General features: G+C 42.8%; 2 protein-coding genes and 1 pseudogene across 3 annotated transcripts in view; 2 read left to right on the forward strand and 1 right to left on the reverse strand.

The window, feature by feature from the left end:
* LOC149460584 (troponin I, slow skeletal muscle-like) overlaps window positions 1–3,506 on the reverse strand; it is a 22,437-nt gene extending 18,931 nt beyond the window's left edge. Inside the window, exon 1 of the mRNA XM_089679498.1 lies at window positions 3,374–3,506. Coding sequence (XP_089535624.1) covers window positions 3,374–3,439 — 66 coding nt within the window. The 5' untranslated portion in view covers window positions 3,440–3,506. The remainder of the gene's footprint in view (window positions 1–3,373) is intronic.
* A 33,648-nt stretch (window positions 3,507–37,154) lies between these two features.
* Window positions 37,155–37,289, forward strand: LOC149460585 (U2 spliceosomal RNA; annotated as a pseudogene).
* A 5,894-nt stretch (window positions 37,290–43,183) lies between these two features.
* On the forward strand, window positions 43,184–58,477 carry CWF19L1 (CWF19 like cell cycle control factor 1). 2 transcript variants are annotated; one of them, XM_089679500.1, is made up of 8 exons: window positions 43,184–43,253; window positions 47,710–47,794; window positions 49,849–49,933; window positions 50,317–50,418; window positions 52,677–52,891; window positions 53,010–53,128; window positions 54,892–54,976; window positions 58,280–58,477. In XM_089679500.1, exons 1-8 carry the CDS (start codon window positions 43,231–43,233, stop codon window positions 58,460–58,462), a joined length of 897 nt encoding a protein of 298 aa, XP_089535626.1. In that variant the 5' UTR covers window positions 43,184–43,230; the 3' UTR covers window positions 58,463–58,477. The 2 variants fall into 2 exon arrangements, with proteins under 2 accessions (XP_089535626.1, XP_089535627.1); XM_089679501.1 differs by having other exon boundaries at window positions 54,892–54,965; window positions 58,280–58,439.
* Window positions 58,478–63,654: the final 5,177 nt, after the last annotated feature.

A 63,654-nucleotide genomic window follows, 5' to 3' on the forward strand; every position in this document is an offset into this window, starting at 1 on the left:
ACACCAAGAAGCAGCACTGTGAATCAGCAAGAGGCCTACAAGCTAGTGAATTCACATACTTATTAAAGTAATACTGTCACTGAGAAATAGACACCGGGGCATAATTTGCAAGGCTAAAAGCCAAGTGCAATAGTATATCTCAACCAGGCAGAATATCTCTTTCCTGTCTGTCATGCAGACCAGGAGCTTCACTCTAATGTTATTTGCTGCATGCTTGGTCCAGGTCTTTGGCACAGAAAGTATTCAATTTGGAGGATAACCATGAAAGGCAGGCAGCTAGCATTTTCAGAAGGAGGTCAGCAATGGGCTCTATTTCTCTGCTGACAAGTTGCCATTAAAGGTAATATATAACTAAGTATTTTCCTCAAATGTACCTTTAGTACTTGTTCCACCATATTAAGATTTTGTTATCTCTGTTTTATATCAAATAAAAGAGGAATGCATGTTTTTTTTCTTATGTTCATGTTGCAAACAGAGTAAGCACCATGTATATTAAAAAAGCAGTGTTGTACCTGAAAGGGTAGCTAAAGCCAAGAGTTAAAAAGTAACATACCAAATCTACTTCCCTTATTTCATTCTTTCTCTACCTCCCTCTCTTCTTTCCTGCCTTCCTTCCTCCATTCTCTTTTTCCTTCATTCTTTCCTTCCTTCCCTCTCTCTAATCCTTTCCTTACCCATCTCCCTCTCCTTTCCTTCCATCTCTCTATCTCTTCCTTCCTGCTTTCTATCTCAATGTTTTTCTTTCTTTCCTTCCCTCTTTCAATCCCTTCCTTCCCCATCTCCATATCTCCTTCCTTCCTCTCTTCTACCTTCTTTCCCTATCTCCCTTTCTTCTACCTTCTTTCCCTATCTCCCTCTCTCTATTCCTTCCTTCCCTATCATCCTCTCCTTCCTTTCTTCCATCTTCCATTTTTGTCTTCCTTTCATCAGAACCTCTCTCTCCCTCCTTCTTTTCCCAATGTTCCTCCCTTCCTACTTTCCCTCTTTTCCTTCCTTGCCCCCCCTCCTTCCTTCTTTCCCTCCTTCCTTCCCTTCCTTCCTTCCTTCCCTTCCTTCCCTTCCTTCCCTTCCTTCCTTCCTTCCTTCCTTCCTTCCTTCCTTCCTTCCTTCCTTCCTTCCTTCCCTTCCCTTCCTTCCTCATCCCCTCACTCTTTCTTTCCTTCCTGTTCTATTTCCTTATCTTCTCTCCCTTTTCTCAAGAAAAGAGAAACTGTTAGTAATGCTAGTACAGAATGGCTTCATGGCCAGCCCAGAACTGACTTGTGCACTTTAAGAAACTAGAATGGCTTCAGACTGTATTTTTCACAAACATTCCCATTCATCCCATCTGCTGTCGCCATGAACACAGTAAGAAAACTCTCCTTTCATGCTTAGTGAGCTCATCAGAGACACTTGGTGCAGAAGTGATGTGTAGTAAGCTGCCCTGAGGTTGTTGTCATGTCTGCTGAACTCACACCTGTCAATCAGAGCTCCAAGACTATGCCAATTTTTTTTAATAAAGCCTGTTTTTCTTTCCTAAGTACAGATCACTCTGGAATTTTCCACATGTGCCTACTGGATTCTCTGGCAAAGAAATATCTGCTTCAGGCCTTCAATTATTTCACTGGTAGTGTTGATGACACACAAATAATATGTAAAGCCCTAAACTTCTGATTCTTGTATTTACACTCACTGATCAGTAATAATGTTCCAGAATGTTTGGTCCTGAAGTGGTTTATAAACTTGCCTGTAGGTGTATGACAGTACTTTGTAAAGGAAAACAAAGACCATGGGTAGTTGAGAAAAGTGGATAAATGGCACTGTACCCGTAAGTTTATCTTATTGGTATTGCTATCCTAAAGTATTGATGCTGATGTAAGTGGCCTGGTTCCCAGGCAGGTGGATTATGCATCCCAGTGGATCTCCATGGTCCCTTGGTTTGTTGTGTAATGTAACAAAAATATGGATTGAAGTGCCACACAACTGCTAAAAGGTCCAGATATGACTCTATCCAATATAAGCTGGAGGGCAATCCAAAGAGTAGCCAACACATTTCTTGAGTTCAAAAACCCAGGCATAGCAGCCTAATCAGCTGCTTACAAGACTTGTGCTTGTAGTCATTAAAGGTCCAGTTGACTTCTAGCCCATTCACATTGTTTTCATTTTCAAGCCTGGATCCCTGAACCAAGTTGGTTACTCTTTGGATTGTCCTTCTGACTTTTACTGAAATAAAGTTGTACCTGGACCTTTCAGCAAAGAGCACAGGTGACAGTTTGACATGTAGGCATGACAGACCTACCAAAAATTACTTTAGGCAAGATGCAGAGATAAGTCAGCAGTGTTTGATTGTGCCCCACACAAAAGACTGGTATGTCTATAGAAAATATATCTAAAGCCAAAATCTTTTCTTTTTTTAATCTTGGATAAGGGTTAAAACTTTTATCCTTATGAACCATTGGAGGGAAGTGGGAGAAAATCTCTTATTTAGCGGAAATCACTTCCTAGACAGTCATCACAAAGATATCCCTACTGGACACTTAACAATCAAGGCCCACTAGCTTCTCTTTCTTATGTGACACACTGGACTCACAACCTAGCAACTCCTGTTGACCAAGAGATTTGGAATAAGGCCTGGTCTCAGGTAGCAAAATTTTCTTTCAATCTGACCTTCCTGGAATTGGCCTATAAAGTTCTTTTTCTGTGGCACTGGGTCCTGGTCTGGATTTCTCAAGGAAACCCCAACTATTTAAATTTTTCGTGGTTGGAGATGTGCTGCATACCTGATAGTCCAGCCCTAAACTATGTGCCTTCTGGTCCAGAATTTTCAGACTCCTTCAAACCTTGTTGCACCTGTTTTTTCCCAGGGATGCTACGTTTGCTCTGCTCCACTGCCCAATCCCAGGCTTTATACTCATCAACTATGACTGGCCGTGTACTTCTTCCTGGTGCCCAAACCACCGATAGCTAAAGCCTGGGAGAAGCCCTCGGTTTCCCTGCAGGAAGATGATGATCAACGAAAAATTGTCTAGCACCCTTAATGATTCCCAACCCAAATTTATACAAATGTGGGATCCGTGGCTTACTTATGTCTTGCCATCCATAAGCCCATCAAGCCTATTTTCCTGTTTTACCTTTTAGTTTTAAGGCTGAATGGGACCACAAGTCCATGAGAACTTCCCCTTAACCCTCTGCTTAACCTTCTCCTCTCTGGTAGACACAACACTTTACTACAATTTTAACCCATCCTAATCTACTTAAAATCAATAAAGATGTTATTTGTGGGTTTTACTTTCAAATTCTCTGTATTACAAATGTAGTGCCTACCAAATATAGGAACATTTGTTTTGGGTACTACATCATTCAGTCCAGTCTATTAATCTTTAGTGCAACATACCTTCAATAGAAGCTTCCTGGAAGCTGGGATTTTAGATTTCCTCTGAAAGGAATGAAAATCAAACATTAGCCATTGTTAGACTGCAAGAAGTATTTAACGATTAAACGGAAATAAATATTCAACTTACATCTCTGTTTCAAGAACCCAACAAAGAAGAAAGAAAAAAAAGTTAAAGGAGGCAGCATGTAGAAATATAATTTTAGGGTAATTTCAATGGGACAAATTATAGATTAAAATGCATACATTTTATTTACAGACACACTACTTATTAAAAAAATAACATTGATCAAAATAGAAAAATGCATTCTTTAATGCCTTTTTGTCTATAGATTACATAAAAAACAATATTTATTGCAAGGCAATACTGCCAAAATAAAGCCTAGTCCCCCCCCCCCCCCAAAAAAAAAAGTTTTTTATTGCTGTCTGTGGTATTGTTAGGGAGATTTTTTTCCTCACTTCATTTTTAGTAATGGAATTTTCTTTAATGGTAATGCTTGCAGATGTAACACCTAACAGAGTTTCTATCCTTTCCCTGTTTTATCCCAAAAATAGAATAGAATCCTAGTAGAAACAATGTATATGTCTTACATCTCTGGTTGTTCAAAAGAAGTTTACTGCATAGAATAAATCAATCCTTTCTTTATAAAAATTATTTTAAACTATATACTGGAATGCATAGGAAATGGCCTCCAAAGCCTGCACGTTCCACTCTATGTCTAATCAAGCACCCCCAAACCACAAGGCATTCTGATATGCAAATATAATCTTGCAGCAAGTAAGTCAATAGTTAGCTCTTCCCAGATTCCTCGTTATTGGTTTTCAAATGAGATGGGCAGGTTTGGTCATCTATAGCAGGGGTTTCTAAACAAAGGGCCAGTTTACTGTCCTTCAAACTTTAGGGGAGCCTGACTGTGGCCAGTGGGAGAAGAAAATGTCCAATGGAAGTAAATAATGCTACATCATTGGTATCAATGGGAGCCATAGTGCACCATCATTGTTATCAAAGGGAGTCATAGTGCCTCATCATTGGTATCACTGGGAGTCATAGTGCACCATCATGGTATCAATGGGAATCATAGTGCACCATCATTGGTATCAATGGGAATCATAGTGCCCCATCATTGGTATCAATGGAAGTCATAGTGCCCCATCATTGGTATCAATGGAAGTCATAGTGCCCCATCATTGGTATCAATGGAAGTCATAGTGCTCCATCATTGGTATCAATGGAAGTCATAGTGCCCCATCATTGGTATCAATGGAAGTCATAGTGCAGCATCATTGGTATCAATAGGAGTCATAGTGCACCATCATTGGTATCAATGGGAGTCATAGTGCACCATCATAGGTATCAATGGTAGTCATAGTGCCCCATCATTGGTATCAATGGGAGTCATAGTGCCCTATTATTAGTATCAATAGTGCTCCATCATTGGTATCAATTGAAGTAATAGTGCCCCATAATTGGTGTTGTGGGAAGAATAGTCTCTCATTGTCAGTGGCAGGATCTATGCCACATTCATGCTGACAATGGGAGGAATAATGCCCCGAGGGCCAGATAAAAGCAAGCAAAGTGCCCTACCCAGCCCTTGGCCTGCAGTTTGGAGATCACTGATCTATAGTGAGGCACAATAGGAGGTAGGGGCTGGGCATTGTAAACTTTAGACTTGCAGGACCTAGATGTAGAAGTGTTCATAGACTGAGAATTAAAAGTGTCTACATGTGTTTAAACTTAGATTTTATTGGGGTCTAATTATGTAAATGTAGATAGTTATGATTAAAGTACAAATATATAAGTGAGCGCTTTTTGATCATGTGTATAAGCAGCTAGCATAAGGAAACCTCTAGAACCTTTAAACATATATTAGTATAAAATGCAGCGCTTGGACATAGTGATAAAAAAACACTGGTAAAACACATAGGCAGCTAATAAAATGGCTAATAAAATGCCATTGCACGAAACGCGTCAGTGTGTTAGCCTGCCACACAGATGTCACCATTTGCTGCTACAGTCAGTTTGGTCTGGCTGGCGGCCATCTTTCAATTTTTGATGTATATGCATATACCTATTGTGCTTAGATCATATGGGCTATCAGTATTGGACTGCTTTATCTACAGCCATTTTATTAGCTGCCTATGTGTTTTACCAGTGGTTGAATACATTTACTACACTATATGAGCCTTTTGTTCTGGTGGCTTTGTTTGAGTCTCATAAGGTGGACTTCCTCTGGATGCTGTACTTACCTGATACTGAAAGTAAGCGTTACCTGTGAGGGGTTCCTATCAACAAAGAGGGTCCATTAAGAGGTCCGGATAACATCCCTGGATACATCGAGTGTCGTTTGAGCACTGCATTTCCACCGGGTTCCAGATGACCACTAGTACCCATATACTACATGCGTAATAACAATTTATGTCTGGTGAGTGCAAGCACACCCTATATTTCTTTTTTCACGGAAGTCACGAGCACCATATTATGTGATGGAAGCTGAATAGGAAAGATTGATATCTTCCTATTTGAATCATTGACGCACCTGTTATTCACTGAATGGACTCTTGTCATTGATATTTATGTGATATATTGTGTCTAATATTGTCACATTAATAATTTCTTCGTCTTCATTTAAAGACACCACTACTGTCACATATTTGCGCATCAATTTGCGCTGTATATCACGTTTTACACTTTTATTACTATATCCAAGCGCTGCATTTTATACTAAGATAGTTATGATTGATGTGGGAGAATAGCATCATTTGCACATATGCCAAGGTAAGTCACTTTGTTGTTCTGCAGTTGGTCTTAGTACTTGTCAGTTGCAACCATTGCAAATATTATTATTATTGAAATTAGCAAGACCAATAATATTAATGTATTACTTTCAACCACTAGATGGCAATATAAGGCACAAGTAATGTTAGTGTTATTATTTTGAACCAGTAGATGGCAGCATAGAGCAATATCTATATAAAACTCACGCAGGCTAACAAAGCTATTTTTGCTAATTATTATTATTATTATTATTATTATTATTAATAATAATGTTGTTGTTATTATTATTATGATCCCTTTTTATACATTTTGGCATTTTAGAAAACAGTATTCGCCATTGGCTCATTTCACAAATATTAAACACAGAGATAAGGCAATTTATTTTATCCATGTGAATGTCATTTTCTAACCTCTGCACTCAGCTGAAAAACAACTACCGGTAACTTTTTAAAAAATAAGGATTCTCTTCTTGATGTGTTAGCTCTGTGACATTTTTCATTTTGCCTGTTAATCACAACTATTTAAAGTTAACTACCGGGACACTTTGAAGCAAATGTAACTAAGCCTGCCTTGCAATATGCTCAAGGTCAGACATCTGACACCATCTCCCCTTTCCTTTGTTTGTTGAACTGTGTGGTTAAAAGTAGCTTGGAACATAAATCAGACCTCTTGCTTCTTTCAATAGTTCATTCTAGCATATACAGCATGTGACATGACACAAGGGCTGGAGGGTGTTATTATTCAGGTGTACTTAAAGCAGCATGATGATAAAATACGGCCCTGCTTATGGCTAGCATGGCTATGCTAAAGATATTAGATTGTGAGTTCCTTTGTGGCAGGGACTGATTTAAACGGCTCCAAGCTCCCTGTGAATTTTCTGCAGGAAAAAAAGCATCAGAGCTTTAAAAAAATTGAAATAAATGAATCCAGGCCATCAGATTCTCATGATAGTAGAGTTACTGCATTTCTAGGATTCTGAATGATAACATTGGGCAAATAAACTGAACAAGAATATGGATCAGACTTACCTGTCAGACATGATGGAGATGTGTGCACAGCTGTGAAATGGAATAAATAGAGAAGAAAGAGATGACAATTTAGACACTGATAAATGAGCCCCAGGAATGTCTGCAGCTGAAGGACAATCCGGACACAAGACTCACTGATAATGCTGAATTAATTTAGACTAAATGGAACGTAAAAATGCCATAACACTGTATGTCAGTGGTGGTCAACATACTTCATATAGAGGGCCTTAAAGGCTGCACATAATATTTAGTAGAGACTGTAAACATGTAACAGGATATGATCAGAGACTATGGGCATGCTATAAGAGATGGTCAGACTGCAAACATGTAACTGGAGATGGTCAGAGACTAAGGGCATGCTACAAGAGATGGTCAGAGACTGAAAACATGTCACTGGAGATGGTCAGAGACTAAGGGCATGCTACAAGAGATGGTCAGGCTGCAAACATGTAACTGGAGATGGTCAGAGACTAAGGGCATGGCACAAGAGATGGTCCGACTGAAAACATGTAACTGGAGATGGTCAGAGACTAAGGGCATACTACAAGAGATGGTCAGGATGCAAACATGTAACTGGAGATGGTCAGAGATTATGGGCATGCTACAAGAGATGGTCAGAGACTGAAAACATGTCACTGGAGATGGTTAGAGACTATGGACATGCTACAAGAGATGGTCAGAGATTATGCACATGCTACAAGAGATGGTCAGAGACTATGGGCATGCTACAAAAATGGCCAGAGATTATGTGCATGCTACAACAGATGGTCAGAGACTATGGGCATACTACAAAAGATGGTCAGAGACTACAGGCATGCTACAAGAGATGATCATAGGCTGCAGTCATGATAGAGGAGTTGGTCAGAAACTGTGGACATGGTACAAGAGATGGCCAGGCTGCAAACATATAACTGGAGATGGTCAGAGATTATGGGCATGCTACAAGAGATGATCAGAGACTGAAAACATGTCACTGGAGATGGTCATAGACTATGGGCATACTACAAGAGATGGTCAGAGACTATTGGCATGCTACACAACATGGCCAGAGACTATGGGCATGTTACAAGAGATGGTCAGAGACTTTAGGTATGTTACAAAAGATGGTCAGAGACTACAGGTGTGCTACAAGAGATGGTCAGAGACTACGGGCATGCAACAAAAGATAGTCAGAGACTACGGGCATGCTACAAGAGATGGTCAGAAGCTACAGCATACTACAAGAGATGTTTGGAGACTGAAAACATACTATAAGAGTGGTTGGTGACTGGGCACATGCTTCAGGAGACAATCAGAGACTGAAAACATATTACATGAGACTGTCAGAGATCACTGCGATTACAGCTCCTTCATATATTAATACTACCACAGTTGTGCCACATGTTTCCATTATAAAACATCAGAGGAAAATAAAATATAAAAAGTGAAGAGGGATGGACAAAACAAAAAAGAATGCGAGCGTGAAAGAAAGAAACCAAACCATCTAACTGCTAGAAGCTAGTCTAAATAATATTTTTCTACTACTGTCTACAGGGGTCCCAATGTTCCAAGGGTCAAGATTGGGCACCAGGGCTGTATGTGATAAAAGGGTCAATTCATTAGGATGTATGAGCTATTTTAAAATTCTTGTAAAGGTATCTTTTAAAGGTTTGGATTGAGTAGGGAAGTGTTAGGCCCTCAAGTCAAGTTTTTATTACTGTCTGTGTCCCTACTGGGAAGATTCACCACTTTGTATTGTCCTGGTGTCCATTGTAACTGAGACAAAAAGTGAGAAAAATGTGAAATTTAGATTTCACAGAGCAAAAGATGATAAAACAAACCTCTAATGGGGACACCTGTTCTGGTAACAACTCTCTGAAACAACTTTGGACAGATTTTTTTTCTCATTTCCTGCTGAAAGTGAAGGGTAATGTACCAAGAGGGATTTAGACAGCAGAAAAACCTGATAGGGGTTTAAACCTTTCCCTACTCTATGTAAAACTAGAGTTCTACGTATAACAATCTCTTATCAAAATGTTAATTTAATAAAAATGAGCTCTCCTCAAAAGTCACCTCACTAAATTTAAGGGCATGTATTGTTAAAGGTGTCTATTTATAAAACACTCATTGAAAGAATGTTATATACATTGGTGCCGGCTGCTTGAATTTGGTTGTAATTTCTATAATAGATTAACTCCTATGATCATCAGCTCCATCTAGTGGCCAAAATGCAGTACATTCTCTCATTGAGGTTTTTCAGAAAACTATACCACATTTTGACCACTAGATGGAGATGACAAAGATAGGAATTAATCTATTACAGAAACTGCGGACAAAATTCATGCAGCCTGCACAAATGTGGGTGACACCAGGGGCGGACTGACAACTCGTGGGGCCCCTGGGCAATAGGGGATCATGTGGCCCCTGTGTCCTCACCCACACTCAGACCACACCCAAAAAAGCCTATGAAAGGTACCAGGGGCATCTCATGGGGCCCCTTACTGACCCAGGGCCCTTGGGCAGCGCCCGAGTGCCCAAATGGTCATTCCACCCCTGTGTGACACTCATCCAATTAATCTTTATACATCGAGGGTCAGCAACCAGTATATAGCAGCCAGGTGACTGGTAGATAACGGCCTGGGCTTGCTGACCCGCGATCCCATAGCATCGAACAGAGTGCAATGCAGAGGGACTACCTGTAAAGTTGGAGCTGTAGTAGGGAGCAAGAGCCGCATAAGCTGATGCCTCCTCTGTAGTGCCGGCTCCTGTCCCATGCGGAGTGATACCAACTGCACTCCTCCTCTTATCCCGGCTAGCGGTCTCCAGAGTGGTGCCAGCAGATGTGAGGGAAGGCCACTGGGCGACACTGTGCCCGGTGATCTTTGACATCTCCCATGTTGTTCAAGTAGATCTCAACCTCTTTAAGTTTGCCTACCCCTGTTATACATAGACCCCAAAATATATATTTTCTGTGCGCTGAACTGCATTTTTAAAGAAGAAAGGTCTACAAGCTTGCATTATGCATCAACATGCATTAAATTCTTATATTATTCAGCGTGCACATTAAAGCCATAAAATATTAAAGGTTGTGAACAGTGGTGAACTAAATTGAGAGCTTTCATTTCCATAAAACCTCAGCAAAAACCAGGAGATTATGGTAAAATGCATTCTGACCAATGGGGAAGGTGAAATCAAGGCTTTTGGTGTTTTTTTTTAATGGTGCAATGGGCTTTAATGGGCTGCTGAGGGTTACAGAAGCTAATTTCAACTATCCTGGACCTTCTTTTGCCAAAGAACACTAGGAGGTAGGGGCGGACTGACCATTTGGAAACTCTGGCACTGCCGAGGGCCCGGGGTCAGTAGGGGGCCCCATGAGATGCCCCTGGTACCTTTTTCATAGGCTTTTTTGAGTTTGGGCAAGGACACAGGGGCCCCATGATCCCCTATTGCCCGGGGGCCCCATGAGTTGTCAGTCCGTCCCTGCTAGGAGGTTTATTTATCAATCTTTTCACCCAAGACTCATACAACTTACACTCAAGATTCACACATTTTCTAACTCAATTCAATGTGAAAGATTTCTTGTAGGCAAAATAGGATGACTGCAGTCCGGTAAAAAGAATCCAACTTCTTTGTCTCACCTCTCCTGCTGCATTGTATGAATTTTATGAATTTTTTTACAATAAAGAATTTGGATCTTTTTTACAGGAGTACAGTCATCCTATTTTCCCTACAAGAAATCTACAGTTGAGAACTGAACTGATAAACAGAATTTAGACAGATGTAGTGGACAGACCTGGAGCAGTAATATCTTTATATCACTTATGTAAAAAGATGTGTGAATATTCGGGGAAAACACTGATTAAAAAACACTAAATGAAATAAACTATCCAAAATAACCCCCCCCCCCTCAAAAAAAAGAAACACCCTAAGGGTTTGTTTATATTTGCATATCTGGGGTATCTCCAAAGATAAGGAGAAAAAAAGGGAAAAGGAGACAGAGGCCACAAGAGAGTTCCTTATGGTGTCGTAGTCTGACAGATAATTGGATGAAATAAATGATGAAAAGATAAATTGCAATGGTGTACTGACATCTGTGAGGTTGCTGAGCTCCCTAATGGAGGATCAGAGAACCTGGAGGGAAAGCCTGCAGGGAACATGTCTGTTTCTGCTCAAAGTGAGGTCACTCTCCATCAGGGATGGACTGACCATTTGGAAACTCGGGCACTGCCCGAGGGCCTGGGGTCAGTAGGGGGCCCCATAAGATGCCCCTGGTACCTTTTTCATAGGCTTTTTTGAGTTTGGGTAAGGACACAGTGGCCCCATGATCCCCTATTGCCTGGGGGCCCCATGAGTTGTCAGTCCGCCCTGCTCTCCATGCAAACAGCATGAGAGACAGATCACAGCTGTTTAAAGTATTTTATGCACCATCCTGAGGAAGTGCCCAGTGTAGTGCCACAAAATGAGTTGATGGTGTTTTATATTATTTTGTGAGCAATAAACATTGAAGGCTAGTTCACACCAGATGTATTCCAGTGTGTTTTTTTCTGCATCATAAATGCATGCACTGTGTTTTCCATGTATTCTAATGGCCCTAGTTCACACTAGTGCAGTCAGTTCCAGTCAGTTTACCGTGTAGAAAAAAAAGTAGAACATACTGCATCTTTTTCTGCACAAAACTGTACTGGAACATAGCAAACTGCATCAAAACTGTAACGAAACAGAGTGTGGTGTGAACTATAAGCAAAAACTGGAATCTGGAATACATCCGGAATGCATTTTTGTGGTGTGAACTGGCCCTGAATCAATGAAGAATCCATTTCTCAGCTTCTCCTTCATATTTGGGCGCCTCTGCTGACACCAGTTTCTCACCTTTTGGGGCTCATAAACCTCTTATTATTTATATTTGTGATTGAGGATGGTAAAACCTGGTAGTTGAACTGTGCTTTTAAGAGGCAGTGTCTAGGGATTTGCACATGTTGTGGCCCTGGCAGGAATCACATCTCCTGTTGCACTCAGTGGACAGTACTGCCTGCTGAGCATACCCCATTCAACTGAACAGGGCAACACTAAAACCACTTTGCAACCGCACACAACATGCATGGTTGTCTGGCATTTAGGGGATTAAAGCAGGTGGTAAGGAGGTGGTACAACACCACCTGTCTAATGCTCTCTGAAGTGTGATTTGAATGCAGATCGCTCTTTAAAGAGCAAAGTAAGTGTAAATGAGCCCTAAACAAAGAAAAAATTAGGTTTTAGACCCATTTTGCCTACGTAGCTCAATGAGTGAGTGCAAATGTATGTTTATAATAAAGAAAATGCAATGGGAGGAGCTGGAACATGTAAAGTAGACAGGAACATCAAAAACTTCCAGGTGAACAGGAACAGAGTTGGCAGAGAGATCTCCCTATTGGTGGATCAAAATCATACAAGTAGCCAGGGAATGACTCAGCTCTGCATATAACTAAGATATCAATTTGGAGTTGAAGTACTCTTTAAGTTACACGCGGTAACACAAATAGGTATATGTTAAACAAAAATAATAGACATTGACTAAAACAGGAAGAGAATGTATTTAAATTAGAAATCTAATATAGTTAACATCATTTTAAAAAGAAGTCTATGCATTAATGGTTTCAACCAAGATTCACACAGCATTCACCCAAGTTTCTATTACAAAAAGTGGTGAATCTTATATGAGAAAACACACACACACACACACACACACAATGTATATTACTATACAAATACACAAAGCTACAACAAACCAACAAAAGAAAAAAAAATATTTCTATACGCGGGTCAACAAATGTTATTTTACTTGAACATAATAATCACACAAACAGTATAACAAAAAAAACAGCTAAAAAAAAAAATCTAAAATGGACAGTAATAGAATATCATATAGAATAACGTAACTGATCTGATGATTGGGATTCCTAATACAAATACATGCTTATTAATTTTGGAAGACGTGCTACCTGTAGTAGTTCCTCCTCTGGACAGTGTAGGAAGGACAGAGAGAATGATAGGTCCTTCAAAGCTCTAGTCCCCTTCTATTGACTCTGGTGTCGTGAACAGATTGTTAAAATAGTATCGTTCTTGACCATGGCCTTGTGTGCTAGAAACCTGACACCCGCAGTATTGTGGGTAGACGAGCCTCTTGTCCTATGCTCTGGCCTATAGCAGCTTCCTCCATATAGAACTTGATTACAAGGTGCCCTTTGTAAGGGAATGAGCTTTTTACACATTTCATTGGCCCTAAAATATCCCTCCTGGCACATGTGTTAGGGTGAGGTTACAGCTTCATTCCTCATACCCAATTTGCAGAGCACGTATGATGTTTAATTTATCGTTGTGGCCAAATGCCAATCGGTTCCTCTTTAATTACCACTGAAATCTTTACTAATCTTAGAGTGAAGTAAAAGAAAAAGCAGCAATTACCGATAAGCCGGGGGGGGATTTTTGCCTTAGCATGGGTCACATCTATTGAAGAGACACACATGAATTAGGACCTGGCACAAAGGAAGAATTGCTGAATAATCTGTGTAACAGTGTCTGAACCATCCACATCTTACTGAGATAGGCTTAAAGCTGAAATCTGAGCTAAAAACAAGAGACATGCGTATTCTTAATGAATCTTAACCCCTTCATGCCTAAGGGGAAAACAAATCTAAACGCCTAAGCACAATTCTGCAACGTTGACATGTGTTAGTAAAACCGTACATATCATCACAACTACTTTTGTACATCCAGGTGGATTATACATTGCTTGTTTCAGGACAAATTGGGCTTTCATTTGGTGGTAAATGGTAATGGATAGCTCCTAATTTTTTTTATTATCAAAGGAAAACTGGCCCAAAATAGTAAAAAAAAAATCATTTTTTTTTTATTTAGCTGTGTTTCTTGTTAATACGATAACCTACCACCAAAGAACAACCCAAAATAAATTCTCCAGCTCTTGACGATCGCAGAGATACCATATATGTGTATGTTATTTGTTGTTTGTACCCGTAGTACAGCCCAGAAACAATAGTGCACATTTTATTTTTCACTTTTTTTTTTTTTTACCTAAAACACACTGACACTGACACTGACATTAACGCTAACTGACACTGATACCATTTTTTGTTTAAATCCTGACCTTTGACCTTGAGCTTTGACCCTTACCTTGACCTAAACACTAACCCTGGTACTGAACTAGATCAAACCTTGATCTAGGTATTTTTCTTTATTTTTTATTTTATTTTTTAATATTTATTTATCTTTTTTTTTTTTTTTTTACAAACATTTTTTTATATCTCTATGCCAGGAGTTAGAGAGATACAGTGTATCTCTCCTCTCCATTCATAGAGAGAGAAAAAACAAGGGGGCCGGGCTGCACAGTGATTGATCACTGTGATAGCCAATCAGAGGCTATCACAGCGATCACGTGACCCGGAATCAGGAGTCCCGGGTCCCAGTCGTTAGAACAGAACCCGGTGCTCTCAGTGACACCGCAGTCTCTGTTCTGGGTGCGCGCCGAGCGGCATGCTCCCAGCACAAAGACAGGTACGCAAATATGCGGCCCCACGGAAAAAAGCCCAGTTCCATGAGGCCGCATATTTGTGTGCCGTCGGTGTCAAGGGTTAATCTCTTTTGTGAAATTCTTCGAGCTGTTTGTACAGGAACGTCCTGTAATAAAGACCAGTCACTGCTGCTCTCTCCTTGTGAAGCGTGACTGGTCTTGTATCCACCCCCTCCTGTAGTTTTCTGTAGACAACGTATATTAGGAGGACTTCCTTGGTCCTTCCACAGCCCCAGCTATGTGCAGCTCAGTGAAGATATCACAGAGACTTTTACAAGGTAATATCTGAAATTAAAAAGGCATGGGATGCACACAAAGTGGATATTTATCATTAGTAGCCATTAAAGAATATGTTTAACCACTTTCCCTCCAGAGGATTTACCACCCTTCCTGACCGGGCCATTTTTTGTGATACTGCGCTGCGTTACTTTAACTGACAATTGCGCAGTCATGCAACGTTTCACCCAAATGACATTTACGTCCTTTTTTTCCCACAAATAGAGCTTTCTTTCGATGGCATTTGATCGTCTCTGTGTTTTTTATTTTTTATAAACAAAAAAGTTTGAGAAAATATTTTTGACTTTTTGCTATTAAACATGTCCTGTAAAAAAATTTTAAAAATCAAATTTTGGCATAAATTTAGGCCAAAATGTATTCTGCTACATGTCGTTGCAAAAGAAAATCCCAATATGTGTAAATTAATTGGTTAATGTGAAAGTTATAGCGTTTTTTTTTTACTAGTAATAGCGGTGACCAGTGACTTATAGCAGGACTGCGGTGGGCATTCTGACACTGGAGGGAACTGACTTGGTGTCACTGACATACCCAGTGACACCAATACAGTGATCAGTGCTAATAAAAAGCACTGACACTGTACTAATGGCATTGGTCAGAAAGGGGTTAACGTGGGACGAGCAAAGGGTTAACTGTGTGCTGTGTGCTGTTTTACTACGTGGGCTGTGTCTGTGTTTCACTGTAAGCACACTGCTTTGTATAGCTCTGCTATGCAGAGCCATACAAAGCAGTGTGCAGAAGCGGACAGCGGAGAGATCTGTATTGTTTACATACAGGTCCCTCCCCCGTCGAAAATACTCGGCGATCACCGAGTGCCGGTGAGTAATTACCGGCTAGGACCCGATGATTGACAGCCGGTACCTCGAATGGCGGCACGGGTAGGGCCCGGAACTGCAAAATCACGTATATATATATATATATATATATATATATATATATGTGTGTGTGTGATTTTGCGTACCTTTACAGCCCTGTAGCAGTATTTCTGCTATAGGGTGGAGGGGAAGTAGTTAAATGAAAGTAATCTTGAAGTTCAGCTTTAAAGAGCAGCTTCAGCTTTCTTTGAATGTGTAAGGGTTGGAACCTTTGTCAACTTTTTATTATTTCTGTATGTGTCCCCATTTAGAAGATTTCTTCTAATTTCCTGAGCATCAGCAAGAGACAGGTAATCCTGCAATCTTGGTATTTAAAGGAATTTTAAATGTGTGAAAAAAGCCTACATGTCCCAATCCCTGCTCTTAACCTATCCCTCTGGTTGAGCCTTTTGCCTAAAACAGTGAAAATATACTTTTCCCCCACCTTCCTTTCTCCTCATGCATACTTACATTGCAATTGTGCCCGCTTGGACAGGGGACTAATAGGATAACCTGAATTTGTGTGAAAGTAAACCTATCATTTGTAAACTCTTTAAAACCCAGTCTTGGTGTTAACCCTTAAACCATACCCAACATTAAAGGTAAGGGATTAGCTGCCTATGGGAATGAGTATGGGTACTATTTAAACCCCCTCCCATAGACAACCTTCTGTGTGCAGCGGCCCCCCAGCCCCCCCCCCATCCTTACCTGAGCCCCATCCGATCCAGCGATGTTCATAATAGCTTCAGCTGTATGGGGACTCTCCCTCCTCATTGGCTGAGACACCAGCAGGAGCCCATTGTCAATCACAACCAGTGAGCCAATGAGGAGAGTGCGGGGGCAGGGCCAAGCTGCAACTCTATCAGGGAAGCCTACCCCGCTCTCAGCTAATACTGAATTCCTCTACTCTTCCAACCACTCCATCCCCCACAGCTATTTCCTCCTGTACCACTATCCCCTCCCTCCTAGATTGTAAGCTCCAAGGAGCAGGGCCCTCGAACCCCTCGTGTATTGAATCGTATTGTTACTGTACTGTCTCGTGTATTGTCTCCCACCATAATGTAAAGCGCTGAGCAAACTGTCGGCGCTATATAAATCCTGTATAATAACAATAATAAAAATAATAATGTGTCTTATGGATGCATAAAGTAGTGGCTCGGGAGCGAGCACAAAGTGGTGCCCCCAGGGCAAGCAGCTTGCTCTGGGGGCACTGCTTGAAGGGGAGGAGCCAGAGCGCCAGTGGGGGACCTGAAAAGAAGAGGATAGGTGCAGCTGTGTGCAAAACCACTGCACAGAGCAGTTAAGTATGACTTGTTAGTTATTTTATTTAAAAAAAAAAGTTTAGTATCACTTTAAGTCTTAACCCAGCCCTAAATTGTAACCCTTCACATTTAAAATGTTACTAAACCCAGGACCCTGCATTCACTGTATCTGGTCTCCCACAGTACACAGAACATGGAAATGCAATTATATTAGTAAATACGAACTGCTAAATACCTTTTCTCATCAGCAGGTAGAGCAGTCTTGTGACTTCTATCAGTGTCCTGCCGAGCACGTGTTAAAGCTGGTCGGAGGCGTTTTCATTCTCCTGCAGGAGAATGCAGGACCCCTGACCTCTGTCTGGACAGTGCTGACTAGCCCTGTGCTGATCACATGCACTCTCCCAAGAAAACAAAAAAAACCTCTCTAGCAATACACACCAAACTGAGTATGCGCAGAGGGACTTGATATGTCTTATCAGGAGAAAAGAGGGGGGCACTGCAAGAAGGGAAGGATCAGAGAAGTCAGGATCGAATGGCGTTTTTACACAATGCAGAGGAATAACCCCTTAGGTTCCACAGTGAGTATAACAAGCATGCTTTACTGCATATACAGACTGATTGTACTGTTGTGGGTTTAGTAACACTTTAAGTTTAATGCTAACATTTACCTTAACACACTTTAACCCAGTAAATCTTTGCTTTCTTTATCAGCTTCAGATGCCACCACTGCATTTCCAGGTGTGCAGGATGGCATGTCTCTCATTGGACGTCATGGTTCCTCCTGCTGGTACTATGTCACTATTGGACACTTAAAAGACATGAATTTTTCCTAGGAATAGAGGTAGAAAATTCAATCTAAAATACTCTATTATCAGGGATGAATTTCAGCAGGGGCTTTGAATATCCAGTTATATGCAGGTTTGTGTTTGAGAAGGGGATTTTGGTAGCACATGATTGGTGAATTGAAGTGAATATAACTTCATGTAATTTACTAACCTGAGTGAACATTCATTTTGCTAAGTGAACAGTCTCTATTTATTGAGTAAACACCTATAGTCATGTCTAATAATTCAGACCGCCACCCTGTCAATAAATGTGACTGTATCTACAGCATATGTTACATTAGCGTGAGTTGTAGATGCAACAATAAAACAAAAAATATAGTGTACCCAACGTTTTTTACACCGCAAAGCAGGTTTTTTGTTTTATTGGCAGATTAATCTTCACATTCTCTCTGCACCAGGGGCGGACTGACCATTCGAGCACTTGGGTGCTGCCCGATGGCCTGGGGTCAGTGGTGGGCCCCATGAAATGCCCCTGGTACCTTTTTATAGGCTTTTTTGGGTGTGCTTTGAGTGCGGGCAAGGACACAGGGGCCCCATGATCCCCTATTGCCTGGGGGCCCCATGAGTTGTCAGTCCACCCCTGCTCTGCACTATATAACAATTCTGCATTAAATGACACTAACCATAATAATGACCAGATTACAAACACAGAGCATAAATTGTAATGTCACCTCCTATTAGAGGTGTAAAGAAATGCCCCCCTAAATACAGCTAAAGATATAACAGGTTTCAGTGGTTACCTGTATGAGCAATAAGAAGACAGGCTTCACTGGTCTGACCCTGCTGGCTCTACCAAGTGGTGGCACCAGAACTGTCCAGGCACTGTCCATCAGATGAGCTGCCACTTCTCACTGTCCAAGGAACCCCCAACAGCCTCTGGGGGAACCCAAGCTTCCATTGAACCCTAATTGAAAAATGCAGGTGTACTGTATACTTACAGTTCATTCACTTTAGTTCTGTATTCTTGGAATAGAACTGAATTGCTTGATGAATAGGGATGCAGTTTCCATTGTTCTTCTAGATGTTGGTTCTAGGTGTACCACTGAAGTAGGACCCTCCTCATCTGCAGTGAAGACGTTAGAAGGCTTGGGACCAAATGTAAGCATGTATAAGCTAAGTAAATGGAACTTTTAGATTAGGTTTTTTTGGTTTGTTTTTTTAAAGCCCATCTCCAGGGCTTGCAGTCGGCATTCAGAATAAGGATATCATTTAGTGTAACTCAGTGATTAGTTAGAAGGTGTGGGGAGGACAGCTGGCCAGAGTTCAGCTTTAGGCCTATTTACAGGCTCACTGAATACAGCCAAACATGTGCCCAGAAAATTTAGATGAACTGCAGTCTAAGCAGAACAAAGACGAGGCTTCTATTGTTACGCATGCATTTGATCTTATTCTCAAGTTACTAATAAATATAAACTACATTACTGAACTAAAAATGAACTGTAGAATCTCTGAGGACAAAGCAGGCCAGGACAGATGCTGCAGGTCAAAGCCGCACACAGAATCAGGTCAGCCAAGGGACTGTTTGATTCTGTAACAATTCCAAATATTTAAAGTAGACCTAAGCTTGCGACTCAAGTCTCATATAAGCTTTGACATGTTCACAACATTTCAAAAGCTTTTTACCTTCTTTTCGAAGCTTTCATTTAAAGATTACCTGGTAATCCTGCCATGAAGATCCTTATTCAGGCACTTCCAATTATGGAGGTGACAAATGTCTCCCACTGGGGCTTCTGTGTTGTCACCCTGTCACATGTGCCCCTGGTGGAGTTTTTGTTGACAAGTATTGTGCAGGCGTGGTTCACTTGTAGGCAGGGGTTAGTACCCCTTTTACTGTGGTGCTAGTAGGTGGAATCTGTACCCCTTCTTTATAAGCAGAAGTGGGTGGAGTCCTAGTCAGATGGGATAATGGGAACAGGTCACCTCTGACTATTATGTAGGTTTGTGTACTGGGCAGGAGAGAGCCCTTCGGGGCTGGACTGACAAGAGGCTCTAGAAGAGGACTCATGGTAGGATGACTCACAGCACAGCAAGGATAGGAGAATTGGCTGAATGTGACAGACCGCCTGGTACCCCAACTGGTTGCCTCCACCAAACAGTGCCTCCTGCCCTCTAAACCCTTCCAGTAGATCGATAGCTAATACCATCCCTTTACCCCAAGCAACATACACAGACAAGATGTTGAGGTAAAACCAAAGGAATAACTGTTTAATAAAACCCAGACACATACTTTGTACCCCCAGGAGGACATTCCCCTCTTGAGAATATTAGCATGGATATGATTAGATGTACAACCAGTAAAAACATGACAATGCAACCTTTAAACATTAACCTAAACACCTAGGCACCTAGACAAGTTTTATCAGTATGGCTAGTAGTATGGCTCACAGGAATTCCCCACCCTGCCTCCCTTGTCCATGTGCTGGAAAACATGTCCACAATAAGTCTTGATTAGCCAGGGCATGCCCATCAGGATGCCCAGAAACAGTTCCACAGCCCCAGATACATAAAGTATGTTACATCACTCGTTTCTAAATGTCCCACCCCAGATCTAGCTCAGATCTAGGTTACCTAATGGCACATCTTGGGCAGAAATAATATAAAAAGTTAATAATATAAAGTTGGTAGGAGCTGGGGCAAGTACTGTATTATACAGCTCTCAAGGACCAGCCGGGGCAAGATAAGAAATATGCCCAAGAAGAGTTCCATATCCCTGGCTGGTGAAGGTGCATCTGCAAAATCTGTCTGACACAATGTTCCCGCAAACGCACCACTGTTCTGGGGACTTGCTGGCCACATAATCCTGGTAGTAGCTCCTGGCTAGCCAAAGGGTTTCAGGACCTGGTTCTCCTCCATGTTCTGACAAGAAGAAACAGACAAAATCCTCAGTCTGCTGCATGGGCCATAATCAGTGGGTAGAATGCTAGCCCATAGTCCCCTTCAAAAGCTACGGTTCTTCATTGGGTCTGTTACACTGAACTTTCTGAGTTCTGAGTTATCTGCATGAGTTGAAATGTACTGGAAGTCTTATGTGTGAAAAAATTACTGTACAGAGGGTTATTCCATTACTCACAGTAAACTATTGAAAAGGCATCTTGTGTGGGCATTCTTTATTCAAGGTGGTGGGCCTTGGGCCTGCAGCATCTGTGACACAATATGGTGGATATCCTACAAAAGACAGGTAAGTGCAAACCCTATCACATGAAGACTTAGGTAGAGCCCCTGGCCAGCTTGCTGGGAACCAGGCAGCAAATCCATGTTGCTTACACACTATAATTAGGCAGATCAATGATGTGCAGTCAGTGCTAAAGTGAGTGCATGTAGACATAAAGTGGCTGAAAAAGGCTGGAGAAGATCAGCAGCACTGAAATCCAAAAAGGAAAAAAACATATTTAATGAAAAAAAAAACCAGCCACTGTTTTTGGTACACAGTGCTTTGGCAAATTAAAATGTTACTAAACCCCGGGCCCTGCATTCACACAAATAGAGCTTTCTTTCGGTGTAATTTGATCACCTGTGCGCTTTTTATTTTTCACGCTATAAACAAAAAAAAGCCCAAAATTTTGAAGAAAAACAATATTTTTTACTTTCAGCTATAAAAAATATATAGTAAACTCAAAGTTGGTTATAAATTTAGGCCAAAATGAATTCTGCTACATGTTTTTGGTAAAAAAAAATCCCAATGAGTGTATATTGATTGCTTTGTGTGGAAGTTATAGCGTCTACAAACTATGGTATAAATACTGCAATTTACACCATTTTTCTGCTATACAGCGCTGCGCTAGTTTAACGGACAATTGTGCGATCATGCAATATGGTACATAAATGAAATTTACATCCTTTTTTCCCCACAAATTGAGCTTTCTTTTGGTGGTATTTGATTGCCTGTGTGGTTTTTATTTTTTGCGCTATAAAAAAAAAGGCTGACAATTTTGAGGAAAAAAAAAACAATATTTTGGACTTTTTGCTATAAAACATGTCCAGTAAAAAAAAAATGCAAAAATCAAATTTAGTGATAAATTTCTGCCAAAATGCATTCTGCGACATGTCTTTGCTAAAAAAAAAACCCAATACGTGTAAATTAGTTAGTTTACGTGAAAGTTATAGCGTTTACAAATGGCGGGAAAGATACTGGGATTTTTAGTTTTTTTTATACTAATAATGGCAGCGATCAGCGAATTATGGCTGCAATCAGTGACTTATGGCAGCGACCAGCGACTTATGGCGGGACTGCGGCGGACGTTCTGACATTGGGGGGTACTGACTTGGGGTGAGTGACATCCCCAAAAACACTAATACAGTGACCAGTGCAAAAAAAAAAACACTGACACTGTACTAATGGCACTGGGGAGGAAGGGGTTAACTTTATTTTGCAGGGAAGGGTTATCTGAGTGAAGGGAGTGTTTTACTAGGGGGCGGAGGTGTGTGCTGCACGGGACAAGGCTGATCGAGAGAGAGAAACTCTTCTTTTTCGATCAGCTCATCCTGGAGCTGTCAGGGAAGTGACAGACAGCACAGCTACTGCAGCTGTGCTGTCTGTCACTGTTTGCCACTGATCGCCGGGAAACAGCCGGTAAAGACCAGCTGTGACCCGGCGACTGACATCCGCGGCGGTGATTGGCGGGACAGATAGGGCGGCGGCGCGCCTCGTGCGTGTTTTGTAAACAGATAGGGGGCGCCTCGTGCGCGCCCCCTATCTGTTTACAAAACACGCATTTTAAAACGTGGTTTTGCCTGCCAGTGCCTGCCACTGTATTTCTACAGTGGCAGGGCGGCAAGTGGTTAAAAAACCACATATGTGCTGAGAGCACGAGCCCTGCACGCTCCCAGCACACACGTTCGGTATTCACTGAAAGGTCCCGATCTCCTCTTTCGATCGGGACCTTTTCTGATCATGTGACTGCTGTGACAGCGAATCACGGCGGTCACATGACCCTAAAACCCCGCCTCCCGGGTTCTGGAACCCTTAAAGGGCCGGGAGGCGCCGGTGCCAAGGGGTTAATATTGTTCCTGAGCGCTTGAAAATGTTTAATACCTTACTGAGGCTCCATGCACACTAGCATTTTTTAAGCTCCTAGAAGCTAAAATATTCAAACATTTTTAAAAAAGAGCTCAGGAAGCTAAATAGTGTTGTCCTATATGTTCATGCACACTATTTTAGGCTATTAGCATTTTTTGAGCTTGAGCAGAAAAAAAATAGTTTTTGTCGAGTTTTTTTGGAGCATTTTTCCAGCAGAAAAAAAACACAACGCTCCTAAACGCTGCTACAAGAAAGCCTGAGAGCTTCCTACGCAGTGTCTCTGCTGCTACTATCAGTTAGCATTGTTTCAATCCCTCTCTGTGAACTGAACTTGTTACATTTGTTATATGTTGTTAGAAACATTTGTGGCAATTTGTGAGAACTTCTTGCTGTCATCTGTTGAACTGATTACTGAAAGTATAGCTAAAGGCAAAACTTTTTTATTTATTTTTTGACAGAGTGGAGATGGATTAGAACACCTTTAGGTTTTTATTGGTCTATGCCCCCGTTAAGGAGATTTACCCTCTCTATTTGGTTTTTATTGTGGTCTGTGCCCCCCCCCCCCCAGGAAGATTCACCCTCTCTATTTGTCCTGTGTACCATTATCATTGAACATGAAAATAAAGAAAACCCCAAATTTTGGGTTCTACCCAGAAAAGTAGCGGAGGGAAAATTTTCCAATGGGAACACACAAGGAATTCCCTTAATTTGCAGGGATTATCTCTCACTTCCTGTTTGACTATGGGACAAAAATTGAAAGTAAATCTCCCCAAAGGGACAGAGATAGCAAAAATATAAAGGAGTTGTGACCAGGGGCAGACTGGCAACTCATGGGGCCCCCAGGCAAAAGGGGATCACGGGACCCCTGTCTCCTTGCCCACATGCAAACCACACCCAAAAAAGCCTATGAAAAGTACCAGGTGCATCTCATGGGCCCCCTACTGACCCTGGGCCCTCAGGCAGTGCCCGAGTGCCCAAATGGTCAGTCCGCCCCTGGTTATGACCCTCCATTTCTCTATCCAAAATGAAAGAAAAAAGTTTTGCTTGTAGTTCTATTTGAAATCTGGTTGGAGAGCTGTCTTCTACACTCCATTCTGTGTTGTACTCTTGAGGGCAATTTTGCTTGTTTTGCCTTCATTCATTTTTTTTCCTGCTGTCTCAGTCAGGGACGTATTTACCACAAGGCAAACAAGGCATTTGCCTAGGGCGGCATTTTTTAGGGGGGCAGCACTGCCCCCGGGAAGAAGAGACATATGCAGCATGGGGACCAGGTGGGATCTGATAGAGGCTGCAGGCTGCTTGACAGTGCTTGCAGAGCCCAACTGTCATTCCAGGGGATGTCCAGAGCTGTGAAGGTGAGTGTCTCTTTCTCTGTCGCGGTGGGGGTGGGTGTTAGTGGAAGGCTTTCTTGGGTGGGGGGGTGGGGCAGGGGTGTTGTTGGTCACTGTCAGGCTCTCACCACAGGGAAGACAGGGGTGTCTGGTGTTGGTCAGTGTGAGGCTCTCTCTCTACCAGGATTTGGGGGATGTCCGATTTTTGTGCTGCCCAGAGCAGCACAAAACCTAAATACACCACTGATCTCAGGGATAGGAAGTAAGGCAAATTATTCCCAACAGGGCCAAGGAACATCAATAAAAACCTGACATAAATATTTACTCTTCTCATGTCTATAGAAAATGATTGGAGTTGGGCTTTAGAGCTCTGTAATCATTAATAGTATAAAGGTCTAAGACTATCTGGGCTCAGTAGTGAATTTTGGGGCACAAGCTGGTTTTGCTGGTAATGAACTATTTATTTTATCTTATTACTTTGGCTGGAGTTCAGCTTTAAAAAAAAAAGTTTTAACACTAAACGCCACTCACCAGTAATATGGTATTTGTATGTGCCCCTACATTGTACGTGAGGTCATTGCGGCCCCAACCAAATACCAAGGGCAGACGTGAGTGCTGACTGCCATTGGTGTGAGAAATAATGTACAGTACGTGTTCCTCTACTCTATATCAACAATCCTTCTAGTAAACCTTGCTATCCAGGTGGGGGGGCACTTGAAAATATTGTTTTATTGCTGACTTCATGTCATAAAGTAACAAAGTTATTACTCACTGAAGTCTCTGACCTCGTTAAATTAATTTATATGTTTACAAAATAAAGCTCATGGATATGTACATAAATGCTGACATATAATTTGCAGTAGGATTTACTTCTATTTGGAACTTATTGTTCCATATAATCAATATTAGACTCAAGTGTCTTCATGTCTTCAGAATCATATCTATAACCCCAATGAGATCAAGGTAAAAGGTTTCACCATAATTCCATTGGCAGGTTCTCCTTCATAATAATTCCAATCTTTCACCTGCATGGTGATTGGCTACATGTTTGGCAAGCTTCTGACTGTATGTGCTGCAATACACAATGGGGCGTTTTATCTAACATCAATGATAATTATATTCATACATGCAGACAGGGCTGTATGTAGGCTTTAACCAACCCTGTGCATCAGACTGATCCACTGGAGGAGTGGAGGATCCTCCAGTGACTCTATACAAGCCTTACAATGTGAATAGGGTCCCTACTGGCAGTTGATGGTCCATAAAATGTAAGTGTCAGCAAAGATTCCATCTTGATAAGAAGTTGTAAGTTTTACAAGATAGACAGTAGAAATCTGCCTTTTATTGGTGGGAGGGTGATTGGACCACCTTACCTTCACTTGCACTGCACCACCTGATGGTGCTATATAAGTACCTGCAATATTAATAAATAATAATATTAATCTAGAAAATCTAACATACAGTACAGTGTGCAGTGGAGCAATCAGCAGTATGTAGGATACAGTTTGGTGAAGCAATCAGCAATATGTTACATACAGTAGAGTGTGCCAGTCAGCAGTAGGTAGGCAATGTACAGTACAGCATACAAAGTGTAGTATGTAGTTGTGCTGTACATTCCCTCTTCCACACTATCTCTATCTATACATTGTGCTACACATTCCCTTCCTTATACTGCCTCTATCTGTATGCTGTGCATACATTGGCTATTCCAAATCTCCTCTATCTGGAGGCTGTGCTGTACAATGCTTATTCTATAATATCTCCATCTGTACATTGTGCTGCACATTCCCTATTCTATAACACCTCAGTCAGTATGCTGTGTGTACATTGCCTATTACACGCCACCTCTATCTGTATGCTGTGCTGTACATTGCCTAATCTACACCATCCCATTATTCAGAGTTTTTACATATCTGTAAGTTTGAAATGTGCCCCCCAGGAGCAGAATTGTTGTAACCTCCACAATCCTGCCTGTCAACCCCTTCTGCACGTCTGCCAGCTATCTACCTAAAATTTTGCAGGGGAGAGGATCAATGGTATTGCTGAGTAGTGTTCATTTGACTGTTCACTGATCCTAGCTTTGGCAGGGTGTGGATTGCTTGATTGAAGTGGTATATTTCTGCTCAGAGGTGAAGACTGGGGCTGGAAGGGTGGATTTCAAGCAGTGAAGTGCTGTGGGATTTAATGTAATAGTGTTAAAAATATAGATTGTGGGGAAGGCATATTGGTAATAGGGCGATTACTGGTGACTTGGGCAGAGTGTCGGTGAGACTCTTGCTGTAGCACAGTAATTTAGGAGAATTTTGTGAGTAGGGACAAGGATTGTGGCATATCTGTGCAGTATGCAAGTAGGTTCAGATGCTACATAATCACAGTCTTTTCATTTACGCCCAATATTCAACACAAGGGACCCACCTTTATTTCTCATTTTAATTTTGCACCCATGTCTCCTTCTTTCCAAAGTTGGAAGTTTTGTATATTGTGCTGCTGTGACTAGATATAACGCACCTATTGAAACATTGCATAGAACGTGTTGTTATAGTTTTTTACGCTCCTACTGGGTGATACACTGTATCTATAATACATACTACCAATAAGTTTTGGGGGCCTTGGAATGCCCCCATTTTTCAAGTTTGAGATATAACATCAGAAATATAATATCAATCAATTAAAAACATGACAAATTGATACATGTATTTTTGTAGAGATTTTTAGTTATAAATTTGTAATGTTATCAATGCATTGAGATTGTATATCTAGCATTTTATCTCAGAGATTTATATTCCAAGATTCCCAAAACATGTTTGCATGTTTTATGGAAAATGTGATTGTAAAGGTAGATTTTAAAAAAAATAACAAACATGTCATACTTACGCGCTCTCTGCAGTGGTTTTGCACATAGCAGTGTCTTCTTGGTTCCCCCGCCGGCGCTCCTGGCCCCTCCCTTCTGTCAAGTGCCCCCATAGCAAGCAGCTTGCTATGGGGGCTCCTGAGCAGGCTTCCTCCCGAGTCGCTGCTCTGTGTGTCTATTCACACAAAGACATGGCTCGGCTCCACCCCCTGCTCTCTCCTCATTAGCTCACTGACTGTGATTGACGGTAGCAGGAGCCAGTGGATTCTGCTGCTATCTCAACCAATGAGGAGGGAGAGACCCAAGACAACAGAGACTCTTGTGCACATTGCTGGATCAACATGGAGCTAAAGTAGGTATTAGGGGGGCTGCTGCATACAATTTAAAAGAAGAAATTGTAAACGTTATGCCCTCTAGACTTTTATATGTGACGCTCTTATATTTTGCTTTTACCCAATCTGTTATCTGTCAAGGCAGTTGTTGATTGTCTGAGAATATGAATATTGCTGGCAGAGTCCATTACTGGTAGGTTCCATTGTGTAGGTGCTGCTGGGTTGCTGCTGGTTACATCCTTGTGTTTGGACCCTTTAGCCTTTTCCCAAGCTGTCCTCCCAGCTCCAGACTCCCTTGGACCTCTTTTCATATGTACCACAGGGTGGAGGGCAGAACCTATAAAAAGCCCAGGAACAATGCAGACCAACATTAACCCTTTCCCACTTGGGCAGCTCTGTAACTAACACTCGAATATTAGACACCTGTCTACAAGCTGCTAGAGGGATGCCACAGGTATGGTATATGGATAGTTACGTTGGTTCAAGCTGGTATTAAAAAACATCCTGAATTTGTTCTGGAATGTTGACGATTTATCTAACACTCCTTAATGATTAATTCACATTTGAATCCAGGGCTGGTGTGACATTGCACACTTTCAAAATCGAATTTTGAAATAAAGAATAACAATCCCTCTGTAATTTCCTATACACCACATTACAATGGGATCCCAAGAGACCTCCGGTCTCCTAGCTGTTCATACAGCTTCTCTAGTGACATGTAGCTCCTTCTTCTGTAGAAATATAAGTCCCAGCATGACTCACAGGTCCCTGCTGACAGGCTCTGATCTAAAACATCTCCATAAAAAGGAGTTTTTAAAAATGTGACAGATACCAGTCCCAGCTGCCAGGTTCCCAGTGACCTCCCAGGCTGACATATGTCATCCACGGCACCCAACATACATATCTGAAATGTTTACACAATGGCCAGGCGGGGATTCAACACCCAGAGTTGAAACTGCTGAGCAAATGAACCAGCTGTGACCTTGACGACTAGACGCATTCATTTTAAATATAAAACTATATGTTGAAGGCCGCATACCAAAAAAACTGTTTGTCTAAAAATATATCTATTATTTTTTATCATTCTGCTTTAAGGGAAACTAGAGCATTTGATCCAATATAGTAACTTTTAGCTGAATGTCATTTTTGATGTGATTTTGATGTGACCAAGCTGTGCAGTGGAATAACGTCCTTACAGGATGTCTCCAACTTACAGGCCGACCTCAATGCTCTGTGTAATTCGGCAACTATGTGGCAAATGAGGTTTAATGTTGATAAATGTAAGGTTCTGCACTTGGGGGCTAAGAATATGCATGCATCATACATACTAGGGGGAGTACAACTGGGGGAATCAATGGTGGAGAAGGATCTAGGGGTTCTGGTAGATCACAAGCTTTATAATGGCATCCAATGCCAAGCCGCGGTTTCTAAAGCGAGCAAAATCCTCTCTTGTATTAAAAGAGGTATAGACTCCAGAGAGAGATATCATATTACCCAGGTACAAATCATTAGTAACACCTCATCTGGAATATGCAGTTCAGTTTTGGGCACCAATTCACAAAAAGATTGGGGAACTGGAGAAAGTACAGAGAAGAGCAACCAAACTGATAAGAGGCATGGAGGAGATCAGCTATGAGGAAAGATTAGAGGAACTGAATTTATTCTCTCTTGAGAAGAGGAGATTAAAGGGGGATTAGGGATGGACTGACAACTCATGGGCCCCCCGGGCAATAGGGGATCATGGGGCCCCTGTGTCCTTGCCCAAACTCAAAAAACCTATGAAAAAGGTACCAGGGGAATCTCATGGGGCCCCCTACTGACCCCGGGCCCTCGGGCGGTGCCCGAGTTTCCAAATGGTCAGTCTGCCCCAGAGGGGATATGATCAACATGTATAAATACATCAGTGATTCATATAGTGAACTCGGTGTAGAGCTATTCACCCTGAGGTCATCACAGAGGACAAGGGGGCACTCTTTATGTCTGGAGGAAAAGAAATTTAATCTCCAAATACGGAAAGGTTTCTTCACAGTGAGAGCTGTGAAAATGTGGAATAGACTCCCTCAAGAGTTGGTTCTGGCCAGCTCAGTGGATTGCTTTAAAAAAGGCCTGGATTCTTTCCTAGATACACAGAATATAACTGAATACTAACATTTATAGGTAAAGTTGATGCAGGGAATATCTGATTGCCTCTCAGGGGATCAGGAAGGAATTTTTTTCCCTGCAGGAGCAAATTGGATCATGCTTTGCTGGGGGTTTTTTTGCCTTCCTCTGGATCTACTGTGGGTATAGGATTATAACTTTTTTTTTTAATGGTTGAACTGGATGGACTTTTGTATTTTTTTAGTCAGACTAACTAACTATGATTTGGAGAGTGCGGAGAACAAGCCCCAGACACTTGAATCACAGTATACTGTTACTTGTAATCCTATTACTTACCAGGATATGCAGGTAGCATACTGAGAGGTAATGCTCCTCTGAGTGGAGGCAGAGGGAAAGCAACAGTTGTTCCAATCGCAGCGCATTTGAGCAGGGCGAAAAAGACGGGAGGCTCTTGACTTGGCTGCTTAAAGAGCAAACACCTACTACTAATATTGCTAGGATTCGAGATGGGAATGGCCTGTACATAACTGACTCGGTGGCTATTAATGGCTGTTTTGCTTGCTACTATAACTCCCTGTACACTTCTCGGGTGACCTATTTGGCTGATGAATTGGCCTCTTATCTGGACCAAATAGATTTTTAAACTTAAGCCCCTTTGTTCAAGGAACAGCTAGATGCTCCACTCACTCTGGAGGAGGTGCAGCAGGCCCTGGGTGCTCTCCAATCTGGGAAAACTCCAGGAGTAGATGGTCTTCCTACCGAAATTTACAAACAGTACAGTGAACTTTTAACTCCCAAGCTCCATGCAATGCTGGTTGAGGCTTTGCAGAAGAGCGCCCTTCCAGTCTCCATGGCCCAGGCAGTCATTGTAGTTGTTCTTACACCAAGCAAGGATCCGGAACTATGCATGTCCTATCGACCTATTTCCCTCCTTAATACAGACGCCAAAATACTAAGACCCTTGCCAGAAGACTCAATGAGGTTATTCTCACATTGATACATGACGATCAATCCATTGTGGTTGCGTCGCTCAATGTGGAAAAGGCTTTTGGTCCTAAATGTATTTCTTGGATACAGACTATACATGTCTCCAATGGCCCAAATATTCACTGGGGATATTCTTACCCCCTCCTTTGGACTTGGCAGGGGAACGAGACAGGGATGACCTCTCTCCCCAGGGCTGTTTGCCTTGGCCATTGAGCCTATGTCCATCCTTCTCCGTTCCTCCTCGGAGGTCCACGGGATAGCAATAGGACCGCTGGAGGAGAAAGTCTCCTTGTATGCGAATGATACCCTGTTATATCTTAGAGATGCTAATGACTCGGTACTGGCGGCCCTGTCTGTTATAATTTTGGGAAATATTCAAGGATCCGTATTAACTGGGAGAAATCTGTTCTTTTCTCCACCCCGCTGAAAGGGGTCTCCAGATTTAAGTACCTAGGGGTCAAAATTCATAACAATCTAACACATTATGTTTCTATTAACCTGAACCCGGTGGTCTATGCCCTGACTCAGAGACACGCTGTATGGAAGTCTTTACCCATAACACCAGTTGGGCGCTTTAACCTCATTAAAATGTGTATTTTACCTATGTTTCTGTATCCGTTTAGGCACACCCCAGTTCCTATACCTACTGCCTTCTTCCGTAGATTGGATAGTATATTCACCTCCTTCGTTTGGAAGGGTGCTTCTCCTAGAATTGCCAAAACTACCTTGCAGTTGCTGATTACCCTTCGGGGCCTAGCGCTTCCGAGTTTTATTAAATACTACTGGGCTGCAGTCTGTAATTTCAACTCGGTATGCCTTTGTATTTTTTTTACTGCTCCATGTCGAAGATGTACCACTGCTATATGTTTTGTTTTGTTAAACCTCACACAGGTTTTTGCAAAGTTGCTTCTTTCTGTGTGGGCTAGGGTGAACAGGCCCTTATTGCATACCAAAACCAACAAAAAAAATATATTTAATATATTGCAACTTTCCAGTTCCTAGATGTGGTGGCTGCATAAGTTTTAATTTTTTTCTTTATTTTCACCTAGTGATCCTGCCAGTTACACACTTCCTGTCCTAAGGAGACTTACGGTACTTATTATGAAGAAACAGTTTTATCACCACTGTAGAACACCTCCCCATCTCCTCTTCTTCGTAACATGGGGGAGGTGTTCTGTTGTTCACAAAGAGACCAAGAAACTTGATAACAGTTGACAGGATTTCTGACAGAATCAACAGGTATTGTTTGGACTTATTAAGCAGATAAAACAAAACATGTTCAATGGTATATTTTACAGAAAAAAAGGAAGCAAATAAAAAAAAATCAGAAAGGGTTAAAACACCTAACTTGATTTATTGCTGCCTTTGTCCTATTAGGTAGATTTTCCTTCACTTCCAATCTCTTAGACACCACAGGAAGCAAGAGAACATCTCTTAAAATTGTCTTGTAGTCACTGCAGCAATGTCCCCATTGGAATGTTTCCCCTCTTGGTGTCCTGGTGACAACTCAAAATTTTGCACTTCCCATCACTTTCTGTACAACTGATAATGGTCACCAGGAGAAATAGAGGGTGAATCTCCCTAGTGGGGACACAGACAGCAATATAAAACCTGACAGAGTTACTAACTCTTCCCTACTCTATGAAAAAATAACAAAAAGTTTGAGCTTTAGATACACTTTGAACGACATAAACTTATTCTTTAGCTGAAGATGCATGGTTATGTATGCAGGAGGTATCTAGTGCTGGTCTTAATTTAGGGGAAAATAAAAATATTTTGGGAATATCCCTTTATACAATCAATTTTTTTCAGTCAGCAAAAAAATGCTTCAGATGATCCAGGGTACCAAAAAAAGATGTGATGGTTTACCCATATGACTGTTTTTGGCAATATCAGGTGACAAAGGCCAGTTGGGATGCACAGACCTTGTCACAAAACTACCTGAATAGTATTAGAGTATATAGTATAGTGTAGTGAAGTGCCCATTTACTCACTATGCCCCTTAATGCCATTTCCCACAACTCTGCAAGTTCCTGAATTTGACCAAGGAGTATAAATTCCTAAGTTTTCTACACTCAGGAACTCAGAGAGGCCACACCTGATGAGGCAGAGGTCACTGGACAAGTGATCTGCAGCCAGGTAAGAGGCTCTCCATTGTTGGAACTGGCATGCAAGCAGCTAGACAGGAGCCTAATAGCACACAGCTTCTCCAGAAAACCCTACTACTCTGGGGGACTTCTCCCCCAAATTTCTGGTCAGGTTGCCCCCCTCCCCCCCATGTCCTATCCTAGGGCCTTGGATCCCTCTAAATGTTCACCTGTGTTACTAGAGCTACCTTGGACTAATCGCAAGTAGTATTTGTGTTCAGAACTGTTTTCCTGAACTTGTGATTCTCAGCTTGACTTATAGAAAAGACTTAAAGTGGTTCTAAAAGGTCAAGATTTTTTACCTTCATGCATTCTATGCATGAAGGTAAAAACCTTCTGTGTGTAGTAGTCCCCCCCTAACACTTACCTAAGCCCCATCCTGATACAGCGGTGTCCATCACAGCCTCGGTTCTCCGGAGACTCTCACACTTCTGATTGATTGAGGCAGCATGTGCATGAGAGCCTCATTTGTCTCTAGTCTCTCCCTCCTCATTGGCTGGGACAGCTGCAGGAGCCATTGGCCCCTGCTACTGTCAATTTCAGCCAGTGAGCCAATCAGTAGAGGGAGGGGGCGAGGCCGAGCCATGGCTCTGCGCATCCATTCACACACAGAGCCGTGGGAGCCATTTGGGAGTGTGCCTGCTTAGGTGCCTCCATAGCAAGTTGCTGGCTGTGGGGGCACCCGGCAGGAAGAAGGGGCCAGGAGCTCCAGTGCAGGAGCCGAGAAGAGGAGGAACCAGGCTGCTCTGTGCAACACCACTGTACAGAGCAGGGAAATATGACATGTTTGTTATTTAAAAGAAAATCTACCTTTACAATCACTTTGTCCATAACACATTCTTTGGGGCTGAGAAAATGCTAGATATACAATCTCAAATCAATGATAACCCAAAAAAACCCCCAAAAAACAAGACTTAGTATCACTTTAAGTCCCAACAAACATGTGCCAAATGTCAGCCGAAACCAGCCACTACAGTAGAAACTGGTCGACTTTCGGCCCATGCCAATCTCAAGACCATCTTCTGTCGAACAAGCATGCTAGAGCCGATCGGCATCCAATCAGTGCTTGTAGCCAATGGCTGCAAGTGCTGACTGGTGTGTTCTGGTGGGGGGTTTGGCAAAACACAATAGCACAAAGGGGGAGATCGCTGTACTAACATTGCATAGTTAGTACAGTGACCTCTCAGGGTTTTTTTTTTTTTCGGTCAGCCTGCTGCGCTGAATGAAAAAAAAAAGCCTAACATGTGCGCCAGGCTTTATAAAGACTATGCTATGCAGCCACTTTACCCTGATGGAGCCACAGAGACACTGCTGTGAAGAGCCCAAGTTTGTGCAGGTTTCATAATCAGACTCTGTATATGCTTGTTCATTGCCATTCTGAACCTATATTTTCACCATTCTGCAATGTATGCATGGTCTTTGCCATCCTGAATTGTTTTGCTTTGCTGCTTCTAACTTTGCACCTGTTAATTAAACTGCACGTTAGGGCTGGTTTACACTCGCAGTTGGGGGTTAAAAACAGGCAGTTGAGCCACAATTTTACTGCCCCTAACCACCCTCTTAAACAGCACAAGCAGTCGTACAATGTTGTCTGCTTGCTGAAGCAAAAATTATACCCCCTGGAACTGCACCAAAACTGCCCTGAAACTGTGTGTCATGCACATGATTGTGACGCTGTGGTGCAGCATTTACACCACATTATGATATGAATATCTGGGGGAATACACCTGTCATCCAGGACACACTTCTGGTATCCTGTACAAGGGTTAAAATAGGCAGTGAGTATTTGCTCATGTGTAAGTTTGCACTACTTTTGTATTTCTCTTTGATACTAATAAAATTATTGGAAACAGAACGCAAACAGGTGTTGAGGAGGTGACATATTGGGGCTGATATACTAAAAATCAAAAATGCGAAATCTAGTGCATCTGTACATGGTAGCCAATCAGCTTCTAACTTTAACTTGTTCAATTAAGCTTTGACAAAAAAAAAGAAACAAAACATGAAGCGGTTTGGTTTTTATGCAGAGCTGCACCAGTTTCGGTAAATCAACCACTTTGCCTCCTCGCTGCCTGTGTGGCAAGGGCTACTGCATGTCTAAGCTTAGCTTTACAGCTACTTCCCATCTGATCATTCAGCTGATTATCTGTTCTGTTAAACTAGAAGGCATCGGTGGTAGTTGTTCATCCAAAAGTGAAATATAACTCTTGAGCGGAATAACTTTATGATTGTGTCTTTAGATCCTTTAGGGCAGGGATGCTAAACCTTTTGAAGAGCGAGGGCCACTTAAGTGATTTGGTTACTGGTTGCAGGCTATAATGAAATGAATGGGTTCAGAATTTAAAATTTTTCTATTTTGAATAGCACAGTGAACATTTTCCTCCACTGAATACCAGTGGGATGGGGAGGAGGAGAAGCCGGCTTTCAGTGGTTGCAGGAGGAAAATAGAGATCAGTTTCTGTAAATGCCGCCCCTCCTGTCCAAGTGTAAAACAGAATGTGACAAGGAGGCTGCACGGACCCCCTGGAGCATGGGACAGGGTCACCATTGCGGCCCTCTGACGCTACACCAGTGGTTGGGGGGAGGGTAAGGTAAAAGCATGTTGCAACCATGGGGTTTTACCACCTCCAAACCACAAATTTAAACGAGCCCTTTTTGTCCTGATCCCCCTATAGGGCTGCTTTCACATTGATGTGCTGCGGTTTAGCTGTACCCATGGGTGCAGCACAGTGCACCTGCTGCTTTCCTGTGGGTTAGCATCGTTTTGCTATAGACTTCTATTATAACTAGGGGGTGTGGTGCACTTTCTGAAAGCACACCAAAATTCCTTAATTCAGGATATAATAGATATGCCCTTCGCTGGTCTGCAGTCAAGGGCCACATCAGAGGACTTTGAGGGCCACATGTGGTCCGCGGGCAGGGGCGGACTGATCATTTGGAAACTCGGGCACTGCCCGAGGACCCGGGGTCAGTAGGGGCCCCATGAGATGCCCCTGGTATCTTTTTCATAGGCTTTTTTGAGTTTGGCCAAGGACACAGGGGCCCCATGATCCCCTATTGCACGGGGGCCCCATGAGTTGTCAGTCCGTGGGCCACAGGTTGTGCACCCCTGCTTTAGGGCCAGAGGAATTACCACTGGATCTAAAAAAAGGCATGCTGAACATCATACTTGGAAACTAACAGGATAAATCCTGTATAATTAGGAAAGCCTTCAAACATTTTCAAGGCTGGTGACCACTTTGCCCACAAATCCAGACAGCTGGCAGAGAATCTAAGGGGCAGTAAGGGAGAGGTTTGCCACAGTTTATTTCAAGCAGCCATGACATTTCTCAATGCAATCCTGCACTGTGTGCTACAAGCACACTTGATTGTCTTTATTGTCTACTGTATATCATCTACAGTAAGCTCTCCTGTCTGTTTTTTTGCAGGTCTATTTTTGAGCACTGTTGACGTACAGTGATGTACGGTAGTGAGGACATACCACTGCTGGTGTCACATACAAAACATGAGTCTTGCCATTCAAGGTCACAAGTAATATATTTCTCACTTCACCACCTCCCAAGGCGTTTTTTTTTCAAAAAAGTTTTGCTTATGTATGCTTTTAGGGTGTTCTATTTGAACATACACAAGTCAGCATAACGGCTTAGTGGTTAACACTTCTGCTTTGTAACACTGGGATCAGTGGATTGGATCATATCCAGGACACTACATATATGGAGTTTACATATTCACCCCATGCTTGCATGGGTTTCCTCCCACACTTCAAGGCTCCCATTGCTCCTGCTACTCTTGCCCAAGCCTGTGAGAGCTGGGAGAGGAGTTGCTGCAGACATGCACAATGCTGGACCGCGATCGGGCTCAGGTGTATTTGGGGGATCTGCATGTGACAGGAGTCACTTTGGGTGGGGGGCTCATGGAACCCAGCTTACTTTGCAGAGGTTGGGAGATCCCTGTCTCAGCTTCCCATATCCCTCTTATGTGCAAGTCATCCTGTGTCTCTTACAGGCACAGGGTGACTAATGGACGCTGAGAATGCGGGTGGAATTACTTCAGATGGGACAGTAATATTTATCAGCCTTATGAAGACTATTCCTGGCTGTTGATTCTGAACTAGACATGTGAATTGAAGGTGCCAGACCATCTGCTCTGTAGTGAGATCCTAATTCATCAAACCATTGTCTAGGTGTGAATTCCCCTACTCCTTTTGTTTTGGTCACCCAGCTAGCTAACCTAATTAACTTACTGTTTAATGTTAAGTCTATTTCTGTATATAGCTGCTTTTGCATATGATCAGGTGATTAGTCTCAGTGTGTATTGTATAAAAAGCCCATTTGAGTTTAAAATAAAAAGTTCCATGTTCAGACAGACTGGTGTCGTCTAGTCTTGTTTGGTCAGCTGCGGTGTCTATTGTCAGTGTTCTCTGCCTTTTGGCTAAGATCAAGTGTAGTATCTGTTCTTATCAGTGTCCAGTAGGGGTGCTCCACGGTCATTCTAGCTTTGCGGGGATGACTGGTTGTATAGTACCCCTGCTGGTATGATGGGGGTCCTGACGGCTAGTACAGGTTGAAACAGAAACCGAGGCGCCCACAGGCTGTTGGGGCCCGGGAGTAATTCCCCCTGGAAGACCGGAGGGGCCCAGTTCCTCCTGACTTGTCTAGCCAGGGGCCGGGAAGGCAGAAAGTCCGCGAACCAGTGCCCCCTGAGTGGCCGCCTCAGGGGTGCTCTTAGTAACACTTGGGTGTGGGACCCCAACGTGTGAAAAGGCACATGGACACTGTGTTCAAACATTTTTTCTGCACAGCGCCCTCGAGACCAGGCCTTCTGGCTAAGTTCGGGGCAATTTTTGCTACAGGCCTCAGGGCCTGGTCTGTGCACAATTTGCACGACCACTTTTTATTTATTTAATTTATTATTTCTCCCATGTTTGTCACTTTCACTCTTATGTGTGTGTTTTATTTCTTCACAGGATGGAGGGTGTGGGTTTTCGGGCCTACCCTGAAGTCTAGGGGGAGGATGTGTGGCCTCTTGGTTCCTTCCTCCCCTGTCCCTAGGGGGTTTTCTCTTCGGGAGAGCTCCCTGGCCAAGTACTGTGTGGCTGGCTTCGGCCGGCCACAAGGAACGGTGGTCCGCCAGGCCTTTTGGCTAGGTGGACCAGATGGGAACCTTGTCCCTGTCAGGAGCTTTGTGCCCTGGGGGATCAGGGTAGAGGCCCATCCCCTTCGGGGGAAGGACAAAGCACACCCCTAAGTGCACTTTTTTGTGTGGTGTTTTGCACTTGCACGTTTTTTGTGAACACTTACCTTTTTTTTCGTTTTTTGCACGTTCGCGGACTTAAAAAAAAAAAAAGTCTGTTGTCAGTGTTCGGACGGGGAAGCGGTATTCTAACGGACGTACTCAAGCGCAGTCTGGGTCGGTTCCGTTATACTGCATGTAAAAGGTTTTTTACATTAATGCAGAGAATCCCTGCACAAACACTCTTCACCCTGTAAGTACAAATGTAAAGGTCAGCAGCTACAAATACAGTAAAAAAACACACATTTACCTGTCCCAGGATCCAGTGCTATCCTCACCCAACTTGGCTCTGCTGGTTTTCGGGTCCCAGGTATCGGCATCCAAACTGTGGGCAGCTGACTGTGACTCCTTGCTGCTTCACAGCATGCTGCCCACTGCACATGCGTGAGTCACGCTGCGCCCCCAGAATGGTCCCGCATTCTCACGGGACCTGTGATGTGTCCCAAGAGGCTGCAGGAAGGAGGAGGGGGGCAAACTTCCGTTACGATCAGTTGGAGCAGGTACCTAGCAAAATCAGGTACCGTCCCCCCCCTGCAAAAAAGAAAAAAAGACATTCCAAATATAGCCGAGAAGGGGGGAGTATGAAGAAAAGCTGAACTTTCCCTTTTGGGTGAAGTTCCACTTCAGTATGCTGAATGTCATTTATTACAAGAGACTGGCAGCATCTTGTGGCAGTAAAGAGGTACTGCAGGGGACAGTTTTCTTTTTTTTTAGTCTTTTTTTCCTCTCTGTTCTCACCTCGTGATCTAGCCAGTAACACACCTCCTGTTGTAGCGCCCTCCTAGTTAGGGACTAGGATGTGTATAGCTAGGTTAAGCATAGCTGTGTTTCTCTACTTACCAGAGAGGCTGTCAGATAAATTCAGCCTGGTATTCTGGATAACAGAGTGCTTTGATTGATGAGTTAGGTCTACTCATGATTCTCTGGTGTTTTTGCAGTTTGTCTGAGTTCTGCCTGCCTTCAGGAAGCTACGAGAACCTTCCAGAACATGGGAAGGGGCTAGGCAAATGAAAACAATGAATATAGATGCAGCCCTGGCCAATTGCAAGGGAAGGAAGTCCAATTGCATGCTGGGAGTGGTATTTATATTCTGAGAGCACATGGGTTCAGTGTCTTTCCCGGGAGTGGATTGCACCAAGCTAGGCTGGAGGCAGGCTGCCTCACCTGGCACTTGCTGCAATGTGGCCTCAGGTGGGTCAACCTGAGGGCTGAAAGTTAGAGAGAGTGACCTGGCTATTCAGTAAGCTGACTGAGGGGAGCTGTCCACCAAAGCTCTGTCTGGTATCACTGGAGGGTTTTGCTTGGAAGATTGGAAGGAGGAAACCATTCCGTCCTAGGGTCATGTAAGTACTGACACTGAGGAACTTGGGGATGCTGTGTGTTTTGCTACCTTCCCCGGGGTTTGATAGTCAGCATGGGTCTGTAAAAAGGGAACACTGGCTAGTGTTCTGAAGAGCTTGTCCAACTGTTGCTACTGCAAAGGACTTTTCTCAGCTACCTTTGGACTGTCACAGTCTGTCATAACTGTCTTATACAGTACATGAGGAGCTCAACCCTGTAACTACTATTACTGTAAAAAGGGACTTTGCTCTACAAAGTGACGGCGAGTCAGCTATCTACTGTCAGCCAAGACTTCATAAGTGTTCAACTAAGAGATCACTCAATGTCCTCAGTGTGAGTAGTTCTGATTTTGGCATATCCTACTACAATTTTCCATCCCTATCACCAGTTTTAAAATAAACTCCAAAAACAAAACATCCCCTAGACTGGTCATTGAAGACAACAAGCTGAAGTGTGTGTGAGTGTATTTGGCAGAAGAAATACACTGTGCCTGGCTGAGGGGGGTAAGAGGAGCCTGTGGAATACATACAAGCGGCTCCTTCGGGGGTAGAGCTAAACTGTGTTAGCGTGCCCCCACTCTGAAGGAACGAGTACTGTACTATACAACCCAGAACAAAACGGGATTGCAAAAAGACCGTACTTTTTGTGAGAGTGGAAGAATTATGCTGTTTGATGAAGATATGCCAACCACATACTGGGGGGAGGCAATTATGACTGCATACTATCTCCAAAATTGACTCCATATGAATGGTGGAATGGAAAGACCCTGAATTTGAAGCATCTACATTTTTTTGGAAGTAAACCCCATGTGCACATCCCATAAGAAAAACATACAAAATGGGAGGCGTGCGCAAAGGAAGGTGTACTTGTGGAGTACAGTGAATCTCAAAAGGGATACAGAATTCTAAACCAAGACACAGTTCAAAATGTTATGAACTAACACAGACGCTTCAAACTGAGGGAATTTCCACATCAGTGTCACATAAAGACAAGCAACAAACTGACATAGAAATAGAAATTAATGCAGACAATCCAAATAGTGTAAAAGAAGAAACCACAAGAGGCTTCAATCAGGAAATCCACCAGAAACAATAAAGGCATCACAGCCAAACATCTGACCTGCGTTGCTCGTGTAGTATCAAAGCTGATCTCCATCTTTTGATATACTGTTACATTTCAGCTTGGCTCAACCAAACTACGTTCCTCACTGAGCTGTGAGTGCGCTGGAAGTGCGGTATAAACTGTATGAAGCTGCGGCTACATACAGTATACTGCACTGTGTTCAGAGTTCAGGTCAAGACTTCCAGTCTCATACCCAGAACACAGTAGAGTTTATCACAGAGGCGCTCAGAGTAAGCGATGTATTCTATCGATGAATAGAAAGCTTCCTATGATTGGCTGAGTCAGAGAGGAAGCTCTGATTGGCTGAGTCAAAGGTTGTGACATCATCAGCCCTGGGGGTCCATATGGGTGAATGAGCGGTCTGATCAGGTCTCTTTGTGTGAAAGAGGCCTTATAGCAACTGTTTTTTTTCCTTTTGAAATAAAGGTTTTACAGGAATAAATAAAAGCTGGTCATTGTAAGCACCCCTGTCAGTGGTAAATGTTGCAACCCTCTAACTGATACATCTGCAGGACAGCTTGTTCTGTTGCAAAAGAATAGACTTCCTGGAGAGATCACCAGGTCTACAACTTACAAGCCGACCTCAATGCACTGTTTAATTGGGCAACTATGTGACAAATGAGGTTTAATGTTGATAAATGTAAGGTGATGCACTTGGGGGCTAAGAACATGCATGTATCATACATACTAGGGGGAGTACAACTGGGGGAATCAGTGGTGGAGAACGATCTGAATGGCGTGATCTATGATCGCTGTGTCCTTCAGACACAGCTGATTATGTGGCTACGGAATGGACCAATCAGTGCCCATCAGTGAAGGAGAAAAATTACTTATTTACAAAACTTTATAACAGAAACTAAGAAAACCTTTTTTTAATTTTTGGTCTTTTTTAATTTGTTTAGCAAAAAATAAAACCCCAGTGGTGATCAAATACCACCAAAAGAAAGTGCTGAAAATTGGTCTGAGCAGGAAGGGAGTAAAAGTGCCCGGTAGGCAAGTGGTTAAAAGAGGTATAGACTCCAGAGAGAGAGATATCATATTACCCCGGTACAAATCATTAGTAACACCTCATCTGGAATATGCAGTTCAGTTTTGGGCACCAATTCACAAAAAGAACATTGGGGAACTGGAGAAAGTACAGAGAAGGGCAACCAAACTGATAAGAGGCATGGAGGAGCTCAGCTATGAGGAAAGATTAGAGGATCTGAATTTATTCTCTCTTGAGAAGAGGAGATTAAGGGGGAATATGATCAACATGTATAAATACATCAGTGGTTCATATAGTGAACTCGGTATAGAGCTATTCACCCCGAGGTCATCACAGAGGACAAGGGGGCACTCTTTACGTCTGGAGGAAAAGAAATTTACACCCCGGTTGCACTGGGTGCAAATTGGCATGTGATTTGCATGGCATGCGACTTGAAAATTGGATGCCAAGTTGCACCCTATTGTCCACAATTACAGCGGTCATATCAGTGCTGTTCCGACTTGGTCGGAGCCGCACCGGTTTCTAAAGTAGTACATGCACTACTTTTGGTGCGATTTGCATAGACATCTGTGTCAGATGTCTTGCAAATCGCACCTCAAATCGCAATGACATCCCGACTTTGAAATCGTGCTACTTACAGTGAAGTCACACGATTTCAAAGCCAGGATCGATGTGACCGGGGTGTTCATCTCCAAATACGGAAAGGTTTCTTCACAGTAAGAGCTGTGAAAATGTGAAATAGACTCTAGATTGCTGTAGGAAAGTCCTGGATTCTTTCCTAGATACACGGAATATAACTGGATACTAACATTTATAGGTAAAGTTGATCCAGTTGATCTCTCAGGGGATCAGGAAGGAATTTTTTCCCAGCAGGAGCAATTTGGATCATGCTTTGCTGGTTATTTTGCCTTCCTCTGGATCTACTGTAGGTATAGGATTATAACTTTTTTTGTTTTGTATGGTTGAACTGGATGGACTTTTTGTCTTTTTTCAGCCAGACTATGTAACTATGTGAAAATAAAGAAAAAAATGAATGCAGCCACCACAAAACTAAGAATTGGTACGCTGCAATATAATAAATGTTTGCTTTTGGGTTTAATATCGCTTTATCCCAGCCGCTTTGTTTATCATTGTCACTGAACTCCGCGGTCTGCATGTAAATTCACTATATATGAAGTCATCTAAGATAACATGAAATAAAAGGACTAGACACATGCTGCACCTATTACCATGCAATGAGGGGAACAATCTGCTGTAGCTGTGCATGGCAACCAATCAGCTTCTATCTCTTATATTCAAAGCTTAGCAAGATAGAAGCTGATTGGTTGCCATGTGCAGATGCTCCAGATCCTGCTGCAGTTTCAATAAATCCCCCCCATGATTTTCCCCATTGCTCCTTTAAGCAGCTGCTTACACACGTCCTAAAAATATTACAAGTCCCTTTACTAAGGTGATCCCGTACAAAGTATACTAAGTACACTCTGCTCGGCACAGCTCCAATCAGAATAGCGTACTCTACCTTCATTCCACGGCAGGACACGCCCCCTCACCTGCCAGTACATCCATCAACCAAAAAGAGCGGCTGTGCCCTCCCACCGCCCCGCCTCTATTGGCCATATATGGCTAGAACTACATTTCACAGGAGCGAGTGTTCCTGGCTTGGATCAGGTGGTACTTGGTGCCCTATCAGGATAGAGAATGGGCGGAAGTCGGTTTTGTTGTGGTGTTTGGCGCTCGTCGGCTGCTAACCATGTCGGAGAAGGCGTTGAGGATGTAAGTGTGGTCCTGTGGGGGTGACTGGCGTGTCCGAATCTGACTGTATCCATAGTACTGTAGGCAGGCACTGCTGGTCTTATACACGGGTCCTAGTGACCAATGTGGGGGCGCAGTACCTTCTCTACGTGCTCCAAGAAAACCTGTCATTCATGGGAGCTTGTATGGAAACCTGTGCTGGGGGGAGGGAGGGTAACCTTCACCAAGCTGCTCTGCTTCTGCACTGGAGATGATGGACCTGGCTGTACTGTTTTACAGGCATGGGGGGGGGGGGGGGGAAGCACAGCAGTGGCTGCATGGAGTTAGAAGTGCTGTGCCAATAAAAGCCAATATGTATGTCTAGCTGTGTGCTTGTAGATCAGCTGTAAAGCCAAGCTCAGGGCTACAGACTGTCTCCGCGTGTAGGCGCGCTCGCTGGGAGTCCTCCGCGTGTAGGCGCGCTCGCTGGGAGTCCTCCGCGTGTAGGCGCGCTCGCTGGGAGTCCTCCGCGTGTAGGCGCGCTCGCTGGGAGTCCTCCGCGTGTAGGCGCGCTCGCTGGGAGTCCTCCGGAGAAGAGGTACTACAAGAGACACATTGCTGGGAAGGTTGATATTTGTATAGTGCTGTCAATTTACATACTGATAGTACATTTACATTAGTCCCTAACCCTCAGTGTATAATCTGAAGTGCCAAACTTGCATACACATACAAAAACCAATTTTGGCTAGGATCCAATTGACCGAAGAGCATGTCTTTGGTGTGTGGGAGGAAAACAGAGTATCTGGAGGAAACCCACGCAGCCACAGGGAGAACATCTGAACTCTAGGCAGGTGGTGCTGTGGTTGGGATTTTAACCAACAACCCTAGTACTGGCAGGCCAGAGTGCTAACCATTTAGCTGCTGTGCTGACCCAATTGCTTCCAGTGCTTGGTGGTGGTTTTGTTGGGGTTTTTTTTTTTTTTCTTCAATTTCCTCATCTCTTCCATTAGCTGATGTTCTATATATACCTCCTATTTTTCCCAAAATCTCATCTTTTTATCTTGTATACAAAATCTACTCTACTTATCCAGTCTTTATATTTGGTGCTTTTTGCCAAAATGTAGGTATGAGTCCCTTTGCTGCATTTATAAGATGAAATATCACCATATTTTTCTACCGTTGTCTGTTTTATAGAATAAGTATGTGGCTGTATCTTTTGGGATGCTAACCTCTGATCCCCTATATTTGGTGTATTTCACCCTAATACTGCTGTATCTTGGGTACCCCCACCAAATATGTGCCTACACTCCCATATCCCCTCCAACACAGAGGTGACCTATCTATTTGTTGCCTATGTGCCACACTTGGTGTAACATACCACCTAGCTAACACTTATAGTTCATTTCTACTACTTTTCATATCTACAGCCCCTTGTGCCAATCTATAGACTTTTCTCTCTGCTGCTCCATCTAGTGGTATTCCGAAGTCCCTTTCCCATTTTACTATTTTGGGGGGGGGGGTACACAGTAAGAATTTTATAAATTTGAGGTCCCCTGTTTTCTTATCCTTCTAGTATCCAATTCAAATGGATTAACATCTGCCACGGTCCTAAGAGGCTTGGGGAGCGATACTACAAGGTGTCTTAATTGAAGATATCGCCGCTCATCTAACTTAGAGAATAACTCCTTATTTTTGAGCTCCTGGAAGGAGCATATTTCACCTCTTTCAATATCTGTTTGGTTTTTTTTTTTTTTTTTTTTTTTTTCTCCAACTGCTATCAGAATTCCCCTGATATATGCTTTATGTGCTTCCCATACCATGGCCATCAAAACATCTTCAGTCTCATTTCTTTCAAAGTATTGGTTCTCGTCTTTTATTTTTTTTTATTCCGATTATGATCCTGAAGGAGTCTCATTTAATTTCCATGTGTTTCTTTTATCCTGCTCTTCCCCATAGTAACTTCAATGTGACAGGTGCATGATCTGATATAGTTGTAACTTCTATATTTTAACTGCTGAGTCTATGTTCTACCGGTATGTAGTCTAATCTAGATTATGTTGCATATCACTGAGAATAGAATGTATAGTCTCTACCCTGGGGTGTTTCACCCTCCAAGCATCCAAAATCTATGGTTGAAATCTATGCGGAAAGTTTATTTCAATGCCATTTACCTTCCTCTCTGCCCATGCAACGTTGTGTCAATTCGAGGATCCATGCAGAAATTAAAGTCTCCTGTCACAAGTAACCTGTCTTTGAAATCCATCAACCTTTCCAACATGTTTTTCAAATAGATCAACGGGCTTCTCTTCAGACAATAAATGTTTGCCAATGTACACTTCTTGTGTTCTCCTTTCTGAAATAAGTCATCCCTCGGGATCAGCCATCTTATCTTCCAGTTTAAATCTTACATCTTTTGCTATACCAATTGCCGCACGTTTAATTGGAGAATCTGCATAATTCCAGATTGGGTAGCATGTAAAGTGTTGTGTTTGTTTCCTATGGTATATGGGTTTCATGTAAAAATGCTACTGTAATTGTCACAATTCTCTAAGGATCTTATGCATTTTTTTTCTCAGCCCTTTAACATTTTATAGGTCACAAAATTAACTTCCATTTTGTGTGTCCATAGGAACGCAAGGCTAAGTCTTACATACCTCACCCCCTCCCCCAGCCCGTTTATGGACTTGGCCCCACAGTCAATACCACACTAAGGTGGAGCTCTGACCACACCCCCCCCAGACCACATTACTCTACCCTAGGCCGCTTGTCTGGATATATCTTCTGCTCCCCACTTCCCTGTCTTTCATCTGACTTTCCTCCCTGGAGGAAGGGTCAAGAGGGGGGAACCCCCAAAAACTCTCCACTCCTATCTTTGGTACACAACCCTCCTGTAGCCAACTACCACTTCTCATGTTCTGCGTACCTGTCTTCCTTTCCCCCATCCTGGAACATCTATACTCTGTATTTCAAGTCTCTCAAATATTCTGGGAATCTGTTTTGCTGAGCAGCCATCTTTCCATCCTATCAGACATGCTGGTGGTGTGTGTTTGTCCCTTGGGAGGAGGGTATTGGATGACTCTTACATTCACAAAGTGAATATAGTACACAGGGGCACAAAGCATAAGCTGTCAATTTGGTGGCACGCTTGACATATTTCAAGCTGGGGTCTGCTTACTCCATTTTTGACAACCTGGGGGGACTTGTGGGGTTTGTTCAGGGTTTTCTATGCTTGTTTTTGGGAAATGTGCACCCTTAGGCTGAACTAGAAACCATATATTGGGAAAGCCTCAAAAGATAATTGCAAAAGAAGTTGGATGTTCCCAAAGTGCTGTATCAAAGCACATTAATAGAAAGTTGTGTGGAAGAAAAAGGTGCACAAGCAGCAGGGATGACTGCAACCTGGAGAGGATTATCAGAAAAGGCCATTCAAAAGTGTTGGACTTTCACAAGGAGTGGACTGAGGCTGGAGTCAGTGCATCAAGAGCCACCACACACAGATGGATCCTGGACATAGGCTTCAAATGTCGTATTCCTCTTGTCAAGCCGCTCCTGAACAACAAACGTCAGAAGCGTCTTACCTGGGCTAAAGAAAAACAGACCTGGTCTGTTGCTCAGTGGTCCAAGGTCCTCTTTTCTGATGAGAACAACTTTTGCATCTCATTTGGAAACTAAGGACCCAGGGTATGGAGGAAGAATGGAGAGGCACACACTGCAAGATGCTTGAAGTCCAGTGTGAAGTTTCCACAGTCTGTGTTGATTTGGGGAGCCATGTCATCTGCTGGTGTTGGTCCACTGTGCTTTATTAAGTCCAGGGTCAACGCAGCCGTCTGCGGAAGGAAGCATGAAGTGCTCCAAAATCTCCTGGTAGACGAGCTTTATGGGGGTGCTGACTTAACTTTCCAGCGGGACTTGGCACCTGCCAAAAGCGCCAAAATCTGGTTCAATGACTGTGGGATTACTGTGCTTGATTGGCCAGCAAACTCACCTGACCTGAACCCCATAGAGAATCTATGGGGCATTGCCAAGAGAAAGATGAGAGACATTAGATAAAACAATGCAGAACAGCTGAAGGCCGCTATTGAAGCATCCTGGTCTTCCATAACACCTTAGCATTGCCACAGGCTGATGGCTTCCATGCCACGCCGCATTGAGGCAGTAATTGCTGCAAAAGGGGCCCAAACCAAGTACTGAGTACATATGCATGCTAATACTTTTCAGAGGTCCGATATTGTTCTATGTACAATCCTTGTTTTATTGATTGCATGTAATATTCTAATTTTCTGAGATTGTGGATTTGGGGTTTTCATGAGCTATAAGCCATAATCGTCACAATTATGACAAATCACGTAATGAGTCTGTCTCATTAGTTTCACCTTTTTTAAGTTGCATTACTGAAATAAATGAACTTTTGCATGATCTAATTTTTCAAGGTTCACCTGTATAACAGTTGGGCTTTTGTTGGAAGCTTTCACATTATAACACTTTCTTCTTTTCTTAGACTGGCTTGCGGTGATGTATATGGGAAGTTTGATGTCCTGTTCAATAGAGTGCGGACCATCCAGAAGAAAAGTGGCCAGTTTGATGTAAGAAATAAAATTCACATGCTGGAATCCAACTTTATCTGCTAAGTGGCTCTACTGGGTTACATGGGATTCCATCTGTAGCAATGGGAAAGGAGAGGGAGAGGGAGAGAATATAATCTCTCTGTTAAAGTTGTGCACTGTTGATTACATTTCTTGTTGGAAGTCACCCATTTGTGCAGCAAGCTGAGATCCAAACTATGCTCATGAGATGCCAACAAGCAGTTAAATCTCTCCTAAGCTTTTAAGTATCACTAAAACTTGAAGCTGAGTAGGGGTCCCATAGAAGATTCAAGGCAGTAAAGAACCACCTGGATATTTTGATCAGCTATTGACTAACACACTCCTGATTCCCACAAGTGTGGCAACACTGGATATTGTATGCTCACCTATCTAGATTTGACCGTAGCCACATAGCATTCCTCTGTAGAGAAGTGCAGGACTGCCATGTGTTCTTATTGGAACCAGCAGCGCATTTGGGGGGTGGGAACCGCAGGGAAATTGCATGGTGCAGAAGCAAGCACTTTTTTTTTTTTTTTTTTTTTTTTTTTTTTTTTGGCGGGAGATGCATGCTGCAAACCTGCACAGATGTGAACATAGGCTTACCTTGTGTGGCTGTTGTACTTTCACCTTTTTGTAATTTTTGCTTATAACCAATTTTGGGATGTTTCTATGGCAGAGCCCCCACCCCCTCTTCTGTGTACTAGATGTGATGGAAAGGAAGCCTTGATCAAGTAGATTGAATACCTACATTTCATACCAGATCACTCTTGCAGTCATCCTGTACAAGATCTTCATTAATCTGACTATCCATGGCTTCTGTCATTCACAGCCCCTCTCCTCTGCAAGCTCTGTGTGCCCTTGCTCCTTCTGTTTTATGTCCCAACCCCTTCTGAGTAAGCTGTGTCACCAAACTCAGTGCTTTGTGTATCTGTGCCTTGTATTGGCAGGCTTCTCCTCATGTGTAGTGTCCCTGCCCCTCTCCCCTGGGTCCTTGTTGTTCACCAGCTTCTCTGTGTCATTCTACCCTGTAAATGCTGTGCATCTCCTTTTGCTTGGTGTGCACTGCCAATAACATTTGTTCTGGGTATGCTTCCTGTTTCGTGTGTGGGGGTTTTTTTTTTTTTTTTTTTTTTGGAAAGCCATAAGTCCCATTTACAAGAAGCCAGGTGGGGGACACGGCAAACCTGTGGAAGAAGGTGCTCTGGTCAGATGAGATCAAAATTTAACTTTTGTTGTTGAATGTGTGGTGGAAAACTAACACTGCAGATCACCCTGAACACACCATCCCCACCAAACTGTGGTGGCAGCATCATGTTGTGGGGATGCTTTTCTGCAGCAGGGACAGGGAAGCTGTTCAGAGTTGATGGGAAGATGGATGGAGCCAAATACAGGGCAACCTTAGAAAACCTGTCGGTCTGCAAAAGATGTGAGACTGGGGTGGAGGTTTACCTTCCAGCAGGACAACGACCCTAAACATACAGCCAGAGCTACAATGGATGGTTTAGATCAAAGCATATTCATGTGTTAGAATGTCACAATCCAGACCTAAATCCAATTGAGATTCTGTGGAAAATTGGTGTTCAGACGCTCTCCATCCATTCTGATAGTTTGAGCTATTTTGCAAAGAGTGGGCAAAAATATCACTCTAGATGTGCAAAGCTGATGGACATCCCCAAAAGGCTTGCAGCTGTAATTGCAGCAAAAGGTGGTTCTACAAAGTATTGACTCTGGGTGCTGAATACAAATGCATGCTACACTTTTCACATTTTTTTAAAAACCATTTATCTTCTTTCCACTTCACAATTATATGCCACTTTTGTGTTTGGTCTATCACATAAAATCCCAATAAACACTGTAGATGGCAAACGCACTGTATCCCAAGACACTGTAGATGGCAAAAAAAAAGCAAACAAGTACTGAAGAGTTTGAATATTTCTAAATGCATTTTAGGCCAATATGTATTTTGCTACATTTCTTAGTTTAAAATGACTATACATTTTGTTTGAGCTGTGGAAAAAGGGATCTGACTTTTTTTTTTTTTTGGTTTCCCCCAGTTACTTTTATGCGTTGGAAGTTTTTTTGGCAGCAGCCCTGAAAGTCAAGCCCTCTGGAATGAATATAAATCTGGAGCCAAGCAAGGTATGGATCACTTGATTTGTTTCTGACTTGTATGTTGTGGCAGTAAGATGACACTGATTTTGGGGTAGTTGGCGCCTCCTCTTTCAGCAATGCTGGACCACACCCAAAAAAGAAATGAGAAATGTTCAGGACTCCCTTTTTGGGGGGGAGGGGGTGAGAAATTGACTAAACCCAACATGAGCACTCCATGCTGTAGCTACATACCAGCAGGACTGGTTTGGTTGTGGCCAGAACCACCATTCCTGGAAACTGTCTGCTTGCACATTACTAATGTGAGAATACATGCAACTAAATTCTGAGCAATTTTTTTTTTTTTTTTTTTTTTTATTAGTAATGGCATAAATCACAACTTTGTTAGAATAAATATTTTTTCTTTTTCACAGCTCCGATTCAAACATATGTCCTTGGCGCAAATAACCAGGATACCGTGAAATATTTTCAAGATGTTGATGGCTGTGAGCTGACTACTAACATCACCTACCTTGGTAATTTGGTGCTTCTGGATGTAACTTTGAAATCCAAAAGAAGAAAAATTTAATGTATTGAAGTTTACTGGTGTGGTTGCTGAATTTTACACTTTGGGCTTTATTTTCCTCATGCCCAGTAATACAGCTCCTGTGCTAGGGTAATGCTGATTCTTTCCGTAACAGGACTCTAGTCTGCTCTTATGATTAGAAACCATAAATGCGTGCCTTGATTGCCTGGCCCCTTTTCTGCATGAACAGTAAGTGATTGGTAATCTTACTGTGTCCATTCTTAGGCATTGTAAACTGCTTACACAGAGTGCTGCCCATTCATCCACTGTCCAGTGCAGCTTCAGAGAAATGGACTAAGTAATCTCAAAAGTGAGATTTCAGGGGTTTGGTTAGATCCCTGGTATTTTACCAAAGCCCCCAACAGGGTTCCAAAAAAGCAAATTAAAAAATTTTCAAAAATACTGACACTGCCTACTTTAACCAATTCAATACCGGGCAATTTTACACTTTCCTGCCCAGGCCAGTTTAGGTTTCAGCGCTTCTCACACTTTGAATGACAATTGCGCGGTCATACAACATTGTACCCAAACTAAAATTTTATAATTTTCTTCACACAACTAGAGCTTTCTTTTGGTGGTATTTAATCACCACTGGCGTTATTTTTTTGCTAAATTAACAAAAAAGACAATGTAAAGTTTTTTCTTTGTTTATAAAAGTTTGCAAATTAATAATTCTTCATAAATTTAGGCCGGGATGTATTCTGCTACATGTCTTTGGTGAAAATAACCCAAATTAGGATGTGTTTTTTTTTTTTTTAAGTTTGTAGGAAAGTTATAGAGTTCACAAACTATGGTATAGATCTGAATATTGATCAATCCTGAAGCACTGACAGCCAATCTAATTTCTTGAGGTCCAAGAATGTCAGAAAAGTACAGAGATCCCCCCCAAATGAGCCCTTTTTGCAAAGTAGACAGTCCGACGTACTTCATAAGAGTCATGGCGAGTTTTTTTTGAAGTGTGTGTGTGTGTGTGTGTGTGTGTGTGTGTGTGTGTGTGTGTTGGCCACAGCTAATCACATGACATGGGCATGTGATTAGCTGTGACCATTCACAACTAGGCAGTAGTATACAATGGATGGCGTGAATGAAGCCATCCATTGTATACAACGGTCATGTGACCTGCTGTGATTGGTCACATGGTACCGGCAACGGGGCCGATACTCCGATCTGTCATCGGCAGTGTCCGAAGTACACAGCCGGTCACAGATCGCGCCGCTCTGCAAGAGCGCAATCTGCATGTGCGGGAGGACGCCATATGGTGTCCACCCGGAACGCTGATGACATTTGCCGCCCGCCATTCGGCCATAGGGCGGGCAGCAAATGGTTAAGGTAGACAGTTTTTATATTTTTACAGTGAAATTTTGGTTATAATGTTCAATGTTTTTGCACAGATTTTTCCCACGCTCAGATTTTTCGAGGCAATAAGTGGAGCTGCACTCTTTTCAGGAGCCTTCTGAGAAAACTCTGTGGCTTAGATTTTTAAAAGGCTGGATACTTCCATGGTCTATTTCCTCTGCCATGGTGTGAGTGTTGCATGGAAACCTTGGTGGCTTTCCTTAGGTGGAGGGAGGAGGAGCTTTTTTTTCGTGTTATACCTTGGGGGGGCTTGTGAAATCCCATCGGGGCAAGGTGGAACTTCAGGCCAGGTGAAAGTGGATTCTGGTCTTTTCAGTGCAAACAAAGGTGTGGGTTTTTGTCTATTTTTGTTTTGAGAGAGCCATGGAAATTGTAAGGCAGCCCATATGTGTCCAGTGTGTGTGGGTTTTTTTTTCTTTCTTCTTTCATTCAACCGGTGGGTTTAACGAGAAACTGGCCTGATTTCTCTACAACCACAATGCCCATACATGGAACAAAATTTGGACCCCCCCCCCTCCCTCCCATGAGACCTATTTTTATTCCAGAAGAAGTTGTGCCATTCGAATCAGTGCAACTCTGACTTTGCGTTGCAGCACCAAATTTATTTATTTTCCTCCTATGCATGTGATTGGCTTTTCTTTACAAAGAGGAGCTTCGTTTTCATTTACGAAGCTCTGGAGCATCTGCACTTTCAAAGTGTATGGTCTGTTTGCCTTCAGTAAATCCACCCCATTGACTTTATTATTTCAGCTCTCTGTGAATCAGGTTGACAGCACTTTGAAAATCTTTAATTCACTTGAATTATGATTACCAATTCCTATCTTCATAGTGGCCTAAATGTTTTGTCTACAGGTCGCAGAGGAGTGTTTACTGGTGCCTCCGGTCTCCAGATCGCCTATCTAAGTGGCATAGATTCCTCTAGTGATCCAGCTCCTGCTTATTGCTTTACTGCCAAGGATATCACCTCTCTGAAGATGTCTTTATTATCCAACACAAAATTTAAAGGTGTGGACATATTACTAACTTCACCGTGGCCCAAAGATGTGTGGAATTATGGCAATCCTCCGGTGCGTACAACAGGCGTGTTAAAAGCTTACTTTTTCTAATGGATCAGACTGGCTTTACAGAAATATTTTATTTCAGTGTTTTAATTTCTCAAAAAAACTTCATCATACTTTGTTTCAGACAGATGTTAACCTGAAGACCTGTGGTTCTGAGCAGGTAGCTAGTCTTACAGCCAGCCTAAAACCCCGGTACCACTTCTCTGCTTTACAAGGACAAAACTATGAAAGGCTCCCATACAGGTAGGTAAGACGTGTGTGTCGTATTGATGCATAAAGTGAACCTGAGTGGAAGAACAATGTGATTTCAAAAAGGTGATACTGCTCCATTGAGTCTGTCTGGTAGTTTTTGGATACCTAAGGGACAATAGTTTGTGGGTGTTCTTTACTGCATGTCAAATGAAATGATCTGCAAAACAGTTTTCTTTAGTGTGTGTGTGGGGGGGGGAGAAAGCAGGTTCCTGTTACATGAAAATGCTTGTTCCTTGGCAATCTTAAATCAATGGCTTGAAGACTTCTAAGCCTCTGGTTTGGAACAAGTATAAAGGTTAATTTTCTAAAACTGTTCCTGATCTGCATTCTTAGCCCAGGCAAGTCTGTAAACAGGCATTTGCAGAAAGTGGTCTCTAAAGGTGCTTTGGTATTTTTATGGATTTTTTGAAGCTGAATTTCAGGCACATGGCTAAATGTAGATGGAATGCATACATAAGAGCTGTTTTAACTGCCAAACAAATTGTGTATACCCATTTACATAGCACAGCCCTGTCTGGCAAGTCAAGAGACATGATTGTGACTTAAAGAGGGAAAAAAAGTTATGCTTGCCTGTTCTGTGCAAAATCATTGCGCAGAACAGCCTCAAACTCCTTTTTTCTAGGGCCCCTCGCCAACACTCCAGGCTCCATCTTGTGTGCCCCCATATCAGCCTGCTCGCTATGGGGGCACACCTGTGTTCGCTCCCAAGCCACACTGCCTGTGTCCATGGACACGCATGGCTCAACCCTGCCCCTTAGCTCCCTCCTCAGAGCATTAGCTAGCCAATTGCTCCTGCTGCTGCCTTAGTCCCTGGGGGGTGAGAGATAGTGGGGTGTGTGGGTTTTTTTTTTTTTTTTTTTTTCCCCTTAATGCAGGGGAATATATTAAGGTAAACATCCAGCCTCTAGAACCACTTTGTGACACTTCCAAATTTTTCTTTCCCCCAGCCTTTGACTGGACAGTGAAAAGAGGCCGCACAATGATCAGCCCCCCCCCCCCTCTTTTAACCCTTGAATGGGGCTTTAGGTTTTTCAAGAGATTCTTCATCCATGCTGTGCTTTTTAGCCCTCCATGAAGGTTCCAAGAACTAATCCTTGCCTATGGATTGCCTTAAGAAGACCCTGCCTTAACACACTACCTCAAAGATTTTGGGCTTTTGCTCTTTTCTGAAATGAGCAGTATTCTTGGCTGCTTTCACATTCTTTGGAAGTTTCTGTAGGGGTGTTGCTGTTTTCCCATCCTGTTGAAACCTAATGACTGAATAAATGATGACATTTCCATGGGGGGGGGGTTAATCCCTGAGACTTCCTGTTCCATTTTGGTTTAACTGAGCCTGTTGCTAAAATAGCTGTCAAAAGATGGTAACGCAGAACTCCAGTCAAAGGATTAAAGGCAGGCAGGTATTACAACAAAAGTCAGAGTTGCTCCCACAGTACTTTTCTGCCAGTAAATGTCCCCAGTCTTCTGGGTTGAATGATTGACTGCCAAATTCATTCACCCCCACACCCTCTGAGCACAGGCTGTACAAGTAATCAAACAACTATTTGGGCTTTAACTGGAAAGGTTACAAATTTATATTTTGAGTACTATCCAGCGTTCACTGTCCCTCAAAGTGGTTCTAAAGGCTGATGTTTTGTTCTGTGTGCAGCTGAATGAGGGTTGCCCAGTGGGTGCCCATGTTTTAAGGTGTGTATGGTGTTTTTGATAAGTTTAATATTTATAAATTCTTATATACCATTCTCCTTTCTTTACAGAAATCATGTCGTCTTGCAGGAAAGTGCACAGCATGTGAGCCGGTTTATAGCCCTGGCAAGCGTGGGCAATCCTGGTAAGAAAAAGGTAAAGTGGTGTCACTGGCGTTTACATTTCTTTCGCACCTTTAAAATGCCAGTGTTTAAAGGTGTGTGTGGTGTGTGGGGTTTTTTTTGTTTTTTTTTTCACTGTTCGCCTCCTCGGTACTATCCTCTGCTGTGCTCTCATGGTATCCCCATAGTGGACAACCTCTTTTGCGGAAACGGTCACAACAAGCTGTGTTGGGCAACATTATCTAATCTCCCAACGATAAGGCTGTTCATTGACAATTCCTGGAGTATCTGGTTTTAGTCTGGACACAGTTCAGGCCACAGTGTTTCTTCCACTTGAGAAACTTCTGACACTCAAGTCAGATTCACTCTCTCAAGACTAGCTTTGTTGAGGCAGTTGTATTTGGCCAATTTCACTCCAGACCTCTACAAAACAATATGCCGTTATGGGACAAGTTGATCTGGTCACTGGACAGTCTGATTCAATTAGCATGCTTGGCCCTGGTCTGGCACCTTAAAGCGGAGTTCTTCCCAAAAGGGGAAGTTAATTCTTTGTCCCCTGCTCCTCATTAAAGGTTTTCACCTTTTGGGGGGAGCGGGTACCAGAATTTGACAGGTACCCAATTTCGCTGCGATCGGAAGTGGAAGTTGTCTGCCCTCCCTCCTTCCCTGTAGTCCTCTGGGACACATGACATGTCCCAGACTACGGGGCCATTCACGAAGCCACAAGCTGTCACAGCCAGATGCCCACACTAAAGATGCAGGCGACAGGGAGAGAAGACCGCCGGTGAAACCAGTGATGGTGAGGACACTGCTGTACCGAGGGACAGGTAAGTGGCTGTGTTTTAAAAAGTCAGCAGCTACAGTTTTGGTAGCTGACTTTTTTGTTTTCCAGCTGGAACTCCGCTTTCTGAAGTGTGTGTGTGTGTGTGTGTGTGTGTGTGTGTGACCAACTAATGGTGAAACGCTAAGCAAGTAAGGTAACTAAGTGTAATATATTTAAATAATAAATAAAACCACTTATCCTGTAAAAGATATTAGAAAACCAAAATCCATATTCCTTGCATGTGCAATATAAAAAAAATTTATTAAATAGTGTGAACCTAAAGTGCTAATATGTTAACCACAAATAAGTGAACAACCATGAGACTCAAGCAAATTGTATACAAAGTGACACGTGCTCAAATTTCAATCAAAACAATAATGGAAGTGCAAAAACCAAATAACTGGTCTGTCAACCATATTGGTGCAGTGAAAATCTGGGTGATATCCACAACTCAAAATATAAAGTGACAAGTGCTCAAAATACAATAGAAACAAATTTTTATAAATATAATGCAGTCCTCTAGAAATGGGGTTGTTGTGGTTTTTTTTTTTTTTTTTTTTTTTTTTTTGTGCGCAAACATATGTGCCGAATCCAACACAAAGTGCTTCAGTCTTCATTCCACACTTGATAAGTGCTCTTGGTGACACTCTGTGACTATCCTTAAGTGGCTAGAGTGCCTCCTCAATCCAGTATAATACAGCAGTTCCCATGTGCTATGGGTGTACTAGGGGATTTGGGTATTATACTGGATTGCATGTGAGTGTCCATCTCATTTGGCGTTTTTATAGAGCATTAAAACGTTATTGCACTATGGAGGTCTCTTGTTTACTCCATCATATATACCTGAGTCCGGTTTGCGTGGAAGTATTATCTAGAGATACGCTAGCCTTGGAGTGGAATCCTATTGGGACCAGTGGAGCCAGGTTATGAGATTTCTCCTGGTGTGGGATATCTAATCTGTGGCCCTTAGGGGTTGATGTAAGGAGGCACTCTAGCCACTTAAGGATAGTCACATTAGAGTCACCAAGAGCGCACTTATCAAGTGTGGAATGAAGGCTGAAGCACTTTGTGTTTTGGATTGGGCACATATGTTGTTTGCACATGAAACTTAATTTCTAGAGGACTGCATTATATTTAAAATTTGTTTCTATTATATTTTGAGCACTTGTCACTTTTATATTTTGAGTTGTGAATATCACCCAGATTTTCACTGCACCAATATGGTTGGCCAAATTGGTTGACAGACCAGTTATTTTGGTTTTTGCACTTCCATTATTGTTTTGATTGAAATTTTGAGCACGTGTCACTTTGTATACTATTTGCTTGAGTCTCATGGTGGTTCACTTATTTGTGGTTATCTCATATTAGCACTTTAGGTTCACACTATTTAATTCAATTTTTTTTTATATTGCACATGCCAGGAATATGGATTTTGGTTTTCTTATCTTACAGCTTGATATAGTGGTTCATTTTATTTATTCATTATTTAAATTTTATATTTCACTTTGTTACCTCACTTGCTTAGCGCATCACCATTAGTTGGTTATTTTGATCCCAAGCTGGGCTACATATGGGCATTGAAACAACATGGCTTGGGGCCATCCACCGCTCCCCGCTTCTGCTGCTGCCAAAGTCCATCAAGTAGAGGAAGAGATGGGAGAGGACCGCAGCCAGGCACAGCTCTAGATCGTGGATGGGCTCAGTTAAGTGTTTAGAGTGGGGGAGGGGAGTAGTGCATTACGGTTAAACAAAACAGGCTTTAAAAGCACTTTAAAGACTTCTGTGTACCTCAGTGGTTAAGAGTAGGCTTATGTGCCCATAAAATCTTTTCTCGGAGCCCATTGATGGACAGGGGTCGTGTTAGTTATATGCTCTCTGTACTGCTTTGCTACAAAACCGAGGTATTGTGGTGGCAGGCAGGGTTATTCTGAGCTAGACTATAGAGTGTTGGGTTTTTTTTCCCCCCCCTTCTCCCCTCCTTGTTCCAAGATTATGCTGTACATGCTTTAGATACCTGTGTGAGCTCATTCACACCTACAGTATATGGTCAAAGGTATGTGGATGCCCCTCCAAACTGAGCTCCCAGTGAAGGATACTGTTAATCTTGCAGTATATAGACAATTGTGCACTCTAACCTTTGTGGTACTAGTTTGGGGGGGGGGGGGGGACCCTTTTCTGTTCAGGATGACTGCCCCTTTTGCACAAAGCATCTAAAGTAAGATATTATTATTTTTTTTTTTATATTTTTTTTTTGTGTGTGTGGAATACCTGACAAATAATTGTGAGCCAGGTCTTCTCAGCATAATGCCAGTACCTGACATGACTTTTCTGAATACACTCCATGTCATTCCACTTTGTGTGTAAGCTGTTATAGCCACAAGGAAGGGGGGGGGACTAATACTATGGATTTGGCATGGGATATCTAACAAACTGAGTTTTCTGCTGATTGGATGTCCATAGACATTTGGCCATATAATGTGTCTGAAATGTAATTGTTGTAAACATGTCTTGCAGTACATCTATGCATTTACCATCGTACCAATGAGTTTGATGGATGCGACAGAGCTTGTGAAACAGCCACTAGATGCCAGTGAAAATCCCTACAGGAAAGCGGGAAAGGAAGGCAAGAAGAGTCATTTGGCTACAGGCACAGAGGTAGTGTATCCTTTTTTTTTTTTTTTTTATTCCAGATTATGAAGGTGGAAATACAATACTTCTGGTGTAAAAGTGTTCAGAATAATTGTAGTAGTAATAGTAGAAGCATTACACACATAGTATTGCCACAAAGATTATTCTGTTACTTACAAATGGTTGAGCAACAGAATGGAGGTAATGGCACAGACTGTTTTTAGTACACTAGGGTCAATGCACTAAAGGAGTCAGTAAATGCAGGTCACATGACTAATTTTTCAGAAATATCACGTGAGACAAGAAGTCCATTTTTATATCAAATGTGAGGTAGATACCGAAAAAAGTAATTTAAAGCCAATTCTCTAAAAATCAGACATTCGTTATTTATCTGCCAGTAGGCAGTCAGTAATTTAGCAATGTACAAAATAACAAAGAGTAATTCTGCACTGTCCAGTAGATAAAGTATACATTGTATTAATGTGGAAATGTTCTGGGAATGAAAATAAATTGAAACATTTCAAAGGGAGATCATTCTGTGAGTGAATGATCTTCCTCTGGTGCAGTGTTGGCATGTTTAAAAAAAAAAAAAAAAAAAAAAAAAACAGAAAACAAACACTGAGGTGATGATTGCAAAACATAATTTTCGCATTTGCTAAAAGGGGGGGGGGGGGAAAGGGTTGTGGGGTTTTTTTTTTTTGTTTGTTGTTGACTGACTTTGGGATAAATACCGCATGAGTTATTTATCTTTGTGAATTGACCCACTGTCTTTTTGGCACTGGAGCAAGTGGTAGCAATTGATATTCTGGTTAGTACTGTACTGCAACCTAAAACAGACCTTATTTTCCTGCAATTTTATTTTGACTGAAATGTTGCAATAGTTTATATATATATATAGATAATCTGTCTAAGTCTTGACGGGTTATTTTTGCTACCTAAAAGATATGGTAAAAACTAGTGTCCCTCTTTCCCTCCCAAATTTTAAGTTGGAAGAATAACCCCTTAGAGTTATGACCACGTGTTATGTAATCGGTAGACATGAATGTATCTGCCAGTAGAGGGAAGCAGAGGTCCAAAGATTAGCCCCGTGTTTACCTTGAATATTCTCTAGTGTGTATAAATATATCTGAACTGTTGAAGTGTGCCTTAATGAGAACTGGTTACCTGTTAACATTTTTAGTTCAAGAAAGGTGTACAGAAACTTTTGGCAAGGCTATTTATTCTGATTACTTTAAGGTTTGGCACATTAGCAAAAAACTAATACAGTTGATAACAGAAATCCATGAAAAATCATAATTGACACCTTTTTTAAAGCTCATAGGCAATCTCCCAGCAGCTATGGGTTCAGGCATCCACTTATGAAACCCCATTAAACCACAAATCGGGTACTGGGTCAGACTGACAAATAATGAAGTTGTTCCAAAAAGCAGGAATATCTGTAAGAATCCAGGTGAACTTATTTGTACGTGCCAAAATTTCAGCTTATAAAGGGGGGGGGGGGGTGCGCAAGTGAAAAGTGTCAGAAAAAGGGGGGGGGGGGGGAAATGTAAGGATAAACAAAGGGGGGGGGGGGGGGAGAATGTCCAGGGGGGCTGCAACGTGTGCCTTGGTACTAGTTGAGTAGTGCCAAACAGCTCAAAGGCAGAAGTTCGAGGGAGTCAGAAAATTCAAGCAATGTAACCTAAAACTTGGCATAGTTATTTTCTGTGGCCATGAGCTCCTCCATGCTGTTTTTTGTAATATGGTTTAATTCAGCAACCCATTCTCTGGATGACGCATGTCGTGGGGGATTTTCAGTGGCTAGGAATAAAGGCATGACCTGCCATGAGAAGGAAGCAGAAGAGATCCTTTTTTTAATGCATCTAAATTGAGCCTGGAATAATGGGGAGAAGAGCTATTTCTAGTGTCTCTGGACATGCCCTACCAATAATAAGGTGGCTCAAGTGAAATATGGCCTAATTTTGGGGCAGGACCACCATATGTGGAAATGCGTACCACCTGGCTGTTCGCATCTTCAACATATCAGGTAGTGTCGGAATGATCTTGTGTAGCATGGCTGAGCAGCACCATCTGGCTGAGATTTTGTAGTTTCAGTCCTGTGCTGGAGAGGCTAGTGTTCTTTTGAAGGCAAGAAGAGCTTTATCCCAGTCTCCTGGAAAGGGACCATGTCTAAGCCTTCGCACCCAGTCTTGGATGTAAAAAGGGGCGATTGAGGCAAGCTTGTGACAAAATTGCCATATAGTTCGGAGACCACATGTGAGCAGGCTTCATCAGAAAGGCAAATTTCCTCAAATGGGCTCTAGTCCTGTTAGCAGTGTGTCCCTGTCAAGCCCTGTATAATAGTCTCAGTTGGAAAGAGTGCAGCCACTGGCCCCGATATGAACTCTAAGAAGGCGTAAGATACCTAATGTATCTTTTTAGCCTTGTCAGGCCCAGTGCTAGTCTAATAGGCGATGCAAAACTTTTTTTTTTTTTTTTCATTTTGGATAGAACAAGGAATTATTATTATTATTATTATTATTATTATTATTATTATTATTATTATTATTATTATTATACAGTATTTATAAAGCACCAATAGTTCGCTCAGCGCTGTACATTACAAAAGGGAGACAGAACATGTGACAGAACAATACCAATACAATGCAGAACATGAGGGGATCAAGGGCCCTGCTCTTTCGAGCTTACAATCTAGGAGGGAGGGGGTGGTGGCACAGGAGGAGATAGCTGTGGGGGATGGAGTGGTAGGAAGAGTGGAGGAGGTCGGCAAGTTAGCAGGGGGTGGGGTAGGCTTCCCTGAAGAGATGGGTTTTCAGGGTGCGCCTAAAGGAGAGGAGAGTAGGTGATAATCTGATGGGTTGGGGCAGGGAGTTCCAGAGGATGGGTGACACCCTAGAGAAGTCCTGGAGGCGGGCATGGGAGGAGGAGACCAGGGAACTAGAGAGAAGGAGGTCTTGTGAGGAGCGGAGTGTGCGTGCTGGGCGGTACTTGGATATTAGGTCAGTGATGTAGTTCGGGGCAGTATGGTGGACAGCTTTGTACGTCAGCGTTAGGATTTTGAATTTGATCCGTTGCGCAATCGGAAGCCAGTGGAGGGATTGGCAGAGGGGGGTGGCGGAGACAGTGCGGTTGGAAAGGTGAATGAGTCTGGCAGCCGTGTTCAGGATGGACTGAAGAGGGGATAGCCAGCGGCGAGGCAGGCCAGTGAGGAGGGAGTTGCAGTAGTCGAGTCGTGATATGATGAGGGAGTGGATGAGCTGTTTAGTGGTTTCTGGGGTTAGGAACGTGCGGATTTTGGCGATGTTGCGGAGGTGGAGTCTGCACGAGTTTGTTAAAGATTGGACTTGGGGCTGGAAGGATAGGTTGGAGTCCAGAATGACACCCAGTACTCTGGCCTGCAGGGCGGGTTTGATGGTAGCGTTGTTGGATGTGATGGAGAAATCAATGGGGGGTGGTGTCCGGGCTGGGGGGAAGACAAGAAACTCTGTTTTGGAGAGGTTCAATTTAAGGAAGTGGAGCGACATCCAGTCTGATATGTCACTCAGTAGGTGTGTGATTCGGGCTGAGACCAAGGGGGTGAGGTGGGGGGTCGAGAGATAGATTTGTGTGTCGTCGGCATAGAGGTGGTAGTTGAAGCCGTGAGAGTGTATGAGTTGGCCAAGGGAGGAGGTATAGATGGAGAAGAGAAGGGGCCCGAGGACAGAGCCTTGAGGGACCCCAACAGAGAGGGGGAGTGAGGGGGAGGTGGTAGCATTATAGGTAACGCTGAAGGAGCGTTGTGACAGGTAGGATGAGAGCCAGGAGAGAACAGAATCTCTGAGGCCGAGGGAGTGTAGTTTTTTGAGGAGAAGGGGGTGGTCGACTGTGTCGAAGGCCGCAGAGAGGTCAAGGAGTAGGAGCACTGAATAGTGGCCATTAGCTTTGGCGGTTAGCAGGTCGTTGGAGAGTTTGAGTAAGGAAGTTTCGGTGGAGTGTAGGGGACGGAAGCCGGACTGTAGGGGATCGAGGAGGTTGTTGTCGTTGAGGTGAGAGCATAGGCGGGTGTAGACTAGGCGCTCGAGGAGTTTAGATGTAAATGGGAGCAGGGAGATGGGTCTGAGGTTGTTCGGGTCATTGGGGTCCAGGGAGGGCTTTTTAAGTATGGGGGTGATGTGTGCATGCTTCAGAGGGGAGGGGAAAGTGCCTGAGGAGAGGGAGAGATTGAAGATGTGGGTGAGGGAGCGTAGGATGGAGGAGGAGGAAGGTCGTAGGAGTTGTGAGGGGATAGGGTCGAGGGGGCAGGTGGTGAGGCGGGCATCAGAGAGGATCTTGGAGACTTCCTCGATGGTAGTAAGGTCAAAGGTGTGGAGTGTTGGGGGAGCTTCAGTATGAGGAATGTAGGGTGGGGTGGAAGAGGAGGTCAGAGCAGTGGTGGGGCCGTGGGAGAGGGGTGATGAGGGGGTAGCTGAGTGAGGGTGAAGGGGGTTGGAGAGAGTTTGAGCAGCGACGAAGTCCCTGCGGGTTATGTCGAGGGGGAGGGGGGATAAGGGGGTAGCTGTGTGAGAGGGGACGGGTTGAGAGGGCGTGTGAGTTGCGGCAATGTCCTTGCGAATTGTGTCAGTTTTGTTTTTGAAGTGATTGGCAATCTCAAGGGCAGTGAGTGAGGTGCTGGGAATGGTTATAACCACTCTAAGATATAATATATAATATTTTTTTTTTTTTTTTTTTTCCCCCTATCCTTTGTCTCATTACAGAGACTCCACTTCCTGTCCCATAGTCAAACAAGAAGTGAGCGGAAATCCCAGCAAATTCAGGGACTAGCTCTGGTGACCTGGGGGTCCCCAGGGAAGTGTCCCCATTGGAGGATATCTCCTCTGACTTTACTGGGGACAGCCCAAAATTTGGGATTTTCTTTTACTATCCCTTTCAATAATGGTAAACAGGACAGATGGAGGATTAATGTCCTTAATGGGGGCACAGATGGCAATAAAAACTAACAAGCATTCATATCCATCTACACTCTATCAAAAACTAAATACGTTTTTTGGTTATATTTTTAGAAAACTTTTATAGCTTGTAGCTGCGTTTGGAAACATTGGGGGAGATTTACTAAAACTGGTTCACTCAATCTGGTGCAACTGTGCATGGTAGCCAAATGGCTTCTAACTTCCGCTTGTTCAATTAAGCTTTGGCAAAAAACCTGGAACCTGATTGGTTTCTATGCAGATGTGCACCTGATTTTGCGCACTCCAGATTTGGTAAATAAACCCCATTGGGTTCCC

The sequence above is a fragment of the Staurois parvus genome, unplaced genomic scaffold (genome assembly GCF_062004578.1).
Source record: "Staurois parvus isolate SC_StPar_1 unplaced genomic scaffold, SC_StPar_1.0 ptg000225l, whole genome shotgun sequence".
NCBI lineage: Eukaryota > Metazoa > Chordata > Amphibia > Anura > Ranidae > Staurois > Staurois parvus.

What these genes read in the sequence shown, in the direction of transcription:
- CWF19L1 (XM_089679500.1), top strand. Translation starts at nt 43,231, where the DNA reads ATGTCGGAGAAGGCGTTGAGGAT. An exon ending in GGAATTATGGCAATCCTCCG is followed by an intron (nt 52,892 to 53,009) that starts GTGCGTACAACA and finishes ACTTTGTTTCAG; the next exon opens with ACAGATGTTAACCTGAAGAC. An exon ending in GCAATCCTGGTAAGAAAAAG is followed by an intron (nt 54,977 to 58,279) that starts GTAAAGTGGTGT and finishes CATGTCTTGCAG; the next exon opens with TACATCTATGCATTTACCAT.